Source organism: Pieris napi, chromosome 3, assembly GCF_905475465.1.
Source record: "Pieris napi chromosome 3, ilPieNapi1.2, whole genome shotgun sequence".
In the NCBI taxonomy this organism is placed as follows: domain Eukaryota; kingdom Metazoa; phylum Arthropoda; class Insecta; order Lepidoptera; family Pieridae; genus Pieris; species Pieris napi.
In genome coordinates, this window is record NC_062236.1 from 706,907 (window position 1) to 778,995 (window position 72,089).

The 72,089-nt window shown below is 36.0% G+C and overlaps 3 protein-coding genes and 1 non-coding gene across 4 annotated transcripts in view; all 4 read left to right on the forward strand.

Moving 5' to 3' along the window:
• Window positions 1–5,030: 5,030 nt before the first annotated feature.
• On the forward strand, window positions 5,031–27,618 carry LOC125063177 (tenascin-like). Its single transcript, XM_047669448.1, has 8 exons — window positions 5,031–5,208; window positions 5,787–5,877; window positions 7,680–8,506; window positions 18,148–18,163; window positions 18,333–19,561; window positions 21,670–21,780; window positions 23,341–23,471; window positions 25,718–27,618. Exons 1-8 carry the CDS (start codon window positions 5,111–5,113, stop codon window positions 25,864–25,866), a joined length of 2,652 nt encoding a protein of 883 aa, XP_047525404.1. The 5' UTR covers window positions 5,031–5,110; the 3' UTR covers window positions 25,867–27,618.
• A 6,922-nt stretch (window positions 27,619–34,540) lies between these two features.
• LOC125063408 (mucin-3A-like) lies at window positions 34,541–40,638 on the forward strand (the record flags this gene model as incomplete). Its single annotated transcript, XM_047669839.1, has 5 exons — window positions 34,541–34,760; window positions 35,010–36,628; window positions 36,670–38,735; window positions 39,558–39,579; window positions 40,548–40,638. Coding segments are annotated over 3 exons (3,843 nt in total), but the record flags the coding sequence as incomplete, so codon positions are not given.
• Window positions 40,639–44,302: 3,664 nt separating this feature from the next.
• Window positions 44,303–44,421, forward strand: LOC125048515. The gene has a single exon (XR_007116837.1). It is a non-coding gene; the product is annotated as a 5S ribosomal RNA (ribosomal RNA).
• A 13,711-nt stretch (window positions 44,422–58,132) lies between these two features.
• Window positions 58,133–72,089, forward strand: part of LOC125063409 (putative uncharacterized protein DDB_G0290521) — a gene marked incomplete at its 3' end in the record, with an annotated part of 17,064 nt that continues 3,107 nt past the window's right edge. The window contains exons 1-2 of the mRNA XM_047669840.1: window positions 58,133–58,178; window positions 58,335–58,366. Of these exons, the coding sequence (XP_047525796.1) occupies window positions 58,140–58,178; window positions 58,335–58,366 (71 nt within the window). The remainder of the gene's footprint in view (window positions 58,179–58,334; window positions 58,367–72,089) is intronic.

Consider the following 72,089-nt stretch of genomic DNA (forward strand, 5'->3'; position numbering starts at 1 on the left):
CTCTGGGATACCAGTGAAGTACGCGTTCGCTCCATCTTATTATTCCATTTTTATGCCTTCAATTTTTACTTCCGATAATCCAATAATATCATATTTTATTTTATCTAGCACTTGATCTAATTCTGGTAATCTATTTTCTGCCAGCAGCGATCTAACGTTATACGTACAGATGTACATAGTACTGTTTTGGTAAGTAAAGGTAGGTAAACTAATTATAATTTGCTCTCTCGCAATATGTATAGTAATAATAATAATAGCCTTTCAATTCAAATACGTTTACATTTAAACACGTTTCAATTTCAATCTACTCTTAGGTATCTGTGCGCCCTGTTTTGGCAAAGGCCTCATCCAAATCCCGCCATTCCTCTCTGCGCTGTTCCACTCTCTATCATGTACCACCTGCTGTTTCTTAATACTCCAACTAGCATGTCGATAATCTATTTTAACCGACCACTGATGTTAAGATAGATGCCTATTGGAGGGCACGTCCAGAGATGCCTTAAGCATAAAGATGAATAATTTACTACGAGGTAACATTTCTCATCTGTTACCTTTAGTATATTGTCATAACCTAAATTGTATTAATCGTGAACGGAGTGAATAGTTTATTTTATAATATTTATTTATGCGGAAAGCTATTTAAACATAGATTTTATTTTAAATACATACATAAGTTACATCTAAAGTTACTTGAAAAACCCAAAACAACAGGAAAATATGATCTTAGTATGGCATAGATTTATGTATATGTATCACGTAGCCAAAACGAGATTTATCAGATAAAAACAACAAACAAAAAAAACTTTTTAACCGGATTAAAGTTATGTATTATTATAAATTTTTAATGCACGCGAGACTTCGGTTAAATTTAAAATTATGTTAAATAATTGTAAATTTATAATAACACATAACTTTATGCCGTTTAAAAGATTTTTCTTTGAATGTGTAAAGGTTATGTCAATAAAAGACAATACTAAAGACAAGACTTTTAAATTTCTTCCTCAGTACACAAGCAAACTATATATTACGCTTTATTAATTTGTAGATACGTGTAATTAGGCTGTCCTAAACATTTTAACGATAATTATAAGTTATTTAATATTTAATCTATTTAATTAAAATACTTATATTACTATACTTTATTTTACTATATTTATTATATATATATATATATTTAAAGACATAGTTAAAATCGCGAAACGAAGCCGTACAAACATAAAAGACGTAACATACAAAAGAGTTAAAGTTGAAATAGGCCGATCACATTGACTTGGAATGGCCCAGTGGGAAGAAGAAAGATAGGCCGCCCACCATCGAGATATCGGGGCAGAATTGGAAAATTGTCGCAAGGAATAGAGACAAATGGAAGAATTTGGAGGAGACCTTCATTCCATCGGAGGTTGAGTACTAGTGTAAAACATAAATGACATGTACTTAGTGGAATGTACTTGAATAAAGGCTGTTTTTATTTTATTTCAAACAAACTAGACACAGAAATATGTATGCAGACATTTGTTTTCCGCTTTTGGTTGGTGGGTAAAATGAAATTCTTTGGTAATTGTTCCATGTTAGTTCAATTAGGTCAAAAGAGATGCTCTGGCCGTAAGCCTAGGTAGGTAAGTAAACATGTAGTAGAGAATTTAAAGAAAAAACTTTTTAACCGGATTAAAGTTATGTATTATTATAAATTTACAATTATTTAACATGATTTTAAATTTATCCGACGTTTCGCGTGCTTTACAGCGTGCGTGGTCACGGTGACTGAAGACAAAAGGTGTTGGATGTCAAAAAGTATCACAGCTGTAGAAAAAGTTTTGTATTTATTTCCCCGGAGTTGGTATCGAGTTGGTAAATTTAAAATTATGTTAGTTAATTGTAAATATATAATAATACATAACTTTAATTCGGTTAAAAAGTTTTTCCTTCAAATGTGTAAAGGTTATGTCAATAAAAGACAATACTATGTAGTAGAGAAATTAGCAAAATTCTGCCTAGAGAAACTCCATAGAGATGCCTGTGCATAGCTAAAACATTTTGTTAAGACACACATTGCTTTATATTTATAAACAAAAACAACTTTGTCATTTGTATCAGCAAAATAACTGCCTCCTATTAAACCTTATCTAAGCTATTCCTATTAAACTATTTTTATAAATAATATTCTTTCACTGCAATCATTACAAAGCTTCCTATCTGTTGTACGTTAAATACACTGAATATAAAATCAAACAATTATACCCTTTAAAACAGTATGTTAAGTTTCAAAATCTCTTAAACAAATTTGACTCATATGATTTTATAAAATTTTTTATCACATCCGTACTATTTCACGCACAATATGTGCCATTGATCTTAAATATGAGTTCAAAATTACACTCAACAAAACAAAGCTCCGTCTGTCTGTTACTTTATGGTACTTTTTGTGTAATATGGACGAAGGACTTCCGGTGATTAAAACAATAAGGATACGTCTGAACCATATGTTATAAGATGGGCAAAAAATTCCATAAAAACTTAACAACTGTCTAAACGGAGGAGAATTTAATTGTTGCGACTTACTGTCTTATGTCCCCTAGATGAGGCAGAGGGCGTGAACAGTGATCCTTCATCGCGTCGTTCTTCGTTTTATCTCGGTCCGAGTCTTTCAATCTGCAACTGTACGTCGCTATAGTTGGGGCAGAGGGTGTCCACAGTGATCTTTTTGTATAGAACAGGGCAAAAACGGGCAGGAGGCTCATCTGATGTTAAGTGATACCGCCGCCCATGGACACTAAAAATGCCATAGAGCTCGCGAGTGCGTTGCCAGCCTTTAAAATTCCATCGCGCTCGCTTCAAGTCTTTCCTCTAGGCCTCAGCAGCATCTTAAGGATTTCACTCAAGCGTATTTAAAGACTAAACAATCATTCAACTTCTCAGTTCGTTGTTCCACATGGCATAACTTCATATTATCTTCATTTGTGGTATGTGTATGTAATTTAACTAATAAACACTTAACATTAAATAATGGACCTTAACAATATGCAGAAGAGAACTGAAAGATGCTGTTCTTCGTAATGATTGCAGCTCATTACATATTGTAAATTAAAACAGCGATTTAAAAATGTGACGGAGAGTACGTTGCCAATTCTTCTCGCTTCTACATGCTTGATTAGAAAACTAAAAGTAGATAAGTCAACATTTGATAAAGATTTAATTAATTTCATTTTCACATATAAAAAGATGAAAAGAAGATATAGACGCGTTAGCTGGAAGCGAATGGAGAAAGAAAGCCATGGATAGAGAGAGATATTTGGAAATAGCTGGAGAAGGCTTTTACCCGTGAAGGGGTACCTATCAATGGTCCTGAAGGAAGTCAGGATATTAGGATAACAAGAAAAGTAATACATACAGTACATTTGAAAACATATTTTTTTTTTATTATTTCACAAAGTATTTTCAATTTTGCTGTGACGAATTTGGATCAAATTACGTTTTAATTTATAAAGAATTATTATGGATATAATTGAAATGAAATTACTATGTATTCCCAGGATAAAACGGATATATTTTACTATTTATAGGAATATTAATGTGGGCAACATCCTTCATTATAATTCTTATACATTACTATTCAGATCACGTGACGATAAAGTCATTCTTTTAGATATAAATAGGCCTTGTTATTTTATTTACATTATCTGTGTACAAAGGAATTTGAAAAGAGGTTCATTTTAATGTCACAGAAAATACTTTTAAAATTATAAACAAGAATTCAACTACAATATAAAAATTATACACGCCTCAAATATAAGAGTCTTTCCTCCAACTTCGATTTTGTTCCCTTTGGTGTAGAGTCCTGTTCAATTGCACAGGCTAATTAAAGATTTAAGTTGGCGCCTGGTAGATGGTACCGATGACCCTAGAGCTGGTGCTTTCCTTGCTCAACGAATAAGTATACCAATACAGCGAGGAAATGATGCGTTAAGATGCCACAAGACCAAACTTTTTAAATTTTTTGTAATTTTCTTTTTATTAATTTTTAACTATTTTTATTACTACTAATGTGGTTAAGAAAATTGTAAATACTGTATATTTGATTGTTATGTTTAGTTACATGAATAAATAACTACAATATTAAATATACAATAAAATAGCAAATACATTTATGTACGTATATATGCATGTTGTAAAAGTTTGTATGAACAAAAGCTCTTGTATGAACGAATGAATTATTAACCCTAATTTAAGTAGAATTTTATGGATCTCCCGCAGAGCTTAAACATTTTGATATTTACTGCAAACATACCATTTGTAGTTATACAAAAATTGGTTAGTTTACATTTCTTAATATGAATATTAAATGTGTTAGTATAAGTTGTAAAAAAATAAGTTTTTTTACTGCTCTACAGTGTAAAAGGGTAAAAGCCTCCTCCATATTTTTAAATAAAAAAAAATACAATAAAAATCATTTAATTCAGACCATTATAAGTCTATATATTGTTAGAAGAGTAATACTTATAACTATGTTACTATAAATTAAAATTAGAAAAATTATTAAAACATTTAATTCATAAATTGCGTTGTTTTGAGGCGCCAGGTACATGGGCATGTATATGAATCCAGTGTCTCAAAACAGCACATATTTCTCCATTTCTCTTTTTTTTTACTCTGATTTATCTCAATACATTGTTCAGATCGAATTGTCTTGTTTTGGATGATATGAATCTTACGTTGAAAATGCATAATTTTAATTGTTGTGACGTGGAGCGTCTTCTTCTATTTTTATTATTGTCCTGTTCTGGTTTTTATATGTAATCGAGAGAGGATTCCTCTCCATACCACCAATATATGTTTGTGTTTCGTCTAACAGGGTTAACCAGTGTTACATGGCCAGTTAAATCATTAACTAAACCACTGATTCAGTTGATTAATTACTTTTTTAAATAATTAATTTCATGAGTGAACCCGGTCGTTAACTAATTATACACAGATAGCAATTAAGTTTTAACGGAACGCATTAAGGGTGAAATTTAACTACGCTCCTACTGTGATTTACTGTCTCCTTTGATCACATTGTTTTCATCTCTCCTTCCATTTGGTAGTGTCGACAGGACAAAATTAAAAGTGAAAAATGTGCTTAAAATTATTAGTGATTTTCATGTTGAGTTGTGATGTATTTGTAGAAAGTTTAAAAGCCGGATCACCCGGAGTTTGTGTAGTTAAATCAAGGTATTAAAATATATATGTATATTTACATATTGCGTCAATATTTATATAAATTATTTAGGCATTTTAATTGATATATTAATGGAGTTATAGTCTGGATTTTTAGAGGTTTTTTAAGCTTTTTATTAATATATGCATAATTGTTTGGACGTTGAATTAAAGCATGATAAGGAATGTATGTTGGTCTGTCGATGAAATGATAGCCTGTGTCAGGTCCAGAATACATTATTTATTTGCATTTAACAAAAATTTAAACGGATTTTATATAGTATACTAACAGACTCGGAACTTAAGATGCAAGCTATCCTATCTTCTAAGTTAGATCAAACGGCATACGGTGTTCAAATTTGATTGAAATCGGTTAAGTAGTTTAGGAGTCCATAGCAGACAAACAACGTTACACATAATTTATATACATTAAGATATTACGTATATACATTTACACTTATGTTTTGCTACATCCTTTCCCGACGCCACCCTTCCAATCAATTAATACCACATCTTTCTAGTGAAAGTGCGAAAGTTTGGTATGTATTTGGTAGAATTTTAGTATAAAATCTATTTTTATAATAAAATTTCAGTGCGCGCAAGACACGAGCAAAGCCGATACACGTCGCTATTAACAAATGGTGTGGGAAGAAGAAATGTGTCGTAAGAAGGACTAAGTTAGAGGTAACTTATTATTATACTTTCAACAAGGGGTTAACTTTCGTAGTAACTTGATTATCTCACTTAAGTAAGGTACTTTGTAAGATGAGTTTTTAAGAGACTTATTTATGTTGAGTACACTAGAATATTACGAGTGTTGGCTAGTGGGGTCAGCGTGCGACTCTCATCCCTGAGGTCGTAGTTATGATACGGCTGTGTACCCATGGAGTTTCTTTCAGAAGCCCAAATGCGACAATTTTGCTTGTTGACGTACCCTGACAAATGAAAATGGGCTTCGTCTGAAAAAATCATTTTTTCAGAAAAACCAGCAGGTTGTTCCTGAATGAACTGAGCGAATCTGCGGCGATTTGAATGGTCGATCAGCTTTAATTCCTGCACCAGTTGAATCTTGTAAGGCTTCAAAGCCAAATCCTTTCGCAAAATTCGCCATGTTGTGCTTTTGGATAACCCCAATTGTTGAGAACGTCGTGAAATTGACAAATTTTGATCTTCTTCAACACTGTGGCTCACGGCGGCGATGTTTTCTGTTGAACGACCCGGTCGAACACGTGTTGGTGTTGGCACATTTTGTACCGAGCCTATCGACTCAAATTTCGCGACCAAATTCTTAACAGCGGTCTCAGAAGGACGATTATGCTGGCCGAAAATATCACGAATTTTACGAAATGTAACTTTAACAGAACCACCATTTTTATAGTGGATTTGAATTATTTTAATGCGATTTTCGAGCGAAATTGAATTCATTGTAATAATTGCCAAAGCACCTGCTACGAATACCGCCAAAAACTAAATGTCAAAACTATCACGTTCTCGGTGTTGCCACAATTGAAAAACAAACTTCTTGTTGAAATACCCTTTATATGCACATTTAACATTCGTTCGAACGGTGATGGAAAACGTCGGAAACCAGCAGAGGATGCACAGGGCGCTGAACACCTACTTGGCGATTAGTTTTACAAATGATCATGAAATAGATTCATAAATCTGTGGCCCAGACCTAGAAATGTTGAAACGCCACTTATAATTTATTTTACTTTAAACTAGTATCTACACTAATATTATAAAGAGGAAAACTTTGTTTGTTTGATTGTAATGAATAGGCTCATAAACTACTGGACCGATTTTAAAAATTCTTTCACCGTTCGAAAGCTACATTATCCACGAGTAATATAGGCTATATTTAATTTGAAAAAAAATAGGGTTCCGTAAGATAGTAGGGTTTTTCGGACACAAGGTGTAAAAAATCAACCAAAAAAGTTACTTATTTTGCGTACCCTGCCTAAACTATTAAAGATAGAACCATAAAATGTTCTAAGTAATTGTAGATCTTATAAATATCTACAAAAAAGTCCGTGACACACTATACCTATCTATGTCGAGTGAGGCACAATAACCATGTTACATAAAACGAAGCCATCTGGTGGTGAAACGTTCGCCGAGTTTGCTAGTAGTGTATAATTTTTTAAATGTGATACAAATGATGTTATGAGGTGATTATTATAAAAATGTAAAGATACTCTTATTCTAACAACAAAGTTTTTAAAAACAGTCTAATACAGCCCTGATGATGATGTCGCATCACCCCCCATCGAGGCTTGTGACATCGCATTTCTGCATCTGTTTTACTGGTAAATTTTCTTTTGGCAAGTCAGTCTTCCGTCAACATGTTTTCATATACATTTGCCATAGTCCATTGGCTAATGGAACCTTACGAAAGCATGGACTTGAATGAGTTGAGAGTGATCATGCACTTCAGGTTTCAGAATTGGTTTAGCCTCTGCTAATACGTTATCTTAAATTTGCAGACATATCTAGCATGGAGAACACAAACCGTCTGCTGCAGCGGTTGGCAATATAACGAAAACAACTCATGTGCACCCCTCTGCAGTACCGGCTGCAATGGAGGCCGCTGCACCGCTCCCGACACCTGTACTTGTGACCCTCCAGCTGTCACCCACCCTGAGCACAAGAACACTTGTATAACCCCTCAATTTAACCCTCCCTGTGTTAATGGCCAGTGTATCAATGATACATGCGTTTGCCAAGACAACTACGAGAAGTTGAACGGAACACATTGTTACCACTGTGAGCCAGGGTTCACTTTAGCAGCAAACTTTACATGTGTGAAGTGCCAGTGTGATAATGGTAGCTGTGTTGATAATACTTGCGTTTGTGATACGGGATTTGTCTTGAAGGACAACCTTTGTGAACCTATTTGTGAGGGGTGCAATGGACGATGTATACGCCCAAACTTTTGTCAATGCCAAGACGGGTATACATATGCAAACGGCAAGTGTGAACCAATTTGTAATAACTGTAATGGGACATGTGTTAGTCCCAATGTGTGCCAATGTTTTGATGGGTATATCAATGTGGGAGGCAAATGCGCACCTCAGTGTAATTGCGAGAAGTGTCTAGCACCAAATGTATGTAATTGTTCAGATGGTTATAGGAGTGATAATGGAACTTGTGTGCCTATATGTACCGAGTGCGTCAATGGATATTGTTCAGCCCCCGATGTATGTTCGTGTAACGAAGGTTTTATGAAGAATAGTGACGGTGTGTGCCAGGCGTGCTCAGAAGTTTGTACTTGCAATGCTAATGGGGAGTGCCTTGAGGAAATATGTCGATTGTAAGTACTGTTCAAATTTACTTTTCAATATTTTATTTCGTCTATTTTATAAGTAAATATAAAATAGACGAAATAAAATATTCATTCGGTGTCGAGACCCTTGGTCCGTGGGGTACTAGCGCTTTAAGGCTTTTTAAAGAAATTTCAAAAAGGTTAGTCGACATCACAGGAGACCGAAGATCTGGCAGCTACCTCGGACAAAGAATTAGTCTAGCAATTCAAAGGGGGAACGCTGCCAGTATCTTCGGAACCTTGCCTAAAGGGACTCCTTTTAATGATATATTTTAGTTTATGTTAAGTTTAGTTATTTATTTCAATGTTTTTCTTTTCATGTATGTGTAATGTGTATTAAATATAATATGTTTTATGTTAAAAAAAAAGTAAATATTAAATACTAGCTAATGCCCGCGATTGCGTCTGGGCAGGATTAAAATAATTGTTGTCCAAATGATGTAACGTGAAAGATATATTTTGTCTACTTTAAAAACCAGAAGCGTTAAAAGTGTCTATTTTCATTTAGTGTTACCAAATGTGCATTTGAAAATTTTTATCAATTTTAATTGAAGTTATGGTTCACTATTTTCGCTATAAAGCGTGATATCCATTTCCATCATATATTACATATGTGTGTATAGCGGTATTTTGACAGCGCACACCAGAATAGGTCGCAGATGGTAGATTTTTTCTTACTTGATATTTTGGACAATTCACACAATATCTTTATAAAGCCTATGTGTTGTTCTGATGTATAATCTATAATATTGTAAAGTTTCACTAAAATCCATTCAGTAGTTTTTACGTGAAAGAGTAACAAACATCCATTACATATTATTAATAGGATATCTGTACCATTATGTTCTTGAACCGACTTCTATTAATATGTGATGTTTGAAAAGATCCAAAAAACTAGGACGTATAGAGAAAAATTTATTACTACCTACTTTTAAAGAGCCTAATTAATAGCTGTGTTTTTATTTAAATGACACCAAAGAGGAAACACTCAATATCTTTTTTTATACAATTACAATGGCAGGGGAGTAATACTCTCACCACTAATAATAATAATAATAATATTACTATGGAGTAATACTGCCATTGTGTCCAGGGACTTTTTATATCTCTTACATTTTTACTAAAAAGATACATAAATTAATTACGCATTCGTGTAAACACTCAACATTTGATAGTGCGTCCTTAAGATCCCACTGGTAGGAACTCTAAGAAGTACAAATGAATAGTCTACGTACTCTAACAGTACGTTAAAGAGATAAATCTTGTGCGTATTAACGGGGACTATATTTAGCCATTCCCAAGAATGAATCAGAGTCCTACAACAATAAGCTAATGAACTGATAATAATGATGAAGTGCGATCACTCACATCTATTGTGTCAATGCAAATGGTGTATATCCTGTGCTGACGATATCATTTGACCTCAATGTACAATTCCATTTAAATATTGCAGTTTTTATTAGTGTTAACTCTTTATAACGAATTTCAATTTCCGAGTATTTTATTACGATTAGGGAGGGAAGGGAAAAAAACCAAATTTAACCAATTACAATAATATCTATATGTTAATTATTCTAAACACATATTCTGTTAACTTTGCCTGATGTAAATTTCGGCACCTCAAAAGGTTAGCTTTGTGAGCTGATTATAAAAACAATTACACTTAAGTATGTTCTTGGTGTCTAAATATGAAAATATTTCATCGTTATAGAGAATGGGTGGTGCGTTTTAAAGAGTGAATAATTGTATGGGTTATGTGTTAAACCAAACAAATGTAACTAATTTTACAAAGCTTTTAAGCCGTATGTGGTGTAGGGGCCACAATTCTTATTTTTCTTTAGCTTTTGTGGAAATACCAACAAAAATCTCTGACTTTTATGTTAGTAAATACGGGCTGGTTAGGTTAGAATGAGAGAGATACCTCTTAGTAACGAGCTATGAGTGTAAAAAGTACCGTTTTATATCCAGTGTAAAAGTAACATTTATAAAAGATTTTGGTTTAGAGCCATTGGCCTGTGCGGAATGAGTACCGTCGTGGGGTTTGAGGTCACTGCACTGCTAAATTATCGATTTGTTATGTTGATAACACTTTTACGTCATTATAACAGTGACCAAACGTCAGTGGCGTAACAATAGGGTGGCAGGGCTGGCAAAATTCCACGAACCCCCGACCTAAGAGGGCCGAGATATTATGTTCTATGGATGAATGTGAAGTCTCCAATACGCATGGGCTAGCGTGGGGACTACAGACCATTCCGTCTCGCCTAAGAGAGGAGGCCTATAGCCATTAGTGGGACATATACAACATGTAATTGAGTACGCTGAAACTCTCGAAGCTTATTAAAATTAACAGTAACAGAGTACAACGTGAGACAATTTTTACAGATAGAGTAAAATCAAAAGAATTGCCACGAAAGAAGATTTGCCACGGGCCCCAGATGTTATAGTTACACCACTGCCAAACGTCATCGATTGTGACGCGTAGCAAATAGTAATTATTTTGACTACTGACTTTGTAGATAATGTGAGCGCCATATGCGTCCTTATTCATGTTCATGACAAAAATATTATGCGTTGAACGAATATTCGCCATATCAAAATACTTTTGATTTATGCCCACTGATTTGGTTTTCGCTTTGAATCCATTTTGACATGATTTCATAAATTTTACTACAGTTTAGTTGGTTACGCTTAATATAATACAAAAGCAAACTATTTTAGCAATAATTTTTGATCACTACCGTTTACTTTGGTTCAAGAATGATTTTAAATTAAAGTGCCATGTTCTTGGATCTGCTCCATAACCACACAATTCGCGAAGTATTTTCAACAAATGTCAAACAACGACACCTTTAGTTGTACTCACAAACTAAGGTTGATCACGTTTTTGAAATTCTAATTGTTTTTCGAAAACATCGGTAGATGGCAGCCATCACCAATTAAATTGAAATTCAGTACATTATTTTCTTTTTAAAAGTCATATCTTAGAGCGCAACGGCAAACTGGGTTGATTTATGCCAGATTTAATTACAGTCGACTCTCGATAATTTGAAACTCAAGGGACCAGAGATAAATTTCAAATTATCAAGAGTTCAAAGTAACAATTGTTTAAATAACCACGTGGGGGAGGGGCGACTGAAGGAAATAAGAATGTAATCAAAATTTGTTACTTATTATTTCTATATTCTTATTATATATTAACAATTATTCACAATTTTTTATTTCGAAAAGAAGTCTGTAATCTTTTATGTAAACAATTGACAAGTCTGTGCATGTATGTAAACAAACGACAGGTATGTGCATGATAAACGCTTCAAATTATAGAGAAGACCGGATTTCAAATTATCGCATGTTGGCGAGCAAGATAATAATTTTTTAACTTCAAATTACCCAAGGGACCAATTATAATTGATTTTATTCAATTTATCTAGTATTTTTCAAGGGACCGGTAAAAAATTCAAAAAGGTCAAATTATCGAGTGTCAAATTATCGAGAGTCGACTGCTAATATCTGGTTTAATAAGCTTAAGTATACATATAAATTTTCAATGTCCATGAACTTGATTGCCAATTAAACGTTTTCTTGAACATTCCTGTCTATTTAGTTTCCATCCTCCTGTAATAGGTTCGTTAAACCACATATTGTTGCATAATTATAATTAATGCAATTCCTTATCAATAGGAAAATTCCAGAGTTGCGGTAGATATGATAAAAATGTTCACACCATAATATCCTTTATTCCTGATTGCCAGGGGCTATTTCTCTTTAAAGCGTTATTATAGGTATGACGTTAATTCTATGATGAATCAGTCATGCATTTTCTGGATTGATCTATAAATCTATAAGCTGAAACAAAAAGACATAATATCATTTCCCAGTTATGAAATCAGTTTAGTAGTTTTTGTGTTATGGGTAACCTAGTTGAAGGTGACATTTTAATTTTAACACACACACCGTGTGTTAAAATTAAAATTTCATTGACAGGTATTTGAGGTCTATAATTTTTTTTTAATCCAATTTATTTCATTCAACAGTGTCATGACACAGAAATTACACTATTTATTGTAATTGTTAATCGGAGAACTCCTGAGTTCGATAACCGGTGAAAAAATTAATACTGAAAAAAATATCGAAACGTATCACAGATTCAAAGACAATTATTAGTTTTTGAGTGTATTCAGAACTTGAAAATTCAAAGCATCGCTTTATTGACAAGAAACATTATCGTAACATAATAACAATTACCTTGTGGCATTACTCACTGGTTAATTATTTATAATTAACTATTCGATAATACGTTCGTTAACCAATGTGTGCCGTGTTTTAGATAACATATACAGATTCAAACCTATTTAGTTCTTTGAGCAGCTTAAATGTGAGATTCGTAACTCAGAAGTCATTCGTTTGAAACGTTGTTATTAATGGTTTTGTCTCTATGGGCACAATACAAATTTAATATTCTTTATATAGTAAAGTCTCTCTTTTATGATTTTTTTTTAGTTTATTGTATCTCGGAAAAGTCTGGTCACCACACTGGAATAGTGTGAAGTCTAGCGTCTGTAAAACATGGCAACTATATAACTTGGTTAGATTTATTAATCAACTACGCAACTTTATTGAGGGTAAAAAAATTAAAATTTTGGAACTTATTACAAAATCAGAGCCTCATTAAACAGTGCTGTAGCAGTCACATTTCCTATTTTTTAGCTTTTGATTAAATAAAACAAATCTCTCATATACGGTTAATTTTACAGTTTAATTTTAATAAATAAACGTATAAAAGTTTTATACCATTTTGGATACAGTCCATTTTATAGACTATATATAGATCGAGATTATTAACAAATCGATTATTTTTTATTTGTATTACCAAAACAAAGACAGTTAAATCAAGGTCACAGTTATTTGTTCATTATAGTAGCTGATAAAAAACAATACGTATCGTCAATTGAGCGTTAAATATATAGCCGATTAACGACCTACATGACAGGAATATAAATCACTATAAAATGTCTGGCCAATGTCCATTTTAATCGACATAGCGAAAATTTTAGGGTCCTCTGGTACCAACAGTACGGTATAATATGTGTCGTTCAAATCCCGAGTGTGCACCGTACGTATGTTTTAATGTGCAAAAAATATTTAAAGTATGTAAATTAGTAATCATAATAATCAAATATTAATTTATTTATACTTTATTACCTTAATCAAAAACATACTTACAACAAAAATGAAAAAAGCAGGTTACAAAAGTTATAAGGCAACGGGCGGCCTTATCGCTAACAAGCGATTTCTTCCAGGCAACCCTAAAGTGGAACAATAAAAAAGAAATACCTACAAATATACACTATTTACAATTTTCTTAACCTACATAGTAATAATTCAAATTCAAATTCAAATTCAAAAATCATTTATTCACGTAGGTAACACAATGTACACTTGTGATGCGTCATTAAAGAAATACATATTAATGCTTCTAATTTTACATTTACTGCCAGTTCTCAAATCAAGGGCGTAGAACGGAAGAGAAGAACTGGCAAGAAACTCTCCGCCACTCTTTTTAATCGCCATGTTTTTTTTTTACACAACGTTTGTAAGGAGCTGCAACCATTACACCATGTTCCACATGACATCTTAAGTAATTAATAATAATAACATAAATTAAAAACAAAGACTTGTCCCCTATCAGCAGGAGGCATGGTGTAATAGGAGCACGCACTTACATTCTAGTAGGAACAACACGCAATTAAAAATTAAAAATTAATCCGAATGTAAAAAGTTTGGTCCCTGTGTTACCTTTAAAGCACCAGCTCTGGGGTTACCGGGACTATCTATGTACAGGCGCCAACTTAAATCTTTAATTAGCGCCTGAGCTCTTGAACCCCACGGCCAAGAGTCTCTATTCCAAAGGGAACAATATCGAAGTTGGAGGAAAGCCTCTTATATTTGAGGTGAGACAGGGCAAACGTGTCCACAAGTAGCATCCCATACCAAAGCCCGTCCCAACTTCCCAGGTATCAACGACATCCCATCTGGCCGGTTGCCAACATCTCTTGCGATGCCTGTTGATGTCGAATATGGCATATGGAATCTTGGCATCTTCTTCATCTAATTTATTTTTTTAAATTACGTTAATTGAAATGACTACACGAAAATTTAGAATTACTTTAATTTGTAAGTTGTATACTTGTAGTTAGTTAATGTAATTAGTTAATTTAGGTTATATTTAACCGAAGTAATTAATTAACCGCTACCGCATTCAATTTTTGCCTATTTAATAATAGTTATATTACAGAACCATAGTATATTATAATAATTATGACATACAATTTGTAGCGGCTTTCCTTTAGCACGTGTGAATTCTATTAGGTTCCCATACGATTTGCATAATATTTTTGCTTATTCAAATTCTATACGCTTATCGCTATATCACCGGACGTAACTGCAAAATGTCATTGTTCTAAGCCAACAAATTCATCTGTCAAATGCTTTAAAATAAACACGAATTAATTAACTAAGTGATTATTGCTAGCAAGATTTCGCGCAAACTAGAGACAGTGTTTTCATTGAATACTTCGTAATATATTTTGATGTTCAGTTAACTTTTACTCTATAGAATATAGCATCTTTTAAAGCAAGCTTTTAAGCCAAGAATAACTTCTTAACGCTTATACTGTATAAAATAATACATATTTCGCTTCCCAGCTAAACAGGAGTATAGGCACAGACTGCACATCAATATTGTTACCATGGAGAGAGATCAGAGATGTTCGGATTAATACCCGCAGAGCAGTTTTATCATCGGACGTCGAGGCAGAATACAAAATTCCACCTGTATCACCTCGACGTCCGTCGTTCGACAACCGAACGTTTTTAAGGGAGCTTTTGCTGCGCACCACCACTATGTGGAACCAGTTGCCCACTGAAGTTGCCCAATATTTCCGAACCAATTCGACTTAGAATATTTCAAGAAAAGAGCGTACTAATTCTTAAAATTAGCGTGTCCATGGGCGGTTGTATTACTTAACATCAGGTGAGCCTCCTACCCGTTTACCCACTGTTCAATTAAAAAAGAAACAGCTTTTATCTTTGTATCATTACGGACTTGTAAATTCCGTAGGATTTGGTTAGTCATGGTAACATTAAAAATATATAGAAAATATTATAGATAAATTCAAAGTATGTTATTCCCGTTCGGCGCTATCAAAGCTTTTTCTATATCACTTCTAAACACAGAGGAAACGTTGTCTTAGACAATTGCTTATTCAAAACACAGTGTCCTGTAAGGGTAGCCAGTTGGAATTGAGCTGTGTTCCGAGGCGATCGTGCTACGGATGCGATATCTTATCAGTATGGAAATACAGTGGTTGTTTGTGGTGTTGATATTTGAATTTACTGCAAGTGGTTTAAAAGTTGGTGAGCCAAATGTGTGCCCGTAAGTTTTTGGTTTAAAAATTAGTTTCTTCATACAATTAAGTCAGTTAAATTATTATTATCAAAGCGTCAACACAAATTATAAGTATTGTAGTAATAGGTGGCTATCAGAAACACGTGGTACACAATTTTAAAAGAAAAGCTTATAAACTTAATAAAATTTTGAATTACTGAATATAGCTTTTAATAGAGGTTCAAGATTCATGGTTTTTTTACGTACGTAGTAGATATCTTTATTTATCAGAGTTAAAGAACTATGGGGTCACCGGTCAAACATAAATTTGTGGTTTTGCTTCTAGTATTCTCAACCGTCACATATGCCTTGAATTGTGCTGTCCGTCTTTGGATGAAGACGGACTTAGCTGTTGCGATCTAAGCAAATGCTGTATTTGTCACATGTCTCGGGCTTAGACAATCTAGTATTAGGTACATGAACCATTAAGTGCCTATTAAGTTTGACTATTGTCTTTGTTGAGCAGTGTTTGCCTAGTGGCTTCAACGTGCGACTACGATCCCTGAGGTCGTAGGTTCGATCCCCGGCAATGCACCAATCGACTTTCTGTCTGTGAAGGAAAACATCGTGAGAAAACGGCCTGCCTTAGACCCAAAAAGTCTACGGCGGCGACCATAAAACAGATACAGCCAGAGATAATATATTATAATATATATTTATAAAAAGGTTTTAACATTAAAAAAGGAAACAAGAAAAATTATTCAATACATTTAACTAAGTAATACCTTATTTGTGAACCTGTGTTGTGTGATGGTGTGAAAGTGAGGGAATGTAGGTGAGGGAGTGTGTGTGTGCAGTTTGCTCCTGATGCAGGTGATTTAGCGCTATGGATATTCTTAATACTCCTTTAAATCATATGCCGTGATAGCTTAAACAAGTCAAGGCTTAAATGTGGGTTGTATGTCCGTACTGCGCGTTGGTTTATTTAATGATTCACAAAGGCCAATCATTTTATTTTTCATGTATGTATGTTGTGAACAATTAATTACCAAATCAAAATAGTACTTTACTAAGTGTTAATTAAGATAATTAAGGTTACGAGGTACATGTAGAAAATCGTTTATTTAATTTCAAGTTTTTAATGCAATGTAGAGTTTCGAAGGTTTTTAGGAAATTAGTAATAACAGTTTCGGGTTGGAAGGACCTATCATGGAGGCGGTAATCGGGTATTTTTTTATCTTTAATTATAATTTTATGTGAGCCCGATTAAGCCTTTAACATTGCAAACTACAATACACAGATTTTATGTATTCATAACACAAAATGACAGCAGTACATTACATAGAGTCGACACCATACCATAAAATAGTTATTTTTACAGACTCAAGAAGCAGTTTACAACATTTGTTAGGATGTGCTAAGGGCGGTAGTGTCGGTAGAAACGAAGCTTACCTTATTATTAAATGTATCCATAAATTGATACGTAACGGGGTTGAAGTTCGTCTACAATGGATTCCTTCACATGTGGGTGTCAGGGGTAACGAGTTTGTGGACTCTCTTGCATCCAAAGCTCTACAGACCGGCATACCTCTCGACATCGTACCTCACTACATTGATCATCTCCCAAAACTTAAAAATTACAATTTTATGAAATTTAAATGTTATTTTAATGAATGCTCTCAGGACAAAGGCATCTGGTACAGGACCATTGTGGACGAACCTCCACGCGAGCCTTGGTTTTTCTCAAGAGTTCTCAATAGAAATGATTTAGTTATTTGCTTCCGAACCCGTACTTACCACATGCCACTTAACAAGTTTAATTTTATTATGAAAAAAAGAGACGATCCAAATTGTACACGATGTGAGAGAGAAGAGGACCTCCTACATTTAGTTCTCGAGTGTAAAATCAATGAAAAAGCTAGGTTGGATTTCTTAAAGGAATCTCGATGTTCTACTGGCGACTTTCTCTTCTTTCTCCATCAAATATTAAGTTCAGGGTTCACTGCTGAATTTAGTGACAGATTTATTAGTTATATTATAGAGTCATTGAACCTTAGATCTGAATACTATAAAAATGCTCGTTAATTAGTAAACTGTTAGAGTAATACCTTTGTCAACGTTCTTATATTTTTAAGCCGCCTTAATCATTAGATGTATGGCTTATAAAATAAATAAGATTAAAAAAAAATAAAAAAAAATAACACAAAATGACAGTACTAAATAACTTGCTTTTGTTTTTCAGGTACGGGCGAAGACGTGTAAGTTATTATTACTATTATTTCGGATAAAAATTAACATTTGACATGAAAGATTATATGTTCTGTCTATGACATTGTTACTACAAATTATTACTATAAATTGTGTTGAAGGATCTAACTTATTATAGAACAACCTGCGTTTTACTCATCATTTTGTATAAATTTTCAGAAACCTGTTTGTTGTGTCGGATACACATATGATAGTAGCAGTAATTCCTGCCGTGCAAAATGCAAAGACGGCTGTATCAATGGTACGTGCGTCACAATAAACAACTGCGTCTGCACACCACCATTAGTCCTTCTCAATGGGAATAAATGTGTTAGCCCCATTTGCGACCAACCCTGTACCCACGGACAATGTACTTCAAGAAATGTCTGTACTTGCGAGACAGGATATGCACACGTCGATCAGTTTACATGCAAACCAGTTTGTGACCCAACCTGTGAAAATGGAAAATGTGAAGCCCCAAATATATGCACTTGTACCGACGGCTATACATTAGTCAACAAAACTTGCCAACCTGTATGTAACGAATGTAATAACGGCGAATGTATCGCTCCAAACGATTGTAAATGTAATACAGGATATACGAAACAGGATAGTATCTGCCTGCCTGATTGCCAACGTCCTTGCGTTAATGGAATTTGTTCTGGACCTGATAAGTGTTCATGTGATGTCGGCTTTGCTATCAACCCTTTGGATAGATTTAATTGCCAACCGGTCTGCGAAACACCATGCGTTAACGCTACGTGCGTTTCTCCCGGCACGTGTTCTTGTTTCTCTGGATATTTGCCGCTTAATGATACAATCTGTACACCAAAATGTGACGACTGTATACACGGAGATTGCATAGCTCCAAACGAATGTAGATGTCATAAAGGCTATGTTTCAGAAAGTGGTAAATGTGTGCCGAAATGTGACGGTTGTAGTAATGGCATATGTACAGCTCCAAACACCTGTGATTGCGATAATAGTTATAACCTTTCCAATGGCACCTGCAAGCCAGTTTGCAATCCTGAATGTGTTAATGCAATGTGTGTTGGACCAAATCAATGCAGATGTTTTGAAGGATTCCAAAGTATCAATAGCTCAACTTGTAAAAGACACTGTGATAACTGTAAAAATGGAAAATGCTTGGAAGGCAATTACTGCTTTTGCAACGAGGGGTACAGTTTGGTGAAAGGGGTTTGCACTCCAAGCTGTTCTTTGCCTTGCGTGAACGCAAGATGTGCGGCACCGAATACTTGCGAATGTCTGGAAGGCTATAAACGAAATGAGACATCACCTAATAGCTGTTTCAAAGCCTGCATCTGTGAAAACGGGAGATGTATCGAAGATGAATGTATTTGTGATGCTGATTACGAGATGTTGGGTGGCAATTGCACTGAGATTAGACCGTGAGTATTAAATTAAATATTGAATAAATAGAGGTTGACGATTTATAAAGTATGTAGATATTAATTACATTGAAATTATTCGTTAACAATCGTATTAGGAAAAATATAGAGACTCTCATCCCGAGTTCGTAGGTTCGATCCCCGGCTGTGCACCAATGAACTTTCTATGTGCGCATTTAACATTCGCTCGAACGGTCAAAACATCGTCAGGATACTTGCCTTAGATCCAAAAAGTCGACGGTGTGTGTCAGGTACAGAAGGCTGATCGCCTACTTGCCTATTAGATTGCCAAATCATGAAATGCCATTGATATATTTGCAAAGAAAGTGGTACCTTTAGATCGATTAATTATAAAAATCTGCACAATCAGCCATATAAAAGTAGGTGCGCAAATGTCTTATTAATTACCATAATGTATAGTAAGAACATTAACATAATGTCATCATAATAAGTTATTAATAACTGTTATCAAACTTATGGTCTAAATAGTCGCCCAAGCTATATAGGCACCTTGCCTTAAAAAATTAATCACCTTCCTAAGACCTTTAACCAATTTATAAGTTAAGCTACAGAGAGTTAACGTATTTCATATACTATGTTTCGTTTCTATCGACACCTGGCTTTATTCTCATAACATAAATATGTTTTAAATCGAGAACAATCGTGTTTGTAAAATCTTCAGCAGAATCTGTTTAACATTAACATTCAGGTTTAAAAATAATGTTTTTGCCTCAAAATGAACTTTGATGAACCCATGAGCATTACAAATGTTAGTCATGCATATTTTTGTCACAAAGTAGAATTACATACAAATGTTGGGCATTTTTAAAACCTAAGTTTTTTTTTTTTAAATAATTTTACGTAATAATTTAATAATAAGTAGGTATCATTCAATTAGTTAATTAATAATCGATATTTTTTGTCAACAATATCATTATTTTAAATATTTTTATATATATATAAATTACAGTAGCAACAATTTCCTTACAAGTATATAGAAGCCCTTCAATCTTGTCCTTTTATATGTATTTATATCCTAGGTCTATTAAGACTTATGTAGGTACGTACGGCACTGAATTTTAGCGAAACCAACTAAGGAGGTCCTTCTAAGGATAAAAGTCAGATTAGAGAATTAGTTTTATTTGACAAATATAATACGTTTTTGGCATATAGGAGTAGACCTAAAATCGACCTAAACTGATATGCCTTTAGACCTAAAATCGACGTGTCAGGTATACGATCCATAATGCATAGAATCATAACTGAAATATGCAACGTTATAAGCGTTTGAATTAGGATTTTTTTATAAATTGTCTCTGAACAAAGATACAATTTAACGATATAGCCCAACGTAACACTAATAAGTAATATAAAACTAACCTAATTTACTAATGTATATATTTTAATATAAGAAAGTGTCCAATAACACTACTTACCGTCTCTATTAAGGGGAAGACACTCTATTTTTTAAATATAATTAATAGATGAATATATAAATAAATTATTTTATTAGTTGTTTGAAGGTATTAGGGTAATAATAAAATGGTTACCAATTTAGGAAGTTGTCTCATTGGCAATCGTGTAGCATAATGTTCTTAAGGGGTGGGCCGTTGGCTGGCCATACGTCATACTCGTGAACGGGTGAACGCTACTTGTGGTGACTGGTCGTACTTTAATTCGTGTATGCGGTGATGTTAGTTATTGCGACTAAGTTAGGTATTTGTGTGTTGTTCCCACGACAATGTAAGTGCTTGCTCCTATTTCACCATGCCTCCTGCTGATAGAGGACAAATCTTTGTTTTTTATTTATTTTATTATTATTTATGACTTAAGATGTCATGTGGAACATGGTGTAATTGTAGCAGCTCCTTACAATCGTTCTATAAAACAAAAAACGTGGCGATTAAAAAGAGTGACGGAGAGTTTATTGCTAGTATTTATCTTTTGACGTTCATAAGTGTACATTGTGTTACCTATATGAATACATGATTTTGTTATCGACTTTGACATAATAGAACTAATATATATCAACTGTTACATATCTATTCATAATATGTGTTAGAAAATACCGTTTAAGATATTAATCTATGTATGACTTTGTGTTTCAGAGTGGAATGTAAAACTTGTGAGGGAGAGTGTACGGATGGCATATGTTGGTGCAAGAATGGCAAGCCATGTTACCGTTTAGAAGAGCCAGCTGAAGTTGGAGCGCCTACAAAGTAAGCTATAATTATTCGGATATGTCCATGAGAATGTGAGAGAGTCGAGTCGAATTGTGTCCGGTAATTTATTTATTTATATTAAAGGTTCTAAAGCAACGTGTATGCATAAAATTATACAAGAAAATATGACATCACAAATTTTACACACATACACATCAATTATATTAGAACATAAGCAAGCTAGCAATGGAATAAAATGAAACAAACAAAACTATATAGAAACTTAAATCTCATTAAGAGCGTGGTAAACAGTGTTACGGTAATTTGGAAGATTGTGGTAAAATATAGTACATATTTTCTCTTGAAGACTGATGTATATGATATACAATATGTAATTTTATATAATATAATACTGTAATTCTATTAATATACGTATTATAAAAGTTTTCAAATATAAGCACGCAATATCTTCACCCAACGCTTTTTCTTCTTCAGAGGCCCTTTCATCTTTAACCACTTCCTTAAAAACAAAATACTCACTTTCGATTCAAAACTTTATACATTCACTAACAATCTTAAACAACTTCTCTACCTGTCCTATGCTGAAACGGAAAGTATTCTTTTGGTCCAACAATAATTTAATTGAAAATTGTGTTATGTAGATATTGTGTCAAGTACTTGAATTCGTGTATGCGGATTGCGGTGATGTTAGTTAGCTATTTCGACTTCGATTTGCGTGTTATTCCCACGAGAATGAAAGTGCGTGCTCCTATTTTACCATAGCTCCTGCTGATAGAGGACAAATCTTTGTTTTTAATTTATTTTACTATTATTTATTACTTAAGATGTCATGTGGAACGTGGTGTAATGGTTGCAGCTCCTTACAAACGTTGTGTAAAACAAAAAAACTTGGCGATTAAAAAGATTGGCGGAGAGTTTATTGCCAGTTCTTCTCTTCCGTTCTACGCCCTAGATTTGAGAACTGGCAGTAAATGTTAAGTTAGAAGCATTTAATGTATATTTATTTTTTGACGTTTATAAGTGTACATTGTGTTACCTATATGAATAAATGATTTTTGACTTTGACTTGACTACAGTTAACATGTCAAATGGAAGAGACAAGCTGCCCACAACACAGGGTATCCTAATGTGGGGGCTAGTGTACTTTATTTTTAACTAAACATGCTTTTTATTATGTATAATAATAACGTTTTCATATCACATGCATTGAAACAGCAAGTTTTGATCTCTGCTTTGCCAGTCGAAACAAGACAATTTCAGACCAATGCGACTGTTCATTTATTTATTATTCATGTCTTTATTTCAAGTCTATCAGAATCGCATTTATTTATTTAAAAAAAAGCGAATAAAATCATAATCAAAAGTCGTCGTTTTATAACATGTGATATGAAAAATATAGTGTGTATTCGCTCGGGCAGTCAACTCTCGCCCTCGTCAGAAATAGCCTTGTTTCACACCTAGTCACACAATATACAATTTTTTATTTTTCTATTTTTCACTATAGTTTATCGAATTGATGTACTCATTTTCGAATATAAATAATAGTTTTAGACTTTTCCGAGCGTTGAATACTCAGACAAAATTAAATATTTTCAGATTGGCAGGTCTGGAGCTGGGCTGGCTCCTTGGTGGAGTTGTGGGGTTGGCATTACTGACTTTGGTGATAATAGTGATGGGTCACATTTGGCGGAAGCGACGAGAATACGGCGCGAAGGAAACTGAAACAGGTATATAACTTATAGAGAGATTTTTGATTTTATAAAAAAAGTAAATTTAAAGTACTCGATCAAACAGTAGTTGATACGTCAGTTGAAACAGTTGCCGTGTGAAAATCAAAATATTTATATATACTCCAGTCAAATTACGAAATAAATAAACATGAGCGAACACAGTTTGGGGATTTTGAGGATCGATAGGGGGGTGTATTCTGAGCATAAATTCCAATTTGAGGAGTTGTACTGAGGTCAGCTCAAGGTCATTTCGATGGAAACGCGTTTAATTCGATATCTCGAGAATGGTTAGTGTTAGGCGAAAAATTGTAGAGACCTTTTCTTTTCCTAACTAAATTTACTAACTTTTTTATAAGAAACTTTTTTTTATAACATTAATATTTTTCAAGTTATTACTCCCGCAAGGCAGAAATTTTACTTTTTTTTCAATTTTTCGTCATTTTCTCCCCAACCATTTAATTTTATTAAATTTTACCGATCATGGAAGTGTAGATCTTTTAATTATGAACAATTTTGTTCTTAAACTTTTTTCCGTAATGCCAATACCTTCGGAGTTATAGATTACTTTACCGAGCGAAATCCGCGCCACTGTCGCAATATAAAAAGGTCAATCGATTAAACTATTTAAAAATTAGGTATTTAATTAAGGTAAATTTAAGTAAATTAACAATTAAAACTGTTTCACACATTTATTTATAGAAAAATAGGTTATAAAATTCGGAATATTAAGCACCCGAGGTCGATGGAAGTGATTCGTAAATATTCGTGGTCCTGACGGTATCCTAAAAAAGTTAGTAAATTTAGTTAGGAAAAGAAAAGGTCTCTACAATTTTTCGCCTAACACTAACCATTCTCGAGATATCGAATTAAACGCGTTTCCATCGAAATGACCTTGAGCTGACCTCAGTACAACCCCTCAAATTGGAATTTATGCTCAGAATACACCCCCCTATCGATCCTCAAAATCCCCAAACTGTGTTCGCTCATGTTTATTTAACCCGTTTTTAGCCATAATTTGACTGGACTAATACGCAACACTCAATAAAAAAAGAAACAAATGTACTACGAGTTCTCAAATCAACGATAAGAACAGCCCTGCGATTCTGTAACTCACTTTTCGAACTCACACAGCAGTTTTCGCATCGGCGGTCGCTCTCAAATCAGTCGTGAAGCAGTCATTTTATGATTTGGCATTCTGAAAAGGTGGGAGCTTGTAGTTTATTGTTTATCAGAATGGCAAATCATAAAATGACTGATTTGAGAGCGACCGCTGATGCGAAAACCGCTGTGTGAGTTCGAAAAGTGAGTTACAGAATCGAAGGGCTGGTTAGAAACTCTTTTCCAATACTTATCTATTATTGGAATAAGAATATAAGTTTCGTTAAGTTTTGCATCAAATATTTTTTAAATAGCTAACAAGATATCCGTAGAAGCCTTTGTAATAGTTCAAAAATAAAATATTGATTTTAATAATATGGCAACACTAAGCTTTCAAAATAAGTATCATGTTGTAAAAGCGGTAATAAAAATGATCATTATAAATAAGCAATGTACATAAAGTAGCTACCATTTAGTTATGTAGTTAATTTTAATTCGTACGCCGTAATTCGCGATAGTAATTATCAAGCTCCGTTTTTGTGCGATTAAATTGATTACAAAATTTCATTATGTGACGGAACTGGCTTGAGTATTTATCGTTTATGAATTTTTTAAATTTTTTATTTGAATTGTTTTTATTCTCCTTCATGATTGTTATATTTGCCTTGGAATGAAAAACGAAAAATTTCATCTCATGTGCGAACTCAATTAAAGTGATGTAAAAATTTTGTATTTTGGAATTAAATAATATTTGTTGACTTTGATCTATTTATAGACCAGTGCCGATAATTTTTGAAACAAAAAAAAAATACAGTAGGATGAAACCCATGGCGATTAAAAAGAGTGGCGGAAAGTTTAATGCCAGTTCTTCTCTTCCGTTCTACGCCCTTGATTTGAGAACTGGCAGTAAATGTAAAATTAGAAGCTTTTAATGTTTTTTTTTTTTGACGTTCATTAGTGTAAATTGTGTTGCCTATATGAATAAATGATTTTTGAATTTTGTAGTAATAGTAACTTCCGCTGAGGACCTTCCTGCACCATTATTTAGGTGCTGCCCTGGTTCCTCGTTCCTGTGACATCTCGCTTTTTAATCTATTCCTTCCTACTCACTTCGTCATAAATAATCTCTTATTCAAAACTTTCAGGTGGCAACGAAATCGGCAGCGTTGTATACACAGTACCTGATACGCTGTTAACTAGAAGACCAGGAAGTATCGTGAACGTCTACGGCGAAAACGAAGATGAAAACGAAAGTGTGAACGAACCTCTACGACCGATGGACGACGCCTTATAGTACTAGTATTAGGGTTTATTAGAAATAGTATTCATTTTATTCTTAATTATGAAAGTGCTGCATTTTTTAATTATGGAATAATTGTTGAACGTCTTGCATAAGGCAGAGTCGCTTATAAAGAGTTAACGAATAATTAAGTTATTTATATTAAGAAGTTCAATATTATCAAAGTTTTCTACTGTAATATGCTCTCTTAAACCTATCATGGTCGTTAAATTGAAGCGATCTTTTTTGGCTAAACGTCAAATTAAAAGGCTTTTTATGGATCAGACGATCAGTGTGTGCAATCGGATAGCTACAGCCTATTTTAGAAATCTGTAGGCCGTAGTCAAAAATCCAAACATATTACCCAAATAATTGGTTAGATTATATAAAATAATAACCAACGTCGTTAAATGTTGCGCCCCTTATACTTGCGCCTCATATATGGCGGGTGTATTACTTCTTTAGAGAGAATTGGTAAACACCATAGAGTAGAAGATAAGTTTATTATAATTATTGATGGGACGTAAGTGATCTTTACTAAAGTATGTGTCCCTTAATAGAACATACATTTCTGTTTTTTTTGATAATTTTTGTTATAATAAGCAAGTAGGCATTTTGTTACAACAATTCTTTTGGATTGAATCAAATCCAAAAGAGTTGCTTTTCGCCGGAAAGCCAACTTCCGGACAATTCAGACCGTGCCTTGCGTTCGTAATTATAAAATAATTCTATATAAAATATTGCTCTAATGATATTTTTCTACTTTGTATGTACTTTTTTCTATCGAACCATATTACAACGCTTTCTAAAGGTGTTTTTGATATATAAATATGTAAGTTAGTGACTCGTAGCTGTGCACAAATCTTGATTTATACTAAAACAATAGACGTTAAATAATACTTTTTTTAATTACAGCGTCTAAGAATTACAACTAATTTCTTGGGCTCTATAATTTATGCCCAGTTCATCATGTTTAATTATACTTAGGTATATCCGTACTTCCTTCGTGGCGTGTTGGAGCGCTTAGTCTATTCAGTGTGATCAGAGAATCTTCGTTTTGAGCATACTTACCATCTCATAAGCAGTATATTCACATAAAAAAAGTACAAATCTCAAGTACAAACTAAACGTTACTACAGGAGATTTTTGAGTCCTCATTTCTATCTGTTTTCTTCTCAACTCATCCTTTTTGAATTAAGTGTCATATTTCATAACGATAGTTTTAATATTATTTATTATGTGTTAATAATAAGATTAAGGAATGCTATTTAATAGCCAGTGTACATAAAATAAGAAAGAAGATAATTTTTAAAATTTGTTAATTTTATTTTCACGTCTTAAGATGTTTGTGCGCACCAATACGTGCATATTATATCTTATTTCGGCCATACAATGGCGATAAGAACTTGGAGAAACTGATCGTGGTTGGCAACAGGCAAAAGATAACGTGGCCTTTCACCAACCAGATAGACTGATCAAGTGAAAGTATCATCAACACTATGCACTGTTATAAGACATGCGCTGGACAGAAACCGGTGGAAACAGATTGTCCGCTGTAGATGTTTCCTTCCTCACCACGTTGCTCAGACATGAGCTACCGACTGCAGAGAAATGTGTGTCATCATTCATTATTAATCTTTCAGAAAGAGATAAACTGCCAGTAGAAAGGTGTCTTTGATTTTCAATAACAGATTACTTTCAATACGACATATTTTTATTTTTTTAATCAAATTGTACTTTCTTTGAATAAACTGAAAAGCTACTGCATTTTAATATTATTATAAACATTATTTATTCCTAAGTAACATAGGCTATATATTTTTCAAAAATATTCTTTAAAAATAAATAAATTCTCAGCCGACATAGACCGCTAATATTCATACAAATGAAAATAAATCTTCGAAATATGGTTAGGCGTATAACTTTCAAACGACTGTACTAAATTTTTTTTCGTGTTTGACAAGGTTTGTATAAAAAACCGGGGGTTATAATTCTTATTATATGAAAAGAGAGTCAGTAAAAAGGGACAGAAGACTGAGATAAATATATGTATATTCAAAATATTGAGACGCACACTAAAACTACACTGACTAAAAACAATTTTAATTAAGCATATTATATTTATACAGGATAAAAAATAATTAATTCATATCTATCAATTGTGTTTAAATAATATCGTTATAAACATGTTATAATATGCTTACTACGGGGAATAATGCCTTTCTCATTGCCACAAACCACCTTCTTTTACGTCTTCTAAAGTCTATATGCCATCTCTTTTCGAAGGTTGGCTTTACTTTAATTTTGGATGCCGTGCTTCTTAACAATGACTTGGTGCTTTGACAAACCATTGCCTAAGAAAGAAAGATTCTTCAACCAAGACGTCTGTCTGCGGCCAGACCTCCTTCTACCAGCCATTTTGCCTTGTATGATTAGTGGGAGAAGCATATCTCTTGTCAACTACCATAACACCATGCATGCTCGTCGGTTATGGGTGCTTTTGACGTGTGTCTTCTCTAGTACTTCATGGATGGATGGACAAGGCCTTCCCGACCTGTTTTCACTATCCACGGTTGCCTTGTATGTACTACTCGTAAGCCGCTATTCGATCATGCTTTCTTTAAAACCCAACCAACTAAGTGATCCTTGTCACTACGTCCCTTTTTATTCAATAACGTATCTCACTTTTGCTTATCCTATAACGTAATGTTACCCCACACATACTTTTTAATATTGTCATTGCAACGGCATATGGTATAATTTTTTCTCTGTAACACACAACATTCAGTACCATACATTGTTTACATATTACCAAAGTGTTTTAGGAGCTCCTGCCATTTCTCCGCCATAGACGTAAGTTTCACTTGATTGTCAACGTATAGGTGACAATTCACTAGTAACTCTTTCAAATCTTTCAAAGAGCCCTTTAATAAGTTAAACAGCCACGGGGAGGTAACACCACCTTGTCTCAGCCTTATCGATAGAAAACAAACTTGTTTAGGCTCCGTTGATTCTGACGTATGCTATGACAACGTCTGACTGAAATACACAAACCTGTCAAGATTCATTCTCGTCTTATCCAAATCTACAAAAGTACAGAAACTTTTCTACAAAACATCGTAAATAACATCATCCCATTGCCTTTCTAAATTCTGCTTGCACATCCTTCAATTTTTCATGTCTCTTTTATCATTCTTTCAATTAATACGTAAAATTTTCCAACGACGGTAAGGTGATTTATTCGACTGATTCGATATTTTTGCAATCTTCTTGTGACCCTTTTGCTTTTCAGTGTGATAATGACAGATTTTCGCCAATATTTCCAGCAACTATTAAAGTGCTTTAGTGATTTAAGACTACATCGCGCCCAGCGTTAGGCATTTCTATGGAAACCCTATCGCATCTTGCTAACTTCCCGGGTTTGATTACCTTTAAAATTTCCACAAACTGTGCCACTTTTCTCGCCTGTATACGTTTGAACATAGTTTCAAGCAACGGGATCCTTGTGAAATAAATTTTCAAATACTTTATACATGCTATCGCGATCCACATTTCCTCCGCCTTCGTCACGAATTCAGACAATCTCGGATTGCTTAAGACGTCTTGACGGTCTTCCAGAAAATACCTTTTGGTTCAGAATCTTCTGAGAGATAAATTCAAGGAATTTAATATACATACCTTTCCCTCGCAATCCAAAGTTAGAAATTATTTTTTGGGAAAAGAGATACTCTTCTTTAACAAAATCCCAGAAGCTTTTTTTTATCTCTGCCTTTTAATAAATTTAAGAAATGTACTAAAGAAAAGCTGTGTATAAAGGCTTACTATTTAGTTTACGATTATCTAGTTGATAAAAGGTCTGGGACTAGTGCTAGACAGGCTAGTTATAATTAATTTGCGATATTTGTTCTTAAAAGAGTACCGAGAGTTTTTACGCCGGCTTTTTCTCTCGGCTTACACCCTCTGTCTTTTTTTGCCGATGAGTAGGGATTTCTGGTACATTTATCTTATGTTCCATAGTAAACATATTTATTATTTTAGAACTAATAAGAAAGTTCTGTATATAAATAATATTTGACCTCTTCTTATATATCTTCATATTGAATATTCAAGATAAATTACAATTTTTCTTCAAAACAATTAAGTAATATCGACTTTTAAATTAGACGTTGTAATTGAACTAGATAACTCAGGAAGCTGATTTGAACGGTCCAACGTAGTGATTGTTTTATAAATAGCAATATTCAAAATATGTATACATAGAAATATTAAATTCGCTGGCGGAATGCGAGGCAGAGTTGAAAATCACACGCTATGACAGTCTAGGTATAGGAAGACTAAATATTTTTATATTTTGTTATATACTATGTAGCTAGGCAACGCCTCAGTATATAATAAGGTTGTTTATAAGTTTAGTCTCTGTTTTGATCCCTTGCATTAAAAACAAATTAGGTTTTATTAAAAATAATAATAAGTTAATACCTAGTCTCAAATTTATGCAATAGGTTTCCATATCGGTTATATATAGAATACTTATGTTTGCTATTAATTGCTAATTAACTGTATAGGGCAAATGTAAATGATAAAATTGCCTTGATAACTCCTATATTATAATTAATTAATTATTCTATTTTAAATTTTGTTATCATTTTTGTAACGGCTTTTTCGTTGGCATCCGAAAATGTGGTAAACAAAGAATAAAAAACTCTAAAAACCAATAAAAGTCTCTGGACTGGGCCGAAATAACAAAAGAGGAAAAAAAATAATGAAATTGATGATCTTGATTTTTTTTGTAATTCCAATCACATACTTTATAAAATTGTGAAAGTTGGTTAAAAATCTAGGTTTTTTACCCTACAATTTTCCATATATGTAACATGTATGTAACAGGTTTATAATCTTCATCTTTAAAATTACCTACGCGTTCTATGGTAAATAAAAACACTTAGGAACAAAAAAAGAGCTTCTTAGAACTCTAGATGATTATTTTTAACAGCTTTCTCGATAATTCCTCTAACCTCTGCTGTTGCCATCAAAACAAATCAATATGTTACGGACAACTCAGGTAAAATTATCTAAAACTCAAATAACATTCAAAAAAATCAAACCCTAAACTACATAGATCAAAATAGTTTGTAATTTATAGTTTCTAAAAATTATTTTTTATCTCTGCCTTTTAATAAATTTAAGAAATGTATAGTGCTTTTCATGAAAGAACTAAATTTGACAGGTCGGCAATGTTGTCATTCGTCGATGTTATCAAGTTCGTTTGTTGTGGTAGATTTTTGTGAATTTTTAACTAGCTTAGTGCATTTTAAAGATTGATTACAATGCCAAAAATTGTAAAAAGTTCGGCTCGAGAAATGAAATTAAAGATGAAAGAGTTCTGTGAAGCGGAACATAAGAATCAAGGTGTTTTAAAATACCACTAAACAATGTTCGCAAGAGAGTTGCCGCCATAACAGGTGTACTTTTTAGAGTTGCCATTTAATAATTTTTTGCTGTATTGATGGGACTTTTATGATATAAATTCGTTTTTGCGACAAAATTGAATAAATACATAACGTGATGAAACTGGGTAACTGAAATTAAAACATATATTACATATTACATAAGCATTATAAACTTAAAGTTATTATTATTTTTAATTGTTCTTAATTTAATTGCAGGTGTGTCAGAGAACACTGTAACAAGAATTACAAACGAAGGTATAACAGCGGCGTGTACTTCGAAAAAAATTGTAACCCAACAATTATGCAATAAAACTCTGAATAAAAAATTGTATTGCTTTTCTTTACCATATTTTCTCATCTTTTCCCTGTAAGTAGGTAGAACACCGCTAATATAAGTAAATAAAAATATACTTTTTACATAACAGAAATATTGTTTCATCGAAGTATGCAGAAAATAATATTATTTGATAAATTACATCTGCTAAATGTAAATAAAATTGGTAAATTTTTTACTCATAAATGGCAACATTACGTCATGCGATTGCAGCGCCGCGTCTGGGGGACTTCTTTCATGAAAAGGACTATACTAAAGAAAAGCTGTGTATAAAGTCTGTTATTATAATAACTGTAATAATTAATATCTTGCAATTAGTGCAATAATTAGAGCTTGCAAAAATCTTGCTTCGTAGATGAACGAAATGCATTTAGTCAAAGCGTTTCTGTAACAAAATCTGAAAACATTCATTTCATTTCATACAAATAAAAATCCTACACTGCTGTCAACTACCTATATCTTTTTATACCCTAATAAAAGTTTAAAAAATAAGAATACAAATATACTTGTTAATTGATATAAGGGGGAATTTATGTGAAGTGAAAAGAATTTTTAAATTAATAGTTAACCTCTGTCCTTTATCGAATTGTAAATTCTGAGGCTCTTTTATTTAAAATAATATGATTCGATTAATAAATAGTTATGCAAAGTACAAAATGTTTTTAGCTACTAACTATATAAGGTAATTATTTTAATCGCTGGTTTTTTTGGGTTTCTCTATAGATAAGCCTCGTTATTTATAAAATTCGGTCATTTGACCCTAAGCACCCGCAGTGACCAGTAAGTTTGCAATTCAATATGGCGGCTTGCGTGTTTTCGACGATAGCTGCTGTACTTGTGAGTAATTTATTATATTATTTTAACTTGTCCTTTAATTTTTTTTTACAAATTTTATCTTAATGTTTTCTTTTAGGATATTTAAAAAAATTTAATCTCAACTTATGTCTGTTAAGACGTAAATAAATTCCTGTATTCCTTTAAAACAGACATTTTAATTCTATTTAAATTTTGTTTTTGATTTTCTTTCTGTTTACACACAACGGACCTAGTGAGGGTCTAAGTGCGGAAACTAAGTCCACAAGTTTGCGTGTTATTTTACGTTGATTTTTTTAATGAATCCATGTCTACATTCTACGAATGTTTATTTCAGGTACTTCAGTGTTGTATGATGTCTTTAGCAAAGTAAGTACTGTATTAATATTGATTGGTAAGCGCTATAATTAATCACGAACCAATCGCTCTTATATAATGGAATTTGTGGTCGTACGAATTTCATACCATTTTTCATCAAATTAGTGCTACTCTCATTTTATTGCATAATTATGTCTTATTACAAGATTTACTGCTAGTTTGGGCCTAGAACACTAATTATTTACTGTTCATTAACAGGCCAGCGAGTTCATCAATTACACCAAAAGGGAGTCCTTCTACCGCGACAACCGTTTCACCAACAGTGAATTCATCAATTACACCAAAAGGGAGTCCTTCTACCGCGACAACCGTTTCACCAACAATGAGTTCATCAATTACACCAAAAGGGAGTCCTTCTACCGCGACAACCGTTTCACCAACAGTGAATTCATCAATTACACCAAAAGGGAGTCCTTCTACCGCGACAACCGTTTCACCAACAGTGAATTCATCAATTACACCAAAAGGGAGTCCTTCTACCGCGACAACCGTTTCACCAACAGTGAATTCATCAATTACACCAAAAGGGAGTCCTTCTACCGCGACAACCGTTTCACCAACAGTGAATTCATCAATTACACCAAAAGGGAGTCCTTCTACCGCGACAACCGTTTCACCAACAATGAGTTCATCAATTACACCAAAAGGGAGTCCTTCTACCGCGACAACCGTTTCACCAACAGTGAATTCATCAATTACACCAAAAGGGAGTCCTTCTACCGCGACAACCGTTTCACCAACAGTGAATTCATCAATTACACCAAAAGGGAGTCCTTCTACCGCGACAACCGTTTCACCAACAGTGAATTCATCAATTACACCAAAAGGGAGTCCTTCTACCGCGACAACCGTTTCACCAACAGTGAATTCATCAATTACACCAAAAGGGAGTCCTTCTACCGCGCCAACCGTTACACCAACAGCGAGTTCATCAATTACACCGTCCCCTACAGCAACAGGGAGTCCTTCTACCCCGCCATCCGTTTCACCAACAGCGAGTTCATCAATTACACCATCCCCTACACCAACAGGGAGTCCTTCTACCGCGCCATCCGTTTCACCAACAGCGACTTCATCAATTACACCGTCCCCTAAACCAACAGGGAGTCCTTCTACCGCGCCAACCGTTACACCAACAGCGATTTCATCAATTACATCGTCCACTACACCAACAGGGAGTCCTTCTACCGCGCCAACCGTTTCACCAACAGCGAGTTCATCAATTACACCGTCCCCTACACCAACAGGGACTTATTCTACCGCGCCAACCGTTACACCAACAGCGATTTCATCAATTACACCGTCCCCTACTTCAACAGGGAGTCCTTCTACCGCGCCAACCGTTTCACCAACAGCGAGTTCATCAATTACACCGTCCCCTACACCAACAGGGACTTATTCTACCGCGCCAACCGTTACACCAACAGCGAGTTCATCAATTACACCGTCCCCTACTTCAACAGGGAGTCCTTCTACCGCGCCAACCGTTACACCAACATCGATTTCATCAATTACATCGTCCACTACACCAACAGGGAGTCCTTCTACCGCGCCAACCGTTTCACCAACAGCGAGTTCATCAATTACACCGTCCCCTACACCAACAGGGACTTATTCTACCGCGCCAACCGTTACACCAACAGCGAGTTCATCAATTACACCGTCCCCTACTTCAACAGGGAGTCCTTCTACCCCGCCATTTGTAACACCAACAGCGAGTTCATCAATTACACCGTCCCCTACACCAACAGGGACTTATTCTACCGCGCCAACCGTTACACCAACAGCGAGTTCATCAATTACATCGTCCACTACACCAACAGGGAGTCCTTCTACCGCGCCAACCGTTACACCAACAGCGAGTTCATCAATTACACCGTCCCCTACAGCAACAGGGAGTCCTTCTACCCCGCCATCCGTTTCACCAACAGCGAGTTCATCAATTACACCGTCCCCTACTTCAACAGGGAGTCCTTCTACCGCGCCAACCGTTACACCAACAGCGATTTCATCAATTACATCGTCCACTACACCAACAGGGAGTCCTTCTACCGCGCCAACCGTTTCACCAACAGCGAGTTCATCAATTACACCGTCCCCTACACCAACAGGGACTTATTCTACCGCGCCAACCGTTACACCAACAGCGATTTCATCAATTACACCGTCCCCTACTTCAACAGGGAGTCCTTCTACCGTGCCAACCGTTTCACCAACAGCGAGTTCATCAATTACACCGTCCCCTACACCAACAGGGACTTATTCTACCGCGCCAACCGTTACACCAACAGCGAGTTCATCAATTACACCGTCCCCTACTTCAACAGGGAGTCCTTCTACCGCGCCAACCGTTACACCAACAGCGATTTCATCAATTACATCGTCCACTACACCAACAGGGAGTCCTTCTACCGCGCCAACCGTTTCACCAACAGCGAGTTCATCAATTACACCGTCCCCTAAACCAACAGGGAGTCCTTCTACCGCGCCAACCGTTACACCAACAGCGATTTCATCAATTACATCGTCCACTACACCAACAGGGAGTCCTTCTACCGCGCCAACCGTTACACCAACAGTGAGTTCATCAATTACACCGTCCCCTACTTCAACAGGGAGTCCTTCTACCGCGCCAACCGTTACACCAACAGCGATTTCATCAATTACATCGTCCACTACACCAACAGGGAGTCCTTCTACCGCGCCAACCGTTTCACCAACAGCGAGTTCATCAATTACACCGTCCCCTACACCAACAGGGACTTATTCTACCGCGCCAACCGTTACACCAACAGCGATTTCATCAATTACACCGTCCCCTACTTCAACAGGGAGTCCTTCTACCGCGCCAACCGTTTCACCAACAGCGAGTTCATCAATTACACCGTCCCCTACACCAACAGGGACTTATTCTACCGCGCCAACCGTTACACCAACAGCGAGTTCATCAATTACACCGTCCCCTACTTCAACAGGGAGTCCTTCTACCGCGCCAACCGTTACACCAACAGCGATTTCATCAATTACATCGTCCACTACACCAACAGGGAGTCCTTCTACCGCGCCAACCGTTTCACCAACAGCGAGTTCATCAATTACACCGTCCCCTACACCAACAGGGACTTATTCTACCGCGCCAACCGTTACACCAACAGCGAGTTCATCAATTACACCGTCCCCTACTTCAACAGGGAGTCCTTCTACCGCGCCAACCGTTACACCAACAGCGATTTCATCAATTACATCGTCCACTACACCAACAGGGAGTCCTTCTACCGCGCCAACCGTTACACCAACAGCGAGTTCATCAATTACACCGTCCCCTACAGCAACAGGGAGTCCTTCTACCCCGCCATCCGTTTCACCAACAGCGAGTTCATCAATTACACCATCCCCTACACCAACAGGGAGTCCTTCTACCGCGCCATCCGTTTCACCAACAGCGACTTCATCAATTACACCGTCCCCTAAACCAACAGGGAGTCCTTCTACCGCGCCAACCGTTACACCAACAGCGATTTCATCAATTACATCGTCCACTACACCAACAGGGAGTCCTTCTACCGCGCCAACCGTTTCACCAACAGCGAGTTCATCAATTACACCGTCCCCTACACCAACAGGGACTTATTCTACCGCGCCAACCGTTACACCAACAGCGATTTCATCAATTACACCGTCCCCTACTTCAACAGGGAGTCCTTCTACCGCGCCAACCGTTTCACCAACAGCGAGTTCATCAATTACACCGTCCCCTACACCAACAGGGACTTATTCTACCGCGCCAACCGTTACACCAACAGTGAGTTCATCAATTACACCGTCCCCTACTTCAACAGGGAGTCCTTCTACCGCGCCAACCGTTACACCAACAGCGATTTCATCAATTACATCGTCCACTACACCAACAGGGAGTCCTTCTACCGCGCCAACCGTTTCACCAACAGCGAGTTCATCAATTACACCGTCCCCTACACCAACAGGGACTTATTCTACCGCGCCAACCGTTACACCAACAGCGATTTCATCAATTACACCGTCCCCTACTTCAACAGGGAGTCCTTCTACCGCGCCAACCGTTTCACCAACAGCGAGTTCATCAATTACACCGTCCCCTACACCAACAGGGACTTATTCTACCGCGCCAACCGTTACACCAACAGCGAGTTCATCAATTACACCGTCCCCTACTTCAACAGGGAGTCCTTCTACCGCGCCAACCGTTACACCAACAGCGATTTCATCAATTACATCGTCCACTACACCAACAGGGAGTCCTTCTACCGCGCCAACCGTTTCACCAACAGCGAGTTCATCAATTACACCGTCCCCTACACCAACAGGGACTTATTCTACCGCGCCAACCGTTACACCAACAGCGAGTTCATCAATTACACCGTCCCCTACTTCAACAGGGAGTCCTTCTACCCCGCCATTTGTAACACCAACAGCGAGTTCATCAATTACACCGTCCCCTACACCAACAGGGACTTATTCTACCGCGCCAACCGTTACACCAACAGCGAGTTCATCAATTACACCGTCCCCTACAGCAACAGGGAGTCCTTCTACCCCGCCATCCGTTTCACCAACAGCGAGTTCATCAATTACACCATCCCCTACACCAACAGGGAGTCCTTCTACCACGCCATCCGTTTCACCAACAGCGACTTCATCAATTACACCGTCCCCTACACAAACAGGGAGTCCTTCTACCGCGCCAACCGTTACACCAACAGCGATTTCATCAATTACATCGTCCACTACACCAACAGGGAGTCCTTCTACCGCGCCAACCGTTTCACCAACAGCGAGTTCATCAATTACATCGTCCACTACACCAACAGGGAGTCCTTCTACCGCGCCAACCGTTTCACCAACAGCGAGTTCATCAATTACACCGTCCCCTACACCAACAGGGACTTATTCTACCGCGCCAACCGTTACACCAACAGCGAGTTCATCAATTACACCGTCCCCTACTTCAACAGGGAGTCCTTCTACCCCGCCATTTGTAACACCAACAGCGAGTTCATCAATTACACCGTCCCCTACACCAACAGGGAGTCCTTCTACCCCGCCATTTGTAACACCAACAGCGAGTTCATCAATTACACCGTCCCCTACACCAACAGGGAGTCCTTCTACCGCGCCAACCGTTTCACCAACAGCGAGTTCATCAATTACACCGTCCCCTACACAAACAGGGAGTCCTTCTACCGCGCCAACCGTTACACCAACGGCGAGTTCATCAATTACACCGTCCCCTACACCAACAGGGAGTCCTTCTACCGCGCCAACCGTTTCACCAACAGCGAGTTCATCAATTACACCGTCCCCTACACAAACAGGGAGTCCTTCTACCACGCCATCCGTTTCACCAACAGCGACTTCATCAATTACACCGTCCCCTACACAAACAGGGAGTCCTTCTACCGCGCCAACCGTTACACCAACAGCGATTTCATCAATTACATCGTCCACTACACCAACAGGGAGTCCTTCTACCGCGCCAACCGTTTCACCAACAGCGATTTCATCAATTACATCGTCCACTACACCAACAGGGAGTCCTTCTACCGCGCCAACCGTTTCACCAACAGCGAGTTCATCAATTACACCGTCCCCTACACCAACAGGGACTTATTCTACCGCGCCAACCGTTACACCAACAGCGAGTTCATTAATTACACCGTCCCCTACTTCAACAGGGAGTCCTTCTACCCCGCCATTTGTAACACCAACAGCGAGTTCATCAATTACACCGTCCCCTACACCAACAGGGAGTCCTTCTACCGCGCCAACCGTTTCACCAACAGCGAGTTCATCAATTCCACCGTCCGTTAAACCAAAAGGAAGTTCCTCTATCCCACCACAGCTCGCAGTATCATCCTCAACAGTACCTCCAGGTAATGATACAGAAAATTAATTGAATATTTTTCGCATATCGCACTGTTAGATTTTTATAATAGAAGAGCTATCCTTTTGTATGTGTTTGAAAGTTGTTATTGATTTTATAACATAGCACTACGGTTCCTTGCTACGAGTAGTTGATTTTTCTAATTTGATAATCTATCACATCAGAAATCTCGAATTAGAAGTAGAAACAATATAGAGATAGGATTCGAAAACGTTATTGTGCAACGGTCGAAGTCTAGCCTGCATTAGAGTATATTATAATCGTATTCAGAAACATTTTCTTGTCAAAGTTCGGGAAATCTTGTTTCAATTGTTTTTGTTATGATAAATGAGAAAACTTTTATATTAAACTGTGAATATTAAAATATTTTAATAATAACTGAAATTGCTAGAAACATCAATTTGATAGAACTGTAAAGCTTAGGTTTCCTAGAAAAGTGGTACCGTTAACGTTGCCGGAAACGTTGAACTACTGTTTATCACCGCTATGACGGCCACTATTGACGTTACGGTGACTATGTATGGGTGACGTCACCCAACGTTACATTACGGCCGTTAGATACCGGCACCGCTTTTCTAGGAAACCTAAGCTTTAGGAGAAAATAAATTCAACTTCACATTGAAAGAAAATAGCAGTCCGAAATTTTTTATCAAATATTTAGTATCTTTTTTTTTTAATTAGTTATAGATTTTGACATATGTTATACGGTTTGTCATAGTTCGTGCTCGTTTCTGAATGTAACTTTTAACATTTAATTAATTAAATATTTAATGTTTTTTCGAAATAATAAAAAAAATAATATTTTTTTCAGTGAATGCGGCGTCATCAGGCTTGTAAGTTCAACCTTTTTAATACATCCTTAATACTCTAGTTCCTACAAGACCTCATTGGGAAATATTTAAAAGTACGATTTTATATTTATAAATTCGATTGCTAATAGATAGTTTTCCTTTTTCCTAACCAGGAAAACTGTATAAATTTTAAATAAACTTGTGTTTCTTTCTTAAATACTTGAAAGTTTCGAAATTCGTTATACACACTATTTTAAAATTATATGCACATTAAATATGTAAATACTAAGTCCAATAACTTATAAACTCAATATTGAATAGATATATCAGATAACAAAATTTTTGTCGGCAAAGTCGGTTTACGGACGGTAGTTTAGCGTGACAACGTCATAACAAAACATTGATGAAATGATTGCACACATTTATGAATAAAATTGAATTACCACTATTTGTAAGGATACAAAGAATGAGTGACACCTCGGCCAATCGAGTGGAAGAGAGATAGATGCGGCGCAAGCGTACAATGAGCGTAACGGGACAATGAGTCATGCTTTTTCGTGCATGCATCCGTTGTTCATCGATTTATTAGACATTGTCACGTCAAAAAGTATCAAATATGGTTCTCTAGAATACTTCAAAACATAAATGCACCTAGACAATTTGAAGAAAAACATAGTGAAAATTAAGAACTGTGTGCTAACATATCAATCATTTTTATTTTTATTGAATATTACCTATATATTCAATAAAAATAAACATCCACATGTCCGGTTCAGTAAACCTGCGATTATTTATCTTAGTAAAAACAAAGGGGATAAAAAACATGAAGATGACAGCTATCGTTAAAGGGAAATTAATATTTTGTGAAGAAAACGGCCTGCTTGATGTATAGAAAACGGCAACGCACTTTCGAGTCTTCTGGCAATGTGATTGTCCATGGGCGGCGGTTATCACTTCCGCATTGACTCCTATTACATTAAAAATCGCTAAACATAAAATCTCTATTGCAGGTGTCCTGGCGCAACTGCAGCAACAGTGAGTGGAAGTCAGGCGAGATCTGGAGTTCTAATTTTTGTGGGGAAAATTGCCTACAAAAAATACTTTTAATAAAAGTGTTACTTTTTTTTACTGTTCGAGCGAATGTTAAATGCGAACATCAGAAAGTACATCGGTGCACAGCCTAGATATGGCACGAGGCGATCACTGCACTTTTTCTTATATATAAATTCTTGTGTAAAGTTACCCACTTCATGCACTTTACCGAATTATTTCTCTTACAGTGTTTGTGTTACTGTAAAAGCTCGAACTGCAGTAAGTCCTAAGATATTCCAGCAAAACCTAAGATCTACCAATTCCTAATGGTAAATGTCCCAAAAGATTTGCGATTCGAACTCTTACCACCATTCCGTTGGTAAATCTTGGGATTTACATTAATGGCACGGTAAATGTTGAAAAACAAAACATGTCATAACCTAACCAAAATGGGAATACTAAAACAGCTTTAGATCAAGAATCAGTTCGCCGCATGCTCTGAACATTTTATAAAGATGGAAGAAGTTGTTACGGATAAAGAAGTGAGTCTTCGAGAAGTTGTCGGAATATTGTCGTTAACTGGAGGACAAGGATTCAAAAATGTAATTGTCAAAAAAAATGCACCTGCAGATCATCAAGATTACTTTGTAATTCTAAATGCCACAATAGCAATCCGTGTTGTAACAAGTGAAATATTTTTTTTAGGTACCTTACCTATTAATCAATTACATTTGATTGTCTTTTTTTACTTCTAAACCAAATAATAAGAAAAATAATTATTAAGAATAGATAGATACATAGATCTTAAGAAACTATTGTTACTAACTCACTAATCAATCAATGGACTGTATTTGTCTGATAAATAAAATTATTATTATTATTATTATTAAGTTAGACTAGCTTATATAAGCATTATGTTTGTATTTCGTTGTGAAATTCCAAAATAATAGAGAACTTTCAGTTAGAATCAAGTCAATTCAGTTAGATAGATATGATAGAGATTGAGATATTCAGAGATATACGTTATGTGTTTTTTCAAAATGATTTAAATAAGTTGGTATTAGTTTGTACTTATTACTATCATATGATACCTTTATAATACTATGTACCTGTTTTGTCTAATATTTCATTAAAGTAAATAATTAAGAATTACTCGTTGTTTTATTCCTTAAACCAACATCTACCAGCTGACAGTGGTAAAACCTAGCATATACTGAATTCGAATGGTAAAAGCTCGAAAAAATCGTCGTATTTTCAGAAATACTTACATTAGCCAACTCATGTCGGTAAATCCTAAGACTTACACTTAAATCTTAAGATTAACCGTAGTTCGAGCTTTTACAGTAACATTTGCATTGGATCAAAACTTGCTTGTTATAAAACTACACGTTGCGCTTCAAACAATTTAAGATTTGTTAATAAACTTTTACCTAACGAACGAAATAAATCGAAAATGTCATTGTTCTAAGCCAACAAATTTATCTGTCAAATGCTTTAAAATAAACACGAATTAATTAACTAAGTGATTATTGCTAGCAAGATTTCGCGCAAACTAGATACAGTGTTTTCATTGAATACTTCGTAATATATTTTGATGTTCAGTTAACTTTTCCTCTATAAATTATAGGATCTTTTAAAGCAAGCTTTTAAGCCAAGAATAACTTCTTAACGCTTATACTGTATAAAATAATATATATTTCGCTTCCCAGCTAAACAGGAGTAAAGGCCCATACTGCACATCACCATTGTTACCATGGAGAGTGATCAGAGATGTTCGGATTAATACCCGCAGCTCAGTTTCATCATCGGACGTCGAGGAAGAACACAAAATTCCATATGTATCACCTCGACGTCCGTCGTTCGACAACCGAACGTTTTTAAGGGAGCTTTTGCTGCGCACCACCACTATGTGGAACCAGTTGCCCACTGAAGTATTTCCAACCAATTCGACTTAGGATATTTCAAGAAAAGAGCGTACTAATTCTTAAAATGCAGAGTGTCCATGGGCGGTATCACATATCATAATATATATCGAATAGAAAAAAATAGAAATGGGTCGTAATAATTTAATATAAGTATTAAAAAATATTATATAAATATAAAATATATTTAATCAATTAATTAAAAATTATAAACAAAGATGGCGATAATGTTCTGTGGCTGTCGACCATATTTTCATACTAAAGGTGGTAAGAATATATATTCTTACCACCTTTAGTATGAAAATAAAAAACATATGTTTTTATAATATAAATGTTTGTAGTAGTAATAAAACGTACCTACATCATCTATGCCCAAATAGGATTTTCTTTCTGTGACCAAAGTTACCTTTATAGTAAGAGAAGAATAAGAATGAACAATCTTTTTAGTTTTAATTTCACTGACCATTACTATTGACAAAACTCTATGGCACGCTAGACAATCTATTTTTATTTTTTACACCTGTCAACACTGACTACGTGGCTGTCAAAACGTGAATTCAAAATAGAAAAGTCTGTGTAATGTATTCCATCTCATTCTTTTACACGTTCAATCCTACAGATATATATGTTTGTCTCTTTCTACATAACGCCTCAACTTTTCGTGTTACACTTGATTTTACTCCTCATAAAATTTCCGTACCGGGCCTTATAACTCAAATCGTTTCTTAAGGAGTAAACTCCAAAAAGTAAATTTAAAGTACTCGATCAAACAATAGTTGATACGTCAGTTGGAAATCAAAATATTCATGTAGGCAACACTCAATAAAAAAAGAAACAAATGTACTTTGAGATCTCAAATCAACGATAAGAAAGGCGGTGATAAAAATAATCATTAAAAATAAGCAATGTACATAAAGTATAAAAAGTATAAAGCTACCATCTAGTTATGTAGTTAATTTTAAATCGTACGCCGTAACTCGCGATAATAATTATCAAGCTCGTTTTTGTACGATTAAATTGATTACAAAATTTCATAATGTGATGGAACTGGCTGGATTATTAATTTTTTAGATTTTTATTTGAATTGTTTTTATTCTCCTTCGTGATTGTTATATTTGCCTTGGAAACGAAAAATTTCATCTCATGTGCGTACTCAATTAAAGTCATGTAAGTATTTTGGAATTGAATAATATTTGTTGACTATGATCTATTTAAGCGTAAGCGCGTGCTAAATTTCGTATGCGTTCCCCACATTCTTTTTTTTTTTTTCATTTAAATGATTTTTTATATAATATATTGGTGTCTTCACTATGACTTGGTACATTACAATATACCTTAACTCAGGAATTTGACTCAAGCAATTTACTTATTAGAAGTAAATTGCTTGAGTCAAATTTACATTATTATTCTCTCTACACTTTTCCATTGTACTTGTTGTTGGAACGAAGTTCCTTATCGCGCGTTGTGAAAGGGAGCTAGACGGAAAAAATTCTTACGAAAAGTTGTCACGACACTTTTTTGCTATTTGCTATTGTAATACATCGGTTCTCGTCCGATCACCGAAGTTAAGCAACGCCGGGCGAGGTCAGTACTTGGATGGGTGACCGCCTGAGAACACCTCGTGATGTTGGCTTTTTTTTGTAGGGATAAGAAATGAAAATTATTTTTGGAATCACTTAACTAAATTAGTCTTGTTGGAACGAAGTTATCGAGCGTTGCGAAAGGGGGCTAGACCGAATAAATTAAGACCAAAAATTGTAACGACACTTTTTGCTATAGTTATTATATTTTACATTTTCGATTTAGCTATCGCCAACGTCCATACCACGTTGAATACGCCGGTTCTCGTCCGATCACCGAAGTTAAGCAACGTCGGGCGAGGTCAGTACTTGGATGGGTGACCGCCTGGAAACACCTCGTGATGTTGGCCGTCAAAACAGTCAACAGGCTAGGCAAGTAATGAAACGTCATCGATCCCAGTCTCTTCGCCTAGCTGTTTCATCAAGTGGCTGGACATCTTTCAGGCCGCTAGTTAAAGAGCGCCGTTTAGTTAAAAGGCTAGGCTGTTAATTGAACGGCTAATTAACCTAGTTGGCTGCGACATATACATCGGAGCAATGGCGCTGGTATCAGCTGCCATTGTCATTATAATTTAATAACATGAAAGTCAAATTAATTCGAAACCGTTAAGTAGTTTATTTCATTTGTCAATCTGTAAATTAACAGATTTGTAGTCTTTAATAGAAAAAACTTGGCGATTAAAATAGTGGCGGAAAGTTTAATGCCAGTTCTTCTCTTCCGTTCTACGCCCTTGATTTGAGAACTGGCAGTAAATGTAAAATTAGAAGCTTTTAATGTATTTCTTTTTTGACGTTCATTAGTGTACATTGTGTTACCTATACGAATAAATGATTTTGGACTTTTGTAGTAATAGTAACTTCAGCTGAGGACCTTCCTGCACCATTATTTAGGTGCTGCCCTGGTTCCTCGTTCCTGTGACATCTCGCTTTTTAATCTATTCCTTCCTACTCACTTCGTCATATATAATCTCTTATTCAAAACTTTCAGGTGGCAACGAAATCGGCAGCGTTGTATACACAGTACCTGATACGCTGTTAACTAGAAGACCAGGAAGTATCGTGAACGTCTACGGCGAAAACGAAGATGAAAACGAAAGTGTGAACGAACCTCTACGACCGACGGACGACGCCTTATAGTACTAGTATTAGGGTTTATTAGAAATAGTATTCATTTTATTCTTAATTATGAAAGTGCTGCATTTTTTAATTGTGTTATGATTGTTGAACGTCTTGCATAAGGCAGAGTCGCTTATTAAGGGTAAACGAATAATTTAGTTATTTATATTAAGAAGTTCAATATTATCAAAGTTTCTACTGTCATAATATGCTCTCTTAAACCTATCATGGTCGTTAAATTGAAGCGATCTTTTTTGGCTAAACGTCAAATTAGAAGATTTTTTATGGATCATACGATCAGCCTATTTTAGAAATCTGTAGGCCGTAGTCAGAAATCCAAACATATTACCCAAATAATTGGTTAGATAATATAAAATAATAACCGACGCCAACCTATGATGACCTTTCTTGGACGTTTTATTTATTTATTTATTTAGGCTCAATGGCCAAACTTAAACTAAAAACAATAAAATACAATTAAGATTTACAAAATTTACAGTACAGGGTAGCATTACCCTCTTATCCCCTCCAGGTACACTCTGAAAGCACAGTACCACTCCCATAAGCTTCCCAATCGTTTATCCTTTAAATGTAATTGTTAAATGTTGCGCCCCTTATACTTGCGCCTCATATATGGCGGGTGTATTACTTCTTTAGAGAGACTTGGTAAACACCATAGAGTAGAAGATAAGTTTATTTTATCTATTGATGGGACGAAATGGGTACGTAAGTGATCTTTACCAAAGTATGTGTCCCTTAATAGAACAAACATTTCTGTCCAAGCAAGTAGGCATTTTGTTACAACAATTCTTTTGGATTGTATTGTAAGATTCAATTTAATCCAAAAGAGTTGCTTTTCGCCGGAAAGCCAACTTCCGGACAATTCAGACCGTGCCTTGCGTTCGTAATTATAAAATAATTCTATATAAAATATTGCTCTAATGATATTTTTCTACTTTGTATGTACTTTTTTCTATCGAACCATATTACAACGCTTTCTAAAGGTGTTTTTGATATATAAATATGTAAGTTAGTGACTCGTAGCTGTGCACAAATCTTGATTTATACTAAAACAATAGACGTTTAATAATACTTTTAAAATTACAGCGTCTAAGAATTACAACTAATTTCTTGGGCTCTATAATTTATGCCCAGTTCATCATGTTTAATTAGACTTAGGTATATCCGTACTTCCTTCGTGGCGTGTTGGAGCGTGTTCGGGCTGCTGCCAAAACACTTTAATGATATTTAAATAAAAGATTGCTTTGCTCTTAAAAACTAATTTAATGAGTGATCGCGGTGATGGTTGATGATACACTGATGTAATAGAAAAGCGTCGCGCGCAGGCGGCGATATAACTATATGTACTTATGCTATTTTACAAGGTGTTCGGTTACTTTCCGAACATGCTCCCGGGCGGGAGAAGAAAAAAAACAAAATGCTTAAAATTATACATAATAATGAGAGAAAAAAAAAATTTTTACTGATAAAAAAAAATGAGTGATTATGCTACATGACACTATCTTCGATTATCGAGAATGCTTTTCGCGCACTAACACTTTCACTTTTATTGTGAACCACTGATTGTATTTCACTATTATCACTGCGTTGCGGGCCCGGTGAGAGCACCAGACGCCGCCGACGCCGACACCTCCTCCAGGCGACGACGAGCGCCGCGCACGCGCACGCGGCGACCAGGCTGTAGCTGATGGAGTATTGATGTATGTCGTGGCTCGATAGCTCAGGCATTTCATCCATGTTGCTCTTCATGCTCTTTATTTGGGATTCCAAGCCATCTATAGAGCTGTGTTTTGCTAGTAAATCTGTTATGATGTTTTGTTTATATGTGCTATTTTGCTCGTTGTTGGCCTGAATGACGTTGGTGTGTATTTTATTACGTAACTCCTCTTCTGTAGTATATGTTTTGATTTCAGATTCTTTATCTTCATTATTTGGCAGCCCGTTCCACCATAATTTATGCTTAACCAGCTGAGTTGTGTAGATACCTCTGCTGGCTGCGTCAGCAGGATTTTGATCGGTCTTATCTAATAAAATTTTCCGAAACATTTTTTCTATGTCGGCGACGAAGCCGACTTCATATTGTCTCCATGATAAAATTAGTAATTGCAAATCTTTTTGTAAATTCGGACCTTTGTGCGTTAAATAATTAAGACTGAACCCAGACGACGTCCTTGCTGACCCACTGTAAACAACGCGTAGGAATTTGCTCGCGTCGGCACGCTGCACGCCGTGGTGCGGGAGATAACATTCCGGGGAAGCCCTTTCGTTATACATGTATATACAAGGTGTCATATGACCTAAGTCTAGATATTCCTGCATAAATTGTTTGTAACTTGTTGCCAAATTAGGATCCTTTGCTAGTTTCTTTTCGATGTTACGAAATTGTGCTATTGCTATGTGTTTAGACTCTCCTAGTTTCTCTTCAAAATTTTCTGTCATTGGTAACCTGACCTGGTACCGTCCGTCTTCGAGTCTTTTTGTTGTTTGCTTGTAAAAGTCAATACAATGTTGATCATCTGTGGACATTGAATACTCCTCCGTTATACCCTCGATCTCCCAAAATTGTTTCAGGTCTTCGAAGTTGCTGAGTACAACGTTGCAGTGAAATGATTGGGGCATGTTTCCGCAGAGAATCCAGCCAAGGCGCGTTTGTTGTGCTATTGGTTGTGATTGATGTTCGCCCTTGACTATCCCGCTTAAGATTATAGATGCGTAGACATCCGCTCCGAATAATAGATCGATTGGTCTGCTTATATTATAATTAGGGTCCGCTAATTTTATGTTATCTAAATACGGTAGAAACGGTCTATCGAAGCTGTGATTCGGCAAGCTTTTGATTAAGTTGTTTATAATTAAAACTTCGGTTTCGAATGAGTAATCATCGTTGACAGACGCGCACTTGATAGTGAGCATGCCTTTGCAATTATTCTGCTTTTGACCGACTCCAAAGATAGAGCCGTTGCATTTTTGCCGTTGTAAACCTAATGATTGAGCAGCCTTTTCCGAAATTCTTGATATCTGGGATCCTTGGTCAATCAGGACCCTCATTATTTGCTGTGAACCATCGATTGCCGTGATTTTGACTTCTGCGGTCGCTAAGAGAACTTCGGTTGCCTTTCCCACGGCTGCATGGGGCGTAGTTGCTGCGTTGCTATTTGGTTGAACGTGAGACTTCGAAGTACTTGCGGTTGATATGGTTGGTTTTTGCTTGCTAAAGGCGTCATGTAACAGGCTGTTATGATTTTCATTACACGTACGACATCGTTTTATTGAATAACATTTATTATTTTTATGAGAATACAAACAGTTTGCACAGAGTTGTAACTTTTGCACGGTTTTAAGTTTCAATTCGCACGGCATTTGCAAGAAATTATTGCATTGGAATATGCCGTGTGCCTGCGAACAAAATGGACATATGATACCCGTAGATACGTGAAGCGCTTTCATGATAGGACGCGGTGGGAAAGTTTTGTTTGATGGTTGATGTTCAAAATGCTGTTTTCGATTTTGATAATAAGTTTGTTGAGTCCTTTGATTTGTCTTTTGAGTCGAAAAGTCTTGTTTTCTACGAGACGATTCTAGGGTAGTGAATTTCAATTCTAAGAAGTCGATAAACTCTCGTAAAATAGGCAATTCCCGGGGATTTTTGACTGATTCAATGTAATCTGCATGGGTCTCTGTGTCGAGTTTTTGTGATAAGATATGAACTATGATGGGGTCCCAGGTGCTTATGTTGACACCTAGGTTCTTTATAGCATTAAGTACCTCGACTGCTGTGTCATGCATCCTCTTGATCTGGATCAATGACTGCTGCTGCATGGTTGGGAGACTGAACAGAATATTCATGTGTGATGTGAATATTAATCTTTGATTATTATATCTGTTATTTAGAATTTCCCAACATATAGAGTAGTTTTCGGAACTGATTTGTAGGTGACGAATTAAATTTTCAGCTTCACCTTTTACCTTGCTCTTCAAAAACTGCATTTTTTGTGCGTTTGATAATGACGGGTTGCGGTCGATTGTTTCTAGGAAAAGGTCCTTGAATGAGGTCCAGTGCTGGTAGTTACCCGTAAAAACTTGAATATCCATTTTGGGCGTAGAATACTCGCGATGTGCAACGGACCATAATTTGCTGTTGATTGATTTGATGTACTCGTAGTATGTTCGTTCATGCTTAGAAAATATGCTTTGATATACCTCATCCTCACCTTCTTGGTACATGTCGACCTCCCAGTGAAGAGAGTCTATAGCTGACCAGCGCTGCTGTATTGATTTTAGGGTGTATTCAAACTCCCATTTTTCAGACATGCTACTTAAATCTATGTTGCTGACTGTTCTCTCGAATGCTTTAAAGTTCGACATCTGCTTTCTAAGGAGCTCCCGAAGTTTCCCGTTGGATTTCAGGGGTTCTACTTGCTGTGCTAATTCATCTGTGATATTAGACGATGTTTGCTGTTGACTAGGCTGAAGATTATCGAGATCCATGCTGGATTAAGCAATAATATGGAAAGATCTCACTTGATATGCTGTTACTGTTGTGCTGTTGCTCGAGCCCGCGCGATGCTGTCGATGCTGTATGCTGCTGCTGTATGCTGCTGCGTAGCAAGCCTGCTTGGCTCGCCCACAGGTAATGATGCTGTTGTGTGGTTAGCCTGCCTGGCCACCTCACGAATGCTGATGCTGATGCTGCTATCCCTGGTAGCAAGCCTGCTAGCTTGCCGAACCAGAACTGATGTATGCTGTGATGTATGCTGTGTGGGAGCTGATGCAGCTCACCGCACTTGATGATTTAATGCAATGGTGCTAGCACTTCGTACACACGAAACTTTCACGAAAACTCGCGTTCCAGGTCCCGCCTGTACGGAGGCTCGAAGGACCAAAAATGTTCGGGCTGCTGCCAAAACACTTTAATGATATTTAAATAAAAGATTGCTTTGCTCTTAAAAACTAATTTAATGAGTGATCGCGGTGATGGTTGATGATACACTGATGTAATAGAAAAGCGTCGCGCGCAGGCGGCGATATAACTATATGTACTTATGCTATTTTACAAGGTGTTCGGTTACTTTCCGAACAGAGCGCTTAGTCTATTCAGTGTGATCAGAGAATCTTCGTTTTAAACATACTTACCATCTCATAAGCAGTATACTCACATAAAAAAAGTACAAGTCTCAAGTACAAACTAAACGTTACTACAAGAGATTTTTGAGACCTCATTTCTATCTGTTTTCTTCGCAACTCATCCTTTTTGAATTAAGTGTCATATTTCATAACGATAGTTTTAATATTATTTATTATGTGTTAATAATAAGATTAAGGAATGCTATTTAATAGCCAGTGTACATAAAATAGGAAAGAAGATAATTTTTAAAATTTGTTAATTTTATTTTCACGTCTTAAGATGTTTGTGCGCACCAATACGTGCATATTATATCTTATTTCGGTCATACAATGGCGATAAGAACTTGGAGAAACTGATCGTGGTTGGCAACAGGCAAAAGATAACGTGGCCTTTCACCAACCAGATAGACTGATCAAGTGAAAGAATCATCAACACTATGCACTGTTATAAGACATGCGCTGGACAGAAACCGGTGGAAACAGATTGTCCGCTGTAGATGTTTCCTTCCTCACCACGTTGCTCAGACATGAGCTACCGACTGCAGAGAAATGTGTGTCATCATTCATTATTAATCTTGCAGAAAGAGATAAACTGCCAGTAGAAAGGTGTCTTTGATTTTCAATAACAGATTACTTTCAATACGACATATTTTTATTTTTTTTATCATATTGTACTTTCTTTGAATAAACTGAAAAGCTACTGCATTTTAATATTATTATAAACATTATTTATTCCTAAGTAACATAGGCTATATATTTTTCAAAAATATTCTTTAAAAATAAATAAATTCTCAGCCGACATAGACCGCTAATATTCATACAAATGAAAATAAATCTTCGAAATATTATGGTTAGGCGTATAACTTTCAAACGACTGTACTAAATTTTTTTTCGTGTTTGACAAGGTTTGTATAAAAAACCGGGGGTTATAATTCTTATTATATGAAAAGAGAGTCAGTAAAAAGGGACAGAAGACTGAGATAAATATATGTATATTCAAAATATTGAGACGCACACTAAAACTACACTGACTAAAAACAATTTTAATTAAGCATATTATATTTATACAGGATAAAAAATAATTAATTCATATCTATCAATTGTGTTTAAATAATATCGTTATAAACATGTTATAATATGCTTACTACGGGGAATAATGCCTTTCTCATTGCCACAAACCACCTTCTTTTACGTCTTCTAAAGTCTATATGCCATCTCTTTTCGAAGGTTGGCTTTACTTTAATTTTGGATGCCGTGCTTCTTAACAATGACTTGGTGCTTTGACAAACCATTGCCTAAGAAAGAAAGATTCTTCAACCAAGACGTCTGTCTGCGGCCAGACCTCCTTCTACCAGCCATTTTGCCTTGTATGATTAGTGGGAGAAGCATATCTCTTGTCAACTACCGTAACACCATGCATGCTCGTCGGTTATGGGTGCTTTTGACGTGTGTCTTCTCTAGTACTTCATGGATGGATGGACAAGGCCTTCCCGACCTGTTTTCACTATCCACGGTTGCCTTGTATGTACTACTCGTAAGCCGCTATTCGATCATGCTTTCTTTAAAACCCAACCAACTAAGTGTTCCTTGTCACTACGTCCCTTTTTATTCCATAACGTATCTTACTTTTGCTTATCCTATAACGTAATGTTACCCCACACATACTTTTTAATATTGTCATTGCAACGGCATATGGTATAATTTTTTCTCTGTAACACACAACATTCAGTACCATACATTGTTTACATATTACCAAAGTGTTTTAGGAGCTCCTGCCATTTCTCCGCCATAGACGTAAGTTTCACTTGATTGTCAACGTATAGGTGACAATTCACTAGTAACTCTTTCAAATCTTTCAAAGAGCCCTTTAATAAGTTAAACAGCCACGGGGAGGTAACACCACCTTGTCTCAGCCTTATCGATAGAAAACAAACTTGTTTAGGCTCCGTTGATTCTGACGTATGCTATGACAACGTCTGACTGAAATACACAAACCTGTCAAGATTCATTCTCGTCTTATCCAAATCTACAAAAGTACAGAAACTTTTCTACAATACATCGTAAAGAACATCATCCCATTGCCTTTCTAAATTCTGCTTGCACATCCTACACTTTTTCATGTCTCTTTTATCATTCTTTCATATAATACAATTAATTTTCTTTAAGTATTGTTATTTTGTGTGTTTATTTGTAATAAATGTTATGTCTATGTCTATGTCTAATACATAAAATTTTCCAACGACGGTATGGTGATTTATTCGACTGATTCGATATTTTTGCAATCTTCTTGTGACCCTTTTGCTTTTCAGTGTGATAATGACAGATTTTCGCCAATATTTCCAGCAACTATTAAAGTGCTTTAGTGATTTAAGACTACATCGCGCCCAGCCCTAGGCATTTCTATGGAAACCCTATCGCATCTTGCTAACTTCCCGGCTTTGATTACCTTTAAAATTTCCACAAACTGTGCCACTTTTCTCGCCTGTATACGTTTGAACATAGTTTCAAGCAACGGGATCCTTGTGAAATAAATTTTCAAATACTTTATACATGCTATCGCCATCCACATTTCCTCCGCCTTCGTCACGAATTCAGACAATCTCGGATTGCTTAAGACGTCTTGACGGTCTTCCAGAAAATATCTTTTGGTTCAGAATCTTCTGAGAGATAAATTCAAGGAATTTAATATACTTACCTTTACCTCGCAATCTAAAGTTAGAAATTATTTTTTGGGAAAAGTGATACTCTTCTTTAACAAAATCCCAGAGGCTTTTTTTATCTCTGCCTTTTAATAAATTTAAGAAATGTACTAAATAAAAGCTGTGTATAAAGGCTTACTATTTAGTTCACGATTATCTAGTTGATAAAAGGCCTGGGACTAGTGCTAGACAGGCTAGTTCTTATTAATTTGCGATATTTGATTTAAAATAAGTGTTGTTTGATGATTTGATATTTTAAAAGAGTACCGAGAGTTTTTTACGCCGGCTTTTTCTCTCGGCCTACACCCTCTGTCTTCTTTGCCGATGAGTAGGGATGCCTACAAATTCAAATTTAATGACGTGGAATAAGTGATACCTGTATCTTATGTTCCATAGTAAACATATTTTTTATTTTAGAACTAATAAGAAAGTCTTGTATATAATTAATATTTGACCTCCTGTTATATTGAATATTCAGTTATAATACCACAAGAGCTTATAGTCGTCATGACGACTATATTTGTTTGCAACGAACCTATCGGGAAATACCCGATAATTTTGAAGCTCGTGTGGTATTCGGGGGATTATTTTTCTGACCCAAATGTCGGCCAATAGAATTGCACCATAAGACGAAATGTACAGTTAACAAATAAGAATTTCATAATGAATAAAACAACTACTTAATACTTTTCTTGAAGCAACGACCAGAGAAAATTCTCACAAAAAATTATCAGTATAATACCATGTAGGTTGTACCACGTGACGTCGAATGGTGCAATTCTATTGGCCGATATTTGGGTCGGAAAAATAATCACGATAAATTACAATTTTTCTTCCAAACAATAAAGTAAAGTCGACTTTTAAATTAGACGTAGTAATTGAACTAGGTAATTCAGGAAGCTAGGATGATATGAAATCCTGTGTTTTCAGTCCAACATGATTGTTTTATAAATAGCAATATAGAAATATTAAATTCGCTGGTGGAATGCGAGGCAGAGTTGAAAATCACACGCTATGACAGTCGTCTTACACTTACTAGGTATAGGAAGACTAAATATTTTTATATTTTGTTATATACTATGTAGCTAGGCAACGCCTCAGTATATTATAATAAGGTTGTTTGTAAGTTTAGCCCTTTACTTCATTTTGGTACAAATATGATCCACACCGTTCTTTGATCAGTATTTTCTATTTGTGTAAATAAATCTTTGTTTTCTGCAAGTAGGATCATAAACGGTACCTATGCTTCCATACTAAATACTAACAACACCATCTCTGGGTGAATAGCTGCGCTAAAAATTAGTTGCAAGTTAGAAGGACATATTTCGACGGTGCCCCGCGTGAATGTATTTTTCAAAATTAGTTTAAAAATAGTTATCATCGCAATTTCTATTAGTAAAAATACGTAACGTTGCTGAAATATTGCAAGTTATCTGGACAAGGTAAGGTTTTCTGTTTTTTTATGGTTTTACTCTGAGAAAACGTTATTTTTAAGTCTGGACTAAATCTGAGCCAACATGCAGAAATATTCCTTTTACTGTTGGTTTATATTTGGTACATCATGCATTACCGTAATACTTGCGGACTGTGGTTTTTATTTCAATGTAAGGGAGTGGGTTCGATTCTCCCATGAAAAACATTTTTAATATATATAATACATAATTAAAGAGATTCAGAGATCATTTATTGATGTTAAAAATTAATTTTTAACATCTATTACATAAATTACATCAATACATTTAGGCTGAATGCAATTTATGTAAACAACAACCCATTCGGATGAAATACTAAGAGACCCAGTTGAAATACGCCCCGAAAAGCTAATGATAGTTACCAGTGTGGATATGGAACAGTTTGTTGGTATGATGATGCCTGACTATGTCCACTATTCAGCTGCTTTCAACCAGAGACTACTACAGTCAATGCTTGGCTTTTAAATAGACGTAGAAATGCTGAGGCTGATGCATGGTTGCCCCTTAATTTCAAAGTAGCTGTGGCGGAAGCCCTCACTATGACCAATAACAAAAAAAAAATACAATCCAAGAGAAGTCCAGAGGAGCTATTGCAATAGTGCCATCTCAGGATGTTCGTCTTGACCAGCTGGACCACTTGCCTGTCTGGTCATTCAGGCAGCGCTGCAAAGTGCCTGAGTGCAATGGTAGATCCCACGTGCTATGCAGGAAATGTCAAGTCAACTTATGCTTGAATGAGAAGAGGAATTGTTTCCTGCTGTTTCATACTACTTAATACTTTTTTTTTGCAATTTCTGCTCATTGTGCCACATTTAAACCACAGAGGAAAAACTTGATTTTCTTACGTATTTTTTAATAAATTGTAATTTGATAAAATACGTGTCTTTTTATTTATTTTTTTACGTAACATATATTTTTTTGGCTTGAAAACAAAAAATCATGCAGTAAAGGGTTAAATCTCTGTTTTGATTCCTTGCATTAAAAACAAATTAGGTTTTATTAAACATAATAATAAGTTAATACCTAGTCTCAAATTTATGCAAAAGGTTTCCATATCGGTTATATAGAATATTTTTGTTTGCTATTAATTCCTAATTAACTGTATAGGGCAAATGTAAATGATAAAATTGCCTTGATAACTCCTATATTATAATTAATTAATTATTCTATTTTAAATTTTGTTATCATTTTTGTAACGGCTTTTTCGTTGGCATCCGAAAATGTGGTAAACAAAGAATAAAAAACTCTAAAAAACCAATAAAAGACTGGTCCGAAATAAGTGTTTAGCAAAAGATGAAAAAAAATGAAATTGATGATCTTGATTTTTTTTTGTAATTCCAATCACATACTTTACAAAATTTTGAAAGTTGGTTAAAAAATCTACGTAGGTTTTCTACCCTACAATTTTCCATATATGTAACATGTACGAGTATCTAACAGATTTATAATCTTCATCTTTAAAATTACCTAGGCGTATTTACCATAGGTAATAAAAAAACACTTAGGTACAAAAAAAAAGAGCTACTTAGAATTCTAGATGATTATTTTTAACAGCTATCTTGATAAGCCTGTGCCTGACACGCCATCGTCTCCTCTAACCTCTGCTGTTGCCATCAAAACAAATCAATATGTTACGGACAACTCAGGTAAAATTATCTACAACTCAAATAACATTCATCAAAAATCAAACCTTAAACTACTTATGTAATATATCGTTTCTAAAAAACAGTTACTATAATAACTGTAATAGTAAATATCTTGCAATTAGCGCACTAATTAGAGATAGCCATGGCCGCAAGCTGGTAGAAATCTTGCTTCGTAGATTTTGCAAATGTGTAAAACGAGATTCATTTAGTCAAAGCGTTTCTGTAACAAAATCTGAACCATTCATATCATTTCATACAAATAAAAATTCTACACTGCTGTCAACTACCTATATCTATTTATACACTAATAAAAGTTAAAAATAAGAATATAAATAAACTTGTTAATTGATATAAGGGGGAATTTATGTGAAGTGAAAAGAATTTTTAAATTAAAAATTAACCTCTTGTTTAAAATATTATGATTAGATTAATTAGTAGTTATGCAAAGTACAAAATGAAGTATTAAAATGATAACAAAATTTAAAATAGAATAATTAATTAATTATAATATAGGAGTTATCAAGGCAATTTTATCATTTACATTTGCCCTATACAGTTAATTAGGAATTAATAGCAAACAAAAATATTCTATATAACCGATATGGAAACCTTTTGCATAAATTTGAGACTAGGTATTAACTTATTATTATGTTTAATAAAACCTAATTTGTTTTTAATGCAAGGAATCAAAACAGAGATTTAACCCTTTACTGCATGATTTTTTGTTTTCAAGCCAAAAAAATATATGTTACGTAAAAAAATAAATAAATAGACACGTATTTTATCAAATTACAATTTATTAAAAAATACGTAAGAAAATCAAGTTTTTCCACTGTGGTTTAAATGTGGCACAATGAGCAGAAATTGCAAAAAAAAAGTATTAAGTAGTATGAAACAGCAGGAAACAATTCCTCTTCTCATTCAAGCATAAGTTGACTTGACATTTCCTGCATAGCACGTGGGATCTACCATTGCACTCAGGCACTTTGCAGCGCTGCCTGAGTGACCAGACAGGCAAGTGGTCCAGCTGGTCAAGACGAACATCCTGAGATGGCACTATTGCAATAGCTCCTCTGGACTTCTCTTGGATTGTATTTTTTTTTTGTTATTGGTCATAGTGAGGGCTTCCGCCACAGCTACTTTGAAATTAAGGGGCAACCATGCATCAGCCTCAGCATTTCTACGTCTATTTAAAAGCCAAGCATTGACTGTAGTAGTCTCTGGTTGAAAGCAGCTGAATAGTGGACATAGTCAGGCATCATCATACCAACAAACTGTTCCATATCCACACTGGTAACTATCATTAGCTTTTCGGGGCGTATTTCAACTGGGTCTCTTAGTATTTCATCCGAATGGGTTGTTGTTTACATAAATTGCATTCAGCCTAAATGTATTGATGTAATTTATGTAATAGATGTTAAAAATTAATTTTTAACATCAATAAATGATCTCTGAATCTCTTTAATTATGTATTATATATATTAAAAATGTTTTTCATGGGAGAATCGAACCCACTCCCTTACATTGAAATAAAAACCACAGTCCGCAAGTATTACGGTAATGCATGATGTACCAAATATAAACCAACAGTAAAAGGAATATTTCTGCATGTTGGCTCAGATTTAGTCCAGACTTAAAAATAACGTTTTCTCAGAGTAAAACCATAAAAAAACAGAAAACCTTACCTTGTCCAGATAACTTGCAATATTTCAGCAACGTTACGTATTTTTACTAATAGAAATTGCGATGATAACTATTTTTAAACTAATTTTGAAAAATACATTCACGCGGGGCACCGTCGAAATATGTCCTTCTAACTTGCAACTAATTTTTAGCGCAGCTATTCACCCAGAGATGGTGTTGTTAGTATTTAGTATGGAAGCATAGGTACCGTTTATGATCCTACTTGCAGAAAACAAAGATTTATTTACACTTCGTTCTTCTACATTTTGTACTTCATATAAGGAAATTGATTTAATTGCAATTCAATATGGCGGCTCGCGTGTTTTCGACGATAGCTGCTGTACTTGTGAGTATTTTATTATATTATTAGAGTATTTTCTGTTTACGCACAACGGACCTAGTGAGAGTCTAAGTGCGGAAACTGAGTCCACAAGTTTGCGTGTTATTTTACGTTGATTTTTTTTCTGAATCCATGTCCACATTCTACGAATGTTTATTTCAGGTACTTCAGTGTTGTATGATGTCTTTAGCAATGTAAGTACTCAATTAATATTGATTGGTAAGCGCTATAATTAATAACGAACCAATCTCTCTTAAATCATGGAATTTGTGGTTGTACGAATTTCATACCATTTTTCATCAATTTAGTGCTACTCTCATTTTATTGCATAATTATGTCTTATTACAAGAATTACTGCTAGTTTGGGCCTAGAAAACTTATTTATTGTTCATTAACAGGCCAGCAGAAGTAGAAAAAATACCGTCCACTACACCAGAAGGGACAATGGGTCCAGAAGGGACTACCTTCTGGACCCCGCCACCCGTTACACCAGAAGTGGGTCCATTTACCAAGCTATCCGTTTTACCAAAAGCGAGTTCATCAATTACACCGTCCGTTAAACCAGAAGGGGTTCCTTCTACCCCGCCACCCGTTACACCAAAAGCAAGTTCATCATTTCTACGGCCCACTACACCAGGAATGGGTACTTTTACCCCGCTATCCGTTTCACCAAAACCGAGTTCATCAATTCCTCGGGCCACTACACCAGAAGGGGTTACTTTTATCTCGCTACCCGTTACACCAAAAGCAAGTTCATCAATTACACCGTCCGTTAAACCAGAAGAGGGTCATTCTACCCCGCTACTCGGTACACCAAAACCGAGTTCATCAATTCCACGGGCCACTTCACCAGAAGGTCCCGTTTCTTGGTCGCTAACCATTACACTAAAAATGCGTTCATCAACTCTACCGTCCACTGAAACAGTACGGGTTCCTTCTACCCCGCTACCCGTTACACCAAAAGCGAGTTCATCAATTCCACCGTCCGTTAAATCAAGGAAGTTCCTGTTTCCCACCACCACTCGCAGCAGTACCTCCAGGTAATGATACAGAAAATTAATTGAATATTTTTCGCATATCGCACCGGTAGATTTTGATAATAGAAGAGCTATCCGTTTGTATGTGTTTGAAAGTTGTTATTGATTTTATAACATAGCACTACGGTTCATGTTGTAAACTACCATGATGGTATGGACTTGCTACGACTAGTTGATTTTTCTAATTTAATAATCTATCGCATCAGAAATCTCGAATTAGAAGTAGAAACAATCTAGAGATAGGATTCGAAAACGTTATTGTACAACAGTCGAAGTCTAGCCTGCATTAGAGTATATAATCGTATTCAGAAACATTTTCTTGTCAAAGTTCGGGAAAGCTTGTTTCAATTGTTTTTGTTATGATAAATGAGAAAACTTGTATATTAATCAGTGAATATTAAAATATTTTAATAATAAATGAAATTGCTAGAAACATCAATTTGATAGAACTGTAAATGTCATTTTACGGTTCTTAATAACGGCCGTCTTTATTTTTTAACACAATGCAAAAAAACAATCATTTTCGCTCGTCCAAGTCACGTTTCCACTCATTGTATTAATAAAATATGGGCACAAATACACGCGAAAAACGTTTAACTACTGTTTATCACCGCTATGGCGGCCGTCATGCAAATGACAGCACCACTATTTGACGTTACGGTGACTATGTATGGGTGACGTCACCCAACGTTACATTACCGCCGTTAGATACCGCTTTTCTAGGAAACCTAAGCTTAAGGAGAAAATAATTTCAACTTCACATTGAAAGAAAATAGCAGTCCGTAATTTTTTATCAAATATTTAGTATCTGTTTTTTTTAATTCGTGATAGATTTTGACATATGTTACACAGTATGTCATAGTTCGTGCTCGTTTCTGAATCTAACTTTTAAAATTTTATTTATTAAATATTTAATTTTAGATATCAGACCGCAGTAAACACCGCCGCGCGCAGTAACCGCAGTAGCAGTAAACCTGCGATTATTTATCTTATTAAAACAAAGGGGATAAAAACATGAAGATGACAGCTATCGTTAAAGAAAAAGTATTTTTTTGTGAATAAATCGGCAGTTTAGTAGGCCTGCTTGATGTATAGAAAACGGCAACGCACTTGCGAGTCTTCTGGCAATGTGATTGTCCATGGGCGGCGGTTATCACTTCCGCATTGACTCCTATTACATTAAAAATCGCTAAACATTAAATCTCTATTGCAGGTCTCCTTTCGCAACTGCAGCAGTGAGTGGAAGAAAGGCGGGATCTGGAGTTCTAATTTTAGTGGGGAAAATAGCATACAAAAAATATTTTTAATAAAAGTGTTACTTTTTTTTACTGTTCGAGCGAATGTTAAATGCGAACATCAGAAAGTACATCGGTGCACAGCCTAGATATGGCACTAGGCGAACACTGCTCTTTTTCTTATATATAAATTCTTGTCTAAAGTTACCCACTTCATGCACTTTACCGAATTATTTCTCTTACAGTGTTTGTGTTACTGTAAAAGCTCGATCTACGGTTAATCTTAAGATTTAAGTGTAAGTCTTAGGATTTACCGACATGAGTAATGTAAGTATTTCTGAAAATACGACGATTTTTTCGAGCTTTTACCATTCGAATTCAGTATATGCTAGGTTTTACCACTGTCAGCTGGTAGATGTTGGTTTTAGGAATAAAACAACGAGTAATTCTTAATTATTTACTTTAATGAACTATTAGACAAAACAGGTACATAGTATTATAAAGGTATCATATGATAGTAATAAGTACAAACTAATACCTACTTATTTAAATCATTTTGAAAAAACTCATATTGTATATCTCTGAATATCTCAATCTCTATCATATTATATAGCTTGTTATAAAACTACACGTTACGCTTCAAACAATTTAAGATTTGTTAATAAACTTTTACCTAACGAACGAAATAAATCGAAAATGTCATTGTTCTAAGCCAACAAATTGATCTGTCAAAAGCTTTAAAATATACAGGAATTTATTAGCTAAGTGATTATTGCTAGCAAGATTTCGCGCAAACTAGAGACAGTGTTTTCATTGAATACTTCGTCATATATTTTGATGTTCAGTTAACTTTTCCTCTATAGAATATAGGATCTTTTAATGCAAGCTTTTAAGCCAAGAATAACTTTTTAACGCTTATACTGTATAAAATGATATACACTTGGCGTCAAAAAAATCGCACCTTTCCTAAAATTCGTGTCAAGCGATTATAACTCCGAAGATCCTTCCTGTACCCTATCATTATTAGTATCATTTGAAAGTTAATGAAATCCCTTATTTGAAAACTGTAGGAAATTGGCCACCACCCCCATAAAAAAAGAAAATTCTGGGAAAATGTGAAACAATGTGTATTCTGATCAAAATTACAAATAAAAGGAACAATACAAAAATTAAAAATAAACAATGAAAATCCTTAAAAACTTGTCTTAAAACCTAGTGTTGCCTCCTCTAGCCCTCCGACCAGCTTCCAAGCGGTCAGTCATGGACCTGATGAGCATCACGACGTGTTCCTGGGGAATGGTGTCCCACTCCTCGATGACGGCATCTCGAAGCTCATCGAGAGTGGCAGGTGCTGGATTACGGGCCCGAACTCGCCGTTTCAGCTCGTCCCAGAGGTGCTCGATAGGATTGAGATCGGGGCTTCTTGCTGGCCAGTCCATAACCTTGATGCCAACTCGACGTAGGTAGTCCTTGACAATCAAGGCTGTGTGGCACCGGGCGAAGTCGTGCATGAACTCGAAGTTGGCGCCGACAAAACCTGCACATGGGATCACATGCTCCTCCAAAACCTCGGTGATATACCGGTGGGCAGTCAGAGACCCCTGGCCGCGACCATCTCCAGCTCTGGAGACGCACACGAGGTCTGTCTTGCCGTCGATAGAAATGCTGCCCTAGAACATGCAGGATCCTCCTCCATACCCGACGGTTTCCACGGTGCAGGCTGGTGTGAAACGCTCCCCTGGTCGCCTGTAGACTCTCTTACGCATGATGTTAGTGTACAGGCACACTCGGGTTTCGTCGGAGAACAGGACATTCCTCCACTGGTCGAATGTCCGCGGCACGTGCGTTTCGTAAAATCGCTTCCTTTTCGTCCGGTGGATGCCAGTCAATTGGGGGCCTGTAGCAGCTCTCCGGGGCAGCAAATACTTCTCTCACAGCCTTCTTCTGATAGTGGAGACGCTGTCAGCTGTCCTTCGAGTAGCTCAAAGCCGCTGCTGTAGCTCCACAGCGTTGGAGAAGCAGTTCCGCAAAGACGTCGACACAATGGAGCGATCACCTCTGACGGTAGTGCAGCGACGTCTCCCGGATCCATGTCTCCTGATGTAACCTCCAGTCTCTTGGAACCATTGGTATACCCGTTGCACTCGAAATCGGCTGATTTTCAGTTGCCGAGAAACTTCAACCTGTCGTAGGCCGATTTGCTGTAGGGCCACCACTTGAACTGCTTCTTTGCCATGGTATCCATTTTCACTGGGTTTTTTCTTGTCGATGCTCTTCAGGTGTGACCTTTGTAACGTCTGGATAGCGAATAACCCATAATTGACTTTTACCCCCTCGTTTTATACGCGTCCAGGGTTGTACAATTAGTGAGCCTCCAAACGCGTACATCGCCACTTTTTAATCAAAGTGCTGGCGATTTGTGGTTTTTGATTTTCCGTAAACAAATGATTATTTTTTTGAAAGCTTATTAATTGAGCTTTTAAATGATACTAATAATGATAGGGTACAGGAAGGATCTTAGAAGTTATAATCGCTTGACACGAATTTTAAGAAAGGTGCGATTTTTTTGACGCCGAGTGTATATTTCGCTTCCCAGCTAAACAGGAGTATAGGCACAGACTGCACATCACCATATTGTGACTTGTAAATTCCGTAGGATTTGGTTAGTCATGGTAACATTAAAAATGTATAAATCGAATATTATATATATCATAGATAAATTCAAAGTATGTTATTCCCGTTCGGCGCTATCAAAGCTTTTTCTATATCACTTCAAAACACAGAAGAAACGTTGTCTTAGACAATTACTTGTGTTTTGAACACAGCGTCCTGTAAGGGACAGGACAGGACAGCCAGTTGGAATTGAGCTGTGTTCCGAGGCGATCGTGCTACGGATGCGATATCCTATCAGTATGAAAATACAGTGGTTGTTTGTGGTGTTGATATTTGAATTTACTGCAAGTGATTTAAAACTTGGTGAGCCAAATGTGTGCCCGTAAGTTTTTGGTTTAAAAATTAGTTTCTTCATACAATTAAGTCAGTTTAATTATTATTATCAAAGCGTCAACACAAATAAGTATTGTAGTAATAGGTGGCTATCAGAAACACGTGGTACACAATTTTAAACGAATAGCTTATGAACTTAATAAAATTTTAAATGACTGAATATAGCTTTTAATAGAGGTTCATGATTGATGGATTTTTTACGTACGTAGTAGCTATCTTTATTTATGAGAGTTAAGAAACTATTGGGTCCCCGGTCAAACATAAATTTGTGGTTTTGCTTCTAGTATTCTCAACCGTCACATATGCCTTGAATTGTGCTGTCCGTCTTTGGATGAAGACGGACTTAGCTGTTGCGATCTAAGCAAATGCTGTATTTGTCACATGTCTCGGGCTTAGACAATCTAGTATTAGGTACATGAACCATTAAGTGCCTATTAAGTTTGACTATTGTCTTTGTTGAGCAGTGTTTGCCTAGTGGCTTCAACGTGCGACTACGATCCCTGAGGTCGTAGGTTCGATCCCCGGCTATGCACCAATCGACTTTCTGTCTGTGAAGGAAAACATCGTGAGAAAACGGCCTGCCTTAGACCCAAAAAGTCTACGGCGGCGACCATAAAACAGATACAGCCAGAGATAATATATTATAATATATATTTATAAAAAGGTTCTAACATTAAAAAAGGAAACAAGAAAAATTATTCAATACATTTAACTAAGTAATACCTTATTTGTGAACCTGTGTTGTGTGACGGTGTGAAAGTGAGGGAATGTAGGTGAGGGAGTGTGTGTGTGCAGTTTGCTCCTGATGCAGGTGATTTAGCGCTATGGATATTCTTAATACTCCTTTAAATCATATTCCGTGATAGCTTAAACAAGTCAAGGCTTAAATGTGGGTTGTATGTCCGTACTGCGCGTTGGTTTATTTAATGATTCACAAAGGCTAATCATTTTATTTTTCATGTATGTATGTTGTGAACAATTAATTACCAAATCAAAATAGTACTTTACTAAGTGTTAATTAAGATTATTAAGGTTACGAGGTACATGTAGAAAATCGTTTATTTAATTTCAAGTTTTTAATGCAATGTAGAGTTTCGAAGGTTTTTAGGAAATTAGTAATAACAGTTTCGGGTTGGAAGGACCTATCATGGAGGCGGTAATCGGGTATTTTTTTATCTTTAATTATAATTTTATGTGAGCCCGATTAAGCCTTTAACATTGCAAACTACAATACACAGATTTTATGTATTCATAACACAAAATGACAGTACTAAATATCTTGCTTTTGTTTTTCAGGTATGGGCGAAGACGTGTAAGTTATTATTACTATTATTTCGGATAAAAATTAACATTTGACATGAAAGATATGTTTGTATGTTCTGTCTATGACATTGTTACTAAAAATGGTTTTTTCTATTACATTATTACTATAAATTGTGTTGAAGGATATAACTTATTATAGAGCAACATGCGTTTTTACTCATCATTTTGTATAAATTTTCAGAAACCTGTTTGTTGTGACGGATTCACATATGATAGAAGCAGTGATTCCTGCCGTGCAAAATGCAAAGACGGCTGTATCAATGGTACGTGCGTCACAATAAACAACTGCGTCTGCACACCACCATTAGTCCTTCTCAATGGGAATAAATGTGTTAGCCCCATTTGCGACCAACCCTGTACCCATGGACAATGTACTTCAAGAAATGTCTGTACTTGCGAGACAGGATATGCACACGTCGATCAGTTTACATGCAAACCAGTTTGTGACCCAACTTGTGAAAATGGAAAATGTGAAGCCCCAAATATATGCACTTGTACCGACGGCTATACATTAGTCAACAAAACTTGCCAACCTGTATGTAACGAATGTAATAACGGCGAATGTATCGCTCCAAACGATTGTAAATGTAATACAGGATATACGAAACAGGATAGTATCTGCCTGCCTGATTGCCAACGTCCTTGCGTTAATGGAATTTGTTCTGGACCTGATAAGTGTTCATGTAAAGTCGGCTTTGCTATCAACCCTTTGGATAGATTTAATTGCCAACCCGTCTGCGAAACACCATGCGTTAACGCTACGTGCGTTTCTCCCGGCACGTGTTCTTGTTTCTCTGGATATTTGCCGCTTAATGATACAATCTGTACACCAAAATGTGACGACTGTATACACGGAGATTGCATAGCTCCAAACGAATGTAGATGTCATAAAGGCTATGTTTCAGAAAGTGGTAAATGTGTGCCGAAATGTGACGGTTGTAGTAATGGCATATGTACAGCTCCAAACACCTGTGATTGCGATAATAGTTACAGCCTTTCCAATGGCACCTGCAAGCCAGTTTGCAATCCTGAATGTGTTAATGCAATATGTGTTGGACCAAATCAATGCAGATGTTTTGAAGGATTCCAAAGTATCAATAGCTCAACTTGTAAAAGACATTGTGATAACTGTAAAAATGGAAGATGCTTGGAAGGCAATAATTGCTTTTGCAACGAGGGGTACAGTTTGGTGAAAGGGGTTTGCACTCCAAGCTGTTCTTTGCCTTGCGTGAACGCAAGATGTGCGGCACCGAATACTTGCGAATGTCTGGAAGGCTATAAACGAAATGAGACATCACCTAATAGCTGTTTCAAAGCCTGCATCTGTGAAAACGGGAGATGTATTGAAGATAAATGTATTTGTGATGCTGGTTACGAAAAGTTGGATGGCAATTGCACTGCGATTAGACCGTGAGTATTAAATTAAATATTGAAAAAATTGAGGTTGACGATTTATAAAATATGTAGATATTAATTACATTGAAATTATTCGTTAATAATCGTATAAGGAAAACTATAGAGACTGTCATCCCTGAGTTCGTAGGTTCGATCCCCGGCTGTGCACCAATGAACTTTCTATGTGCGCATTTATAAAATAAATAGATAAAATAAATAAATTAACATTCGCTCAAACGGTGAAGCAAACATCGTCAGGATACTTGCCTTAGATCCAAAAAGTCGACGGTGTGTGTCAGGCACAGAAGGCTGATCGCCTACTTGCCTATTAGATTGCCAAATCATGAAACGCCATTGATATATTTGCAAAGAAAGTGGTACATTTAGATCGATTAATTATAAAAATCTGCACAATCAGCCATATAAAAGTAGGTGCGCAAATGTCTTATTAATTACCATAATGAATAGTAAGAACATTAACATAGTGTCATCATAATAAGTTATTAATAACTGTTATCAAACTTAAAAAAATAGTCGCCCACGCTATAAAGGCACCTTGCCTTCAAAATTTATTCACCTTTAACCGATTTATAAGTTAAGCTACAGAGAGTTAACGTGTTTCATATACTATGTTCCATTTCTATCGACACCTGGCTTTATTCTCATTACATAAATATGTTTTAAATCGAGAACAATCGTGTTTGTAAAATCTTCAGCAGAATCTGATTAACATTAACATTCAGGTTTATAAATACTGTTTTTGCCTCAAAATTAACTTTGATGAACCCATGAGCATTACGAAAGTTAGTCATGCATATTTTTGTCACAAAGTACAATTAAATACCAATGTTGGGCATTTTTAAAACACACTTGCGAAGTTTTTTTATGTTTTAATACTTTTAATAATAACTACGCCATCATTCAATTTGTTAATTAATAGTAGTTATTTCGTTTTGCCAACACTATAAATTATTTAAATTATTTTTTTTAATATATATAAATTACATTAGAGAAACAATTTCCTTATAAGTAGATAGAAGCCCTTCAATCTTGTCCTTTTACATGTATTTATATCCTAGCTCTATGAATACTTATGTACGTACGGCACTGAATGTTAGCGAAACCAACTAAGGAGGTCCTTCTAAGTCTAAGTCAGAGTCGAGAATTAGCTTTATTTGACTCAAGTATATCAAATATATTAAGTTTTTGACATATAGGAGTAGACCTAAAATCGACCTAAACTTATATGCATTTATAGACTACAAGCCCATGAAAAAAAATACCTGTGAAATGAACCAACCATTTTTATTATTTTATTATTATTTATATCTGAAAATAACTCTGAGCACTATGCCGTCGTTTCTGAGCGGTATATGTGAGTACATAAGTGAATGGAATTTCTCAAGTACAAATGAGGAATTTCGACTAATTATTAATGGTAGGGGAGCCCACGATGCTAAATGGGGATTTACTCGAGCGTCGTAGAGACCTATTGGGATGCAAAGCTTAGATGATAAGAAGAAAAAAATTTCATATGATATATACCTTTACATCGGTGGGGGAAGCGGCTATAGATTTTTAAATATGTAAAAAAAAACTGTTGCATGGACATCCTCGAGCGCGTCAGATATTGATAGCATCAATGCCCTACGTATTTTTAATAATGTACGTATGTTAATCTGATCGTTTGCATGATGCGGGTAGTTGTATTTAAAGGTTGAAAATGAAAAAAAAAAATTAATCGAGCGCGTCAGATTTTCTATGGGAGTGCTAAGTGCGCCAAAAAAAGCTCTCATTTACTAATCTGACGATTTCAATGGGACGCAAACCTGCGGCCATTTTCATAATGTGCAAAAAAATTCGCCATTTTGAAATACTCAAGCGCGTCAGATTAAGATATATATGGTTCATCTTTATGTTCTAAACGTACTGTCTCATAATCTGACGATTATCTAGAGGGATTCGCCTGATCTGACATATTTTTTTTAGAAAAACGGTTCACCTTAAAGGCCATCCCTGCAACTTCCCGCAAAATTTGATCGATAAAGAAACCACTCTAAATTTTTTTTTTTTTGAGATTTTTCAAAATCTATCGGTCCGAATCGGTTCAAATTCACAGGAAATGTAATTTTGAGGGAAATATTTAGCCGTTTAGTAGATTCCGATCGGTTTAAGGAAATGTAGGCATCACGCAGCTGCACGCATTTAACTTTATCGACGAATTTTTGTTATTTCGGCTTGCGGAAATCGTCAGATTATATATTTTTCATTATTCTTGAATTATTTCCTTCAAAATAAAAAAAAATGTAGTTACGCTCGAGAATGTCGAGATGACGTTTTTTTTTTACAACTTTGTTGACCTCCCCTATTTTTACGTCACTCTCAAATTGTCAGATTAGTGGAATATACACTTTTTAGGATGTAATTAACTCACCCTACCTTAATCTGACGCGCTCGAAAAATTCTGATGGTCAATTTTTTTTTACTAATCTGATCCTGTATAGTTCACGGGCGGCCTTATATATGGGCCTCATGTTTTGTGGAGGTACTTAACCGGGTACAAGGTATCCCCCTGTATATTAATCTGCCGCGCTTTAGTAAATCCCGAAATCCCCGCTTGGGCTCCCCTACCATAATGTACGGCGTTGTTATAGTGTATAGATGATTAAAAATAAATGTCGAAAAACCTAGTGCCGTACTAAAGTGATGGTGCCGGAAGTCGATGCAATTTTTTAATTCGACGATAGTTGCAGAAGCAATATAGGTCATTTACTACTGTACGGCATTTGTGTAATTCCTTTTGGACACATACAGATACTTTACCCGTAAACGCCGTACATATTTCCAGCGGAGCCAAGGGTCGCAACATATCTCTGATTAGCATATAGGTGATGATGATATAGAACAACATAAAATTAAATTATCTTGAGAGTACTTCACAAATAGATAATATTTTCCAGCATGCCGTACATTTTTTGTGAAACACATAGGTGTATGGGAAAAATTACTTCCCTCCGAAAAGAGTGACTTTCCGGTGACTTATTGGCACGGCAATAACACAGGTTATTAATACTTTTTTTTAGAAGTGTTGTAAAATTGTGGGTACCGTACACATCGGCTCCCGTGTAAAAATACAATTAAAAATAGAAATTCCCCTAATATTGGAACGAAGTTCCTTATCGCGCGTGGTGACAGGGGGCTAGACGGAAAAAATTCTTGCGAAAAGTTGTCACGACACTTTTGCTATTTGCTATTATAATACACCGGTTCTCGTCCGATCACCGAAGTTAAGCAACGTCGGGCGAGGTCAGTACTTGGATAGGTGACCGCCTGAGAACACCTCGTGATGTTGGCTTTTTTTTGTAGGGATAAGAAATGAAAATTATTTTTGGAATAACTTAACTAAATTAGTCTTGTTGGAATGAAGTTATCGAGCGTTGCGAAAGGGGGCTAGACGGAATAAATTAAGACCAAAAGTTGTAAGGACACTTTTTGCTATAGTTGTTGTACAAGCCAAGGCTGTACATTTTGCTCTTTTGCCTGGGGGAGTATGTACGAGCCAAGGCTGTACATTTTACTCGCTCAGGCTTCCTTAGTTTTATAAGCTTAATTATTCCCTATGTAAGTACGTGCCAGGGCTCGTACATTCCGATCATCTACAACCGTGATGATTTCCTATGTCAGTACGTGCCAGGGCTCGTACATTCCAATCACCTACAAGCGTGATGTTTGTCTTATGTAAGTACGTGTCCTGGCTGTACCGTTTAATCACTTATAAGCATGACGATTTCCTACATCGTCGGAGTCACGCCCCGAGAGTATAGCCCGACGCAGGCACTCTCTTCGACTGTTACTATGCAGTCATTCGTAATTAACTAAGTCATAGGAGTTTCACCCCGGGAGCATAGCCAGACGTAGGCACTCTCTCTGTTTGTTAGATTGCACTTATTATATAGCAATTAACATAATAGTTATTATTTCGCTCATATTCTATTGTATAACGCGAGTGATAAATATAGAGTAAATTCAAATTATTCTATTATTTCGAACCCTGTTCTATTATTTCCATCAGATCCAGGAACCGTACATTTTGGTCCTTCGAGCTATCCGGGAATAGCGGGTCTTTCGCGTACAGTTGATCGCGTTCGCGTTTTTCTCCGTCATCCTGAAGATCGGCGCCGTGGCAAAACATCCCACTGCTGGTTTGTTGGGTTGTCAAGCAAGTAAGAAACTATCATCCGCATCAATAGAAAAGAGGAGAGCAAGGAGAAGGAGGATCCATAGCGGTCAAATAGGGAGGCAGGCGACAGGAAGTCCACTCCCAGCATTTTTAAGGACCCATAGCGGTCAAATAGGGAGGCAGGCGACAGGAAGTCCACTCCCAGCATTTTCAAGGACCTATAGCGGTGAAATAGGGAGGCAGGCGACAGGAAGTCCACTCCCAGCATTTTTAAGGACCCATAGCGTTCAAATAGGGAGGCAGGCGACAGGAAGTCCACTCCCAGCATTTTCAAGGACCCATAGCGGTCAAATAGGGAGGCAGGCGACAGGAAGCCCACTCCCAGCATTTTTAAGGACCCATAGCGGTCAAATAGGGAGGCAGGCGACAGGAAGTCCACTCCCAGCATTTTTAAGGACCCATAGCGGTCAAGTAGGGAGGCAGGCGACAGGAAGTCCACTCCCAGCATTTTCAAGGACCCATAGCGGTCAGATAGGGAGGCAAGCGACAGTGAGTCCACTCCCAGCATTCTCAAGAACCCAAAGCGGTCAAATAGGGAGGCAGGCGACAGGAAGTCCACTCCCAGCATTTTTAAGGACCCACAGCGGTCAAAAAGAAAATCAGCGTCCTTTCAACCTAGAAGAAGGCAACGGACGTCAATCTTCAACATACGGAGGCATCTACAGTAAGTCCTTTCCATTTGTTTTGAGCACTATATTTCTGAGAAATTATCTCATTTGTGTGCATAATTTTACTGAGAATGATCTGAAGCATTCATTGAGCATTTTATCAAGCATAAGAATCTATAATGCAATATTTACAAAGCGTTTAGTTAATTATTATATTAAGCATAATGGAGAATTTATTCCATGCTTCGTTTACCGACGGTCTGAAAACCATCAGGCATTCAAGAAAAACCGAAGAGTTGCTTCGCAAACAAGCATATTTATTTATGTCGCTTGATAAGATTTTTGAACTATCTAATGTATACTTCGAATCCGACAAATATGAGCTTGAAGGAGCGCTAGAAGAAATAAAGCGGCGATGGCATTTAATTTTTAAAACCCATATCGACATACTTGCTGATCATGGCGGATCCTATGACTCAGAGTATGAAAATATATATTACGAGAAGCAAGCTATATGTAGGCGCCAAAAGAGAGAGATATATCTCAAATTAGAAACGCATATGGATTCACCGGTACTTTATTCACATAATTCAGAATTTTTTTTATATGCCTTGGAAACAGGTAATAATCAAACCTGAATAGATTCAAATGCAAAACAACAGCGACCTTCATCAAATTTTAGCATCAGCAAAAATTCGCTGTCAACGCATTTCGATATACAAGGTCAAGGAAATGCAAATATAACAAAAAGTTGTTAAATATGCAACTTATCTAACCATGACTTGTTTAATTGTCATTCATTTTTAGCAAAAGATTTTAATGAAAGGGTTGATACAATTTTAAGATTGCAGCTGTGCACAAATTGTTTTCTTATGCATGAAGTGGAAGTTTGCGTTTCGCAAAAAAGATGCCAGATATGTTCCCAAAAACATAATACGTTATTGCATCAAGCGTTATTTAATTCAAATTTAAATTGTAATTCTACGCAAGGAGAGCAATCATTTCAATATAAATCGGATAAGAAAAATTCTTCGTTTTCGGCAATGGTGGAAGGTTTAGCAGAAAGTGGTAAC

What these genes read in the sequence shown, in the direction of transcription:
- LOC125063177 (XM_047669448.1), top strand. Translation starts at nt 5,111, where the DNA reads ATGTGCTTAAAATTATTAGTGATTTTCATGTTGAGTTGTGATGTATTT. An exon ending in TAAGAAGGACTAAGTTAGAG is followed by an intron (nt 5,878 to 7,679) that starts GTAACTTATTAT and finishes TTAAATTTGCAG; the next exon opens with ACATATCTAGCATGGAGAAC. An exon ending in AATTGCACTGAGATTAGACC is followed by an intron (nt 19,562 to 21,669) that starts GTGAGTATTAAA and finishes TTTGTGTTTCAG; the next exon opens with AGTGGAATGTAAAACTTGTG.